General features: G+C 44.2%; 1 protein-coding gene across 1 annotated transcript; it reads right to left on the bottom strand.

Annotated features, from left to right (window-relative positions):
• Positions 1 to 21,144: 21,144 nt before the first annotated feature.
• APOB (apolipoprotein B) lies at positions 21,145 to 63,692 on the bottom strand. Its single transcript, XM_515323.7, has 29 exons — positions 63,486 to 63,692; positions 63,135 to 63,173; positions 61,983 to 62,098; positions 60,559 to 60,704; positions 57,573 to 57,726; positions 56,716 to 56,871; positions 55,201 to 55,325; positions 54,437 to 54,522; positions 52,920 to 53,139; positions 51,968 to 52,195; positions 49,540 to 49,657; positions 49,281 to 49,427; positions 47,977 to 48,188; positions 47,478 to 47,715; positions 46,431 to 46,607; positions 44,577 to 44,768; positions 43,169 to 43,336; positions 42,476 to 42,687; positions 39,371 to 39,553; positions 38,640 to 38,761; positions 36,162 to 36,372; positions 35,091 to 35,266; positions 34,794 to 34,981; positions 34,169 to 34,314; positions 32,876 to 33,249; positions 24,796 to 32,367; positions 24,277 to 24,391; positions 23,985 to 24,168; positions 21,145 to 23,050 (listed from the first exon to the last, which is right to left on the bottom strand). Exons 1-29 carry the CDS (start codon positions 63,562 to 63,564, stop codon positions 21,446 to 21,448), a joined length of 13,689 nt encoding a protein of 4,562 aa, XP_515323.3. The 5' UTR covers positions 63,565 to 63,692; the 3' UTR covers positions 21,145 to 21,445.
• Between the last annotated feature and the right edge of the window lie 8,234 nt (positions 63,693 to 71,926).

Below are 71,926 nucleotides of genomic sequence, written 5' to 3'. Positions count from 1 at the left end.
AATAGGAAACTATCCAGCCCCAAAAAGTAAAACCAGGGGAGGGAGACTTAGGCAGTATAGCCAAGGCCTTGGAACAACGTAATTAGACAGCCAGCTTTGAAAATGGGAAGGAATTTACATAGAAAGAAGGCGGGCAAATAATGAAGTTATGACAGAACCCTGTTTTTATAAGTGCCTGAAGGGCAGCTGGAAGGGACCTGGGTCTGGCCTCTGTGGGACATTAAGAGGGCATGAGTGTAATCAGCTTCCAGTGAGGTCTCTATCAAATGAGGGCCTGGACTCTGACTGATGCCTGGAAAGTTAGCCTCAAGGAGAGCTTTCCTCTCATCAAAAAGTCAAGTGGCTGGAAGAGATGGCTTCTGGCACTACACACCCAGGAGCTGGCTATTTTCGAGAGTAGGAGGTATGTGGGAGAAGACTTGGGGATTTGGGTCTGCATGCATGAATAAATACCAGGTCTGTACCCTGTACCCCCAGATCTCAGAGCCTGGCAGAGCACATACCCCATGGCAGATATTCTCAACTTGGCCAAGACAATGCAGCCCCTGCTGCGCCCTTCTTCTGAGCCACACAGACCCAGTGAAGGACTGGGTGTTGCAAAGGGCAGTTTCCCATTTCCTGGGCTTGGCCTTATACCTGGACAAGGAAAGGAGTCACCTTGTCATATGGTGTCAGTAGATGTAGAGTGCCCTGCTCCCACATCTGCCCTTCTCTTTGCTGCCTGAAAACCCTCTCCTACTCTAGGGAGAGTCAATGTCAGAATGAAGACCCCTGGGAAAGACCCCAGTAGCTTATCCCTCCTCTGTTTCTGGCTACACCTCTTGGGTAAGATTTGAGAACACTGGCCCCTGAGGAATGTTATGTGGGCTCAGATTGTGAACTCTTTGAGTACAAGGTAGGGACTCGGTGTTATTTCAGTTTGTATCTCCAAGCCCAGTGAGTCCAGGAATGGTGCTCTATGTAAGATTGGATAGATGGATGGATGATGCATGGGTGGATCAGCGGAAGTGTGGATGGATGGATGGATGGATGGATGGATCTGTAATGAAAGAATGAACAACTCTGCAAGCCACTTGTTAGCCACCTGCAGGGTATGTGATATTTATCTCCTTTTCCTGGTAACTCCCATCCCAGGGGTTTCCCTGGGTGACAGGAAGGATTGAAGTGGAGGAGAAAGAGTGTCAGGAAGAGAGCCAAGGACAAGGCTGGGCCATGGCCAATATTCCAGGATTGTTGGGACAGTGAACAGATTTGAAGAAGTAAAAATCTTCTCGGAGAATGATGCTGCTGCTGGCAAATGCCTCTGTGGGTTCCTGGACCTGGGCCTTGTTGGAGGAGGCTGAGATGAGTGGGGCATGGGAGGTACATCCTAGTTGCGGAGTCAGGTCATGAGCATGTAAAAAGTTAAATAGCCACACTAAGCTTTTGGCTCCATTGAGGATTATTTGATGATAGGAAATAAAAATCAGAGGAATAAAGAGTAAGAACAAAGGGCTGCTAAAGTGCTGCCCGGCCTCCTGGAATGTGGCAAACTATCAGGTGGTGCTTGTCCATCTTTGTCCCTCTGTCTCCCTCTGGGATGGCATTGCTACCCTTCTCTTCTTCTTTCAGCTTAGGATCCTTCTCTGGGGCTTCCTCTGCAAGGAACTTCATTTCTGTGCTCTTAGAACTTCAGAATTTCAGCTCTTCCAGGATTTGGGTTTGCTCTGGCACCTAGTGTGACCCTAACTCTACGTGATCTTTCTGTGCCAGTGCCTTAAACTTTTTGTACTGTAGCTTCTGTATCTTTTAGTTCAAATTCTGGAGTGAGTAGGAAAAAGGAAAGAGATCAATTAGACTGACTTACCTTGATCATATGCTATCCCTCTCCTCCCACTACCAATCCCAGTCATGCAGGCCCACAGCTGGGGCTGTGTTGGAACTCACATGAAAGGGACATGGGCAGTGGGGATATTTCATCAAAGACAGATGCAAGAGACACTGCAAATGCATGTTGAATGAGGGAGGGGAATTCCCAGGAGTTTGGGCTGACTGTGACATGGGGGGAGGACTCTGAGGTATGAAACCCATGAGATAGGGAGTATGGAGAATAGGAAGTTCACTAGGTTCAGGGATTAGTGTTTGGGGGATGATGGGAAAGTAGGTTTGGGACTCACTGAGTTTGTCAAAGTCTTGAAATAGGTGCTTCATTTAATTGAGTGAAGTTTATAGGGATGCAGAAGCTGCACGCACGTTCCCTTCTGGGGGATGCTGGGATATAAGGGCAGGGTTCCCAGGACAGACACCTGGGACAGGTGCCCTGGGATACAGAGATGTAGATTTGAAAAGGTTAAACCACAATCACTCGCTGTGAGTGGGGAAAGAATCAGGCCACATGGTTTCCTCTAGTCTGGCCCCAGGAAACATGTTCCGAGTTCCTTAAGAGACCGTTGAAATGGAAAGAGTCTGTTTGTTTTGGGAGCCCCCAAAAGACCTCCACTCATTGAGGTCATCTGAAGTGTGGCTGGAAGCCCAGCTAACAGTTCAGAAAAGACTAGTTTCAAAGCCAATTCAGAGGTAAGAGGGTAACGACAAGGAAGAAGTCCAAGAAGCAGAGAGAGATATTCGAGGAAACACGAGCGGGGCAAGTTCTACAACTATGAAGAAGAGAATCTGAGCTGCAGGGCCCCGGAGGAGCGGGGAGAGTCCTAGGGGCTTGGAATCCAGTGACTTTCCAGGATGGGAGCCCAGGGTCACAGGTCACTGGGATTGTTCTCTAGGGTCTGGAGTGGTGTCGAAGACCAAGGTAACTCAGAGGGAAGATTGAACCTATGACCTTCCAAACACTGTCCAGGAGGAACTCTGTCCTATACCAGAGGAGGCCTGTTTAACTCAGAAAATATTTTAGGGAATGAACTGGTATCAGGAAGAAAACCAATGGCATATTGAGCAGTTGTTTGTCTCCTGGAAAAATCCATCCAGTTCAGGTGACAATAATGAGGAGGGCAGAATGGGTGCAGGCTTTCCCCCAGTCTGGAAGTTCTTGGGCATCCAGCCCAGAAGCACCTTCACAGACACCAGCCCCGACTCTTTCCTGGCTCAAGTGACTCCCCAGGGCCCTGGACATGTAGGGGAAGCTGTAAGGAAACTCTAGCTAGCAATGCCTGTTGGTGGTAATTGATCTGGCTAGAGGGTCAATGTGAATCATTAACTGAGAACTTATGACAAATTTCTGCATGTTATTATCTTATATTTGCGTTTGAAAGTCATCATCCTGGGTTGTGACAAAGGGGTATGCTCAATATAGAATTCCTGCTCTGGTTGAGAAAGTAGCTTTTGGCTGTGAAAACGACAGACTGTCAATTGTCTGTGTTTCAGCCTTCACATTGAATTTCCTGCCCTGCTGTGAGGCAGTAACTAGCCACGCACCCCCTCTCAGTCTGCTCCATGCTGATCAGAAACATTCCTGTCCCTCTGTCGGAGCCATGACAATTCTGTTGAGGCAGAGGCCTGGATTGGAGCCCCTCTGCTTCCCTGGCCAGGCAGAAGCTCCACCTGTGGAACTCAGCCCCAAAACTTTTTGGGAGAAGAACAAAAAGCAATTCTGATTGGCTGGGCATCTTAGGAGTGTTGTGGCCCAACTAAATGCTTATTGTCATGGTGACAAGTTCAAGCCAGGAGTGACTGGGCATGAGGTGGATGGCAGGGGATGGATGGGGAGTCCATAGACATAGCCTGGAACAATTAAGACCACAGGTTCTGGAGTTATAGTTGCGTAAATCCTTGCTTCACCATTTACTAGCTGTGTGTCTTTGGGCAATTTGCTGAACCTCATTAGCCTTGGTTTTCTCATTTGTCAAATGGGAATAATAACACCAACATCAGATGGTTGCGCTAAAGATTAAAGGGAAAAAATGCAGACAAAATACTGCTCCTAGAATGTACTCAAAAAGCATTAGCTTTCTTAGTGTCAACATTGCTGGTGCTACATTTGCACTCTGCTTGATTCTCAACGTCTGGTATAGGCAGCGCATGGAGGCAGGGAGAGCTAGCTGCATGCTTTAAATAACAGATCCATGAAGAATCTGTCACGTTTTGGAGACGCCAGCCAAAAAACATCTTATTTTCAGCCAAGCACTTTGTTTATCCAGCTACAGAGTGTGACCTGTTTATCAGAGACAAGGACACCCCAGCCCCATTTTTGTTACTTCTCAAGAACTACGGCTGGGTGTGGTGGCTCACACCTGTAATCCACCACTTTGGGAGGCCAAGGCAGGCGGATCACGAGGTCAGGAAATCGAGACCATCCTGGCTAACACAGAGAAACCCCGTCTCTACTAAAAATACAAAAAATTAGCCGGACATGGTGGCGGGCACCTATAGTTCCAGCTACTTGGGAGGCTGAGGCAGGAGAATGGCATGAACCCGGGAGGCAGGCTTTCAGTCAGCTGAGATTGGGCCACTGCGCTCCAGCCTGGGCGACAGAGGGAGACTCTGTCTAAAAAAAAAAAAAAAAAAAAAAAGTACAGCCAGAGGAGAAAATTAAGTTGTGGCTTGGTTGCATCCCAAGATACAGATGTTTTCCTTTTTGATAGGCACCTTCGCCCTTCCAGGGGCCCAGTAAAACACCCAAGAACTGAGAATCACTTATGGTTGTTGGAGGAACTGATACCCTTTGAAAGAGGGTTGAGAACAGTGCGAATGTCATGTGATCTCTGCTATGCACAGAGTAGAAGGAACAAACCAATTAACTAATGGAATGTGGAGCATCTAGGGGAACTGCAGGGGCTTGGAAAAGCCAAGAAAAGCAGCAAAACGATCCCCACGTGGACAGGAGACTGCTGCTGAAGTGTGGCCAGAACTAAAACTCTAGTGGCTTTGACAAAATCTGGATCATTCTGCCAAGTTCTCTTTATTTTTGTTCTAGGATGGGCACATCCCTCTTTGAACAGCTAAGTTCCTATATCAGAGCCCAAATGCCAACCTTAATTCCTCTCTTTCTGGAATCCCAAGACTCTGCCCAGGAAGGCTTTGCTTTCATGCTGTCTTCTGTAGCAGGTGCACCTGGAAGTAGCTCCTCCACTGAATTGTCAGCCCAGGCTAAGGACACCAAGTCTCACCCAGACTTGAATCCTTGAGACAGGAGCAGATTTTTAGTGGGTGCCTAGCACATCCAATGAAGGATCTCTGGGAAAGTTGTGCAGTCCTCAATTAGCAATGTCTTCCATGGATTGGGGCACAATGAATAATGAATAATGAGTAGAATAATGATCAATGAGTAGATGAATAATGAGTAGAATATGAGTAGAAATGAATAATGAGTAGAAACAGACAGGTGAGGCTTTCTTAGTGCCAACATTGCTGCAGGTCACTTGAGCAGTTGCCGAAGGTATAGACTAGACAGCCGTCTTTGGATTGGCAGCTAAGAATTCTTTCCCTTTGTATGATTTGCTCTAACTCTCAGCTCAAAGCATGGGGGTCATGAGAAATCACCAGCAAAAGGAGGGTAGAAGAAAGAGGGAGGATCTGGTAAAGGCCAATGTTCTTTCTCAGCTCCTGTTTGATCTGGTCAAAAGCAGATGCATTTGGACTCAGCCTGGGGAAGAAACCTCTGCATAAAAGAGACAAGCTAGGCCAGGGAGATTCCTGGCTTCTCCACCACTCAAAAAAAAAAAAAAAAAAAAAAAAAAAAAAAAAAAACTGGATGCAAGAATTTCCACTGCAAATTGCTGGCCACATGTATTCTCCATCTAGAAATCATTTGTTAATCAATGAGTGCAGTTTTTTTCTTGGTATGTTGAATCACATCTGGAAATGATCTATCCCCATAAATTGATGCTCAGGAGATGATTAAAAAATTCTGATTGTGCCCAAATGAGTATGGAAATGTTTAATAAGGAGCTGGGATCCTGGGATGCCTGTGAGGCACATTCTTGAATCCTCATAGTCTGGACCTCACTTTGGGCAAAAGAGACCAAGTGGAGGATTAGGGAGGTGCTGGTTCAGTTTCTGTTTCCCACTCTAGTGTGGAGCAAGAGTCCCCTGCTCCCCTGCTCGCCCTTCTCTGTCCATCTGGAGCCCTCCTTTCTATTGCTTTTTTCCCAGGGAGGACGAAAGGCAGGGAGGAGAACATGGGGATGACAAAGCATTGGCATCTCACAGAAACACCATGAGGATCTTGGCACATGGGGACTATGATTCTGTTTCACCCTTGGAGAGGTTAGGCCATGCTGTAAATCTTTTTGCGCCTATAGTTCCATAGCTCTGACTTGAGCAAGGTCATGTAACAAGCTAGAGTCTTGTTGCTAGACTTCTAGTGCAGTGCTTTTTGTGTGCTGAGCTCTTTGGAACCCTCTGTCTCCTGAGCAGGTCCGTGGGGTGGCTCTTCCTGTCTTAGGACCAAACTGTTGAAATTTGGAGGACACTGGGGGTATGCATGTGTTCATGTATGTGTGCATGTGGACATGGGGGGGGTGCATCTGTTCATGTATGTGTGCATGCATGCATACATTTATGCAGATATGTGTATCTGCACGTGCATGTGTTTGTGTGTGTGTGCACAAGCCTGTGTCTGTATGTGGGTGTTTCTGCATTTCTGTGTCCTCCGTGTGCATGTGTTGGGCCAGGAGTCAATGTAATGTGTACACCTATATGCCTGTGTCTATATGCTTCGGTTACCATTACCAAGGGCCCTACTCAGGATGTTTAGTACCCAGCCTACCACAGTCACTGACCAATCAGAATGAACACTGTCAGTAACTCAGCATTGGCTGGAGTCCTGGGAGGCCAGAGGGTCCTGTGGGAGAAGCCGGAATGACTGGGGTATGTGTGAAAGTTTGGGGAGCTTGGGGGGCAGCCCCTATATACGAATTGGTCCAAAAGTACTTCAATACTTTAACAGCTGGCATGGCCTTCCTTGTGCTAATTGGAAGAATATCAGTTCTTCTGTCCTCAGAAATAAACCTGGGAAAGTGATTAGGAAGATGTGTTCCGGTTAATGTTTGATTTTCAACAAAAGGAATGACACAATTGAATTTGACAAGTTAGAGTACTCTGTTGGCTCTAGACAAGTTATTTAATCCCCCTGAAAAATTGGGATGATCATACCTACCTTTGTATAACGTTGGTGTAAGGGTGAAATAAGCTTACACCCATATGGTGTGCCTGGCACGTGGAAGTTGTTACTATTATTGGTGTCATCAGTTTTATTATAAAATGGCACAGTGAATGTTTCCAGGTATGGTTTTGGAGATCACACAGATCTGGAGTTTATGCCTACTCGGCTGTTCATAAGTTTTAAAAGTGAAGCTACTTAACCTTTTTGAGTCTCAGTTTCCCTGTCTGTAAAATAAAGACACAGGATGTTACTATGCATTTGTTGCAGCACTATTAACATGGCCTTGCAAGAAGTGATCTAGAGCTGAGCTCTGTTAAATTGCTCCTGATGATGACGGTGATTGTAATGATGATACTATAGGGGCTCCCCTCTGAAGTCTGCCAGAATCTGAAGGCCTTTAGAGATCACTCAGTCCTATTGTTTATTTGCACAGATGAGACTGAAGGTCTGTGGAGGTGTGATGGGGGCCTGACCTCAGGCCTCCCTGGGGCTGCGACCTTCGGGCCCACTGAGGCATGAGCAACCTCCAGCTGGGAATGGCCTCCCCACGTTGCTGAGCCCTGGGCTGCACAGCCGACTTTGGGACTTGGAGAGACATCAGTGCCGGATGATGTGCATTTCATTACTTTCAATAGATGTGTAGGTTGTTGTTGAAGACTGATAACTTGCTCCTGTTCATCACACGTGTGCTGTGGCAGACACCCTCCAGGGATTTGGGCTTTGAGTGACTTCAGGGTGGGAGAGGAGAAAAGAGGGCATCACTGGACCTCTTCCCTGGTGGATGGAACAGCGGCATGGCTTGTCCAGGTTGGCAGGCTATGCCAGCCTGGTCCCCTGAGAAACCTCCTCCCCACATTTTGAGGCCTGCATACATGCTGCCCTTAAGTATGTATGGCAGAGGCAGAAACTCAACAGAGACATAGGCTTCCCAGCATCAGGTACCAAACATGACAGAAACCTATTGTGACTTTAGGAGATGGTGAGAGAGGTAGAGGTGTTTGACAGGTACTCAGGGATGATCAGATAAAAGCACTTGGGCAGCATTTACATTGCATCAGACACTAGTCTGAGAAGTTTACACAATGAACTTCTAAATCTTCACCAGAACCCTCTGAGGTAGTGCAATGATTATTCCCGTTTTATATATGCAGAAGTGGAGGCACAGAACAGCTCCCTAACCTGTCCAAGGTTACCCCTAAGTGCACAAGACAGCTGGAATTAGAACTCGGGCAGTTGGGCCTGGAGTCTGTTCTTTTCGTGTTCTCAGTTGGAGGCTGGGACAGAAGGACACAGCCTCTTTCCCTTGGTGAGATTTGGGCTGAATGCTGGGAAACTGTGAGCAAGGACATTTTCTCCAGGCAAAGAGAACAGCCCTGGAGCTTCGAGGAGGGCCTGGGCCACTCACTCTGCATTCCTCAGCCAGCAGCCACACTCAGTTGCCTGGTGAGCCTCTGGAGAACGCCAGGGCATCATCAATCACAGCATGGCCCCTCCTGGGGACTGGCCTCGCCTCACCCTGCCTTTCCTCACTCACTTGCTGAGTTCTCACGGAGAAAGGGATGGGAAGGGAGCACAGCCTTCCCTTGAAGCACAGGCTCCTGGCATCCATGAAGATGTGTGGTTGGGACCAATTCTGCCCTGAAGTTGATCAACAGGGTTATGTTGAGCCCCTGCCAGGAGCTTGGGACCCCAGTCATGGGCTATGGAAGGGATGAGACCCGTGAAACCCAGGCCCAGCCAAGGGAGAGCACGGGACAAACTAACAGGAGGAAAGAGGGCAGTTGGCTCAGAGGAGAGGGAGGTCTGCAGGTTGGGAGATTGGGGGTCCCAGAGGAGGGGGCCTCTGGGAGCCTTTTTGGGGCAAGGAAGTGAGTGAAGGGGTGGCATGTCACTGAGAAAAGAAAGGGAAGGGGTCTGGCTTCTGCCAAAGCCCTGGAGGCACATCTGCTGAGCCCTTTTCCCCAGATGTCAGAAGGGCTGTCTGCTGCTCAGGGGGCAGGGATCCTGCCAGCTGGGGCTGGCCACAGAGCCCCTTCCTGTGTGCAGCACTGAACAGAGAGCGGTGTTGAGCTCATTTGCTTATCCTCATGTATTCACCTCCCTCAGCTCCTCTGTGTGTCCCCAAGGTTCATGATAGGGACTGGAGGTGATGTATTGAGGGAACAAGAAAAACTAAGGAAAAGTGACCAGGGGTCTCCCTACTCTGACCTTACTGTCCCAGCAGAGCTTGCCTGGGGCAGAGGGCTGGCCATGCCTGGAGGAGTTAGGTATGGCCTTTACCAGTCCCCATAGATCTCTAGATCTGTGTCTGGGGGACACAGGACTATTCTGGTGGTGCTGCGGGAATGTGTCAGGAGGAAGCCTGAGCCCTGACCAGCACCCTTCACTCTTCAGCTTTTGGGGAAGGGCTCTCCTGGTCCAGCCTTGGTTTACACTGACCTCAGCGTCTGATCCTCAAAGCAGCACAGTGGAGTTTCCTGGGAGGCAGGCCATGGCAGGAAGAAAGCCTCCACCTGCTCCCCGAGGGAAGACACAGATAATCAGGGCCACCCTCTTTCCGCTTCCTCTTCAGAGTCTGTAAGTGACCGGAAAGGAGAGCTCATCAGGCTTTTCACACGCTGAAGGACTGGAAGTTTGCTTTTCTCTGTGTGAACAGCTGGAAAAGCCAATGGAGAGTTTCCATCTCAGTGGGCAATGGGCTCCTTCCTCCTGTCCCTGAGCAGGCCTGGTCTCGCCCTAGCCTGAGCAGTGACAGAGGAGAGGCCCAAGGGGCTGGATTCTCAGGAGTTTCCAGACCTGGAACTGAACCTTTCCTGGGGCTGTCTGACAGTCTCACCTCCCGCTCTCTGTTTCATTCTGAACCACTCACATTATACTTTAGCACTTAATTCAACAGTCATTGAAAATATGCTGGTTTTAGTTTTTTCATCGTTTTGACCTAAGATCATGTTGGTGCCAATTTCCTTTAAAATAATTCTCTACCTGTGGGCCACTGGCATGAAATCCCAGCGGCAGCCCCCGCCAACCCTCCCTCCGTAATTCCATGGCCTCCCCTCGCTCACGCTCCCCTCAGGGTTCCTTGGCCTCTGTGTTTATACACTAATGTTTTTTCTCACACATTCATTGTGCAGCTTTCCTTAATTTGGTGTCCCGCCGGGCGCCAGCAGGAAGCCACTCAAACATTATGTCAGTGATCTCAAAATTGAACCCCAGGGCTTTCTTCTGCCAGCAGATGTGTGGCACACTTTATTAACTCAAGTACCCACGAGTTGAAAATTTCATTAGTTTGAGGGGAGGGCTAAGTCCCATCAAGAGACCTGGTCTGGACAGATTCTTTGTGTCAACCTGACCCCTAGCAAAACGGATTATTGTTCTAAGTGAGACAAGTGACCTAATGTTCTGCCTATTATGCACACATGGTCTGTAACCTTTTAAAATACAAGTGTGGGAAAACAGCACATTCTGCCACATCCCTGACCAAAAATTCCTGACAGGTGGCAGCCGGCCTCTTAGCAACGCCACCAGGAGCCTGGAGTTATCCAGGGGCCACGGTGGTTCCCTTAGGCCAGGTACAGGGCGGAGTTGGGAGACCTCCTGCTGGGAGGAAGGAGCCCATGAAGGCAGCGCTCAGCCTCCAGTGCCGCCCTGTGACAGGTCAGGGGACAGCCTTGGATGGGCCATGAGAGCCCACCTCCTGTGCCCCCTTAAGGTGGTCCCCAGGCTTTCCACCAGACTGGGAGACTCACAGGGAGGCAGTTTGTTTGCCGTGCTAAGAAAATTTCCCAAGACTCTGTGCTGGGCACTGAGTGCAGCCACATCCCTGCACAAGACTCCCTTCTCACCTGCTCACCCAGGCCCTCTCACACTACCTTGTTCCAAGTGGCCTGATATTCTGCCTGCTAGGCACACATAGTCTGTACCCTTTTAAGGTACAAGTGGGGAAGAAGGACACTTTCTGTCACGTCCATTACCACAAATTCCTGACAGGTGGCAGCTGGGCTCTGTGGGAAAAGGACCAACATGCTCAGTTGAGCTTAGCACCTCCTGAGGCCTCCTTAGCAAGGCTGGAGCCTGGCCTGTGGAGGAGACAGGTGTCCCAGCTGTGGCCCAGAAGTGTGCAAAGGTTGAGGGTGAGAAGGTGGAAAGACTATGGGGTTGGGCAAGGAGGTATAATCTCCGCTTGGAGCATGGCTGGAGGAGAGCAGGTAATGGAGGGGTGGGGAGGGCTCCCAAGAAGGAGGGCCTGAGCAGGGCATGAACAGGCCAGAGAAACAGGGTGAGGAAGGGTTCTGGGAAGGAACGGGGCCAAGGTGTGGGTCTTGGGTGGAGTTTCGGGGGATGCGAAGCGGAGGCTATAATCATGCACAGCATGCTTGCTCTGGACTGTGTTTTGGGCTCAGACACAGAGCAGTCCCTAGGCTGAGAGACCCCAGTGGAGTGGGGACAGGCAACATTCTTCGTGGTACCTGTCTCCAGTGGGCCTGTTGTGGGGATGCATCTTCTGACAAACCCGTCTCTTTTGGGGTAGATGAGAATTCCTGGAGATCCAGGAATGCAGCCTTTAGGCCTGGGTTTGTTCTCCCTGGAGTCTCTGTGACCTGGCCTCCCAGAGAGCTGAGGGTAGGGCTGCACTGGCCCCTACCTTCTGACAGACACAAAGCAGAGCTGGTTGTAAAAACTTAATTAAATGAAATATTTTAACAAGAAATTCCTAGAACAGAATGCCCTGCTTGTAAGCAAGCCATCACTGAAATAAAAGCTGACAGAACACGTGTGTTCTGTCCAGGAAGAGAAAGTTTCTGCAAGAAACAAGATAGTGCAGAGAGCTGGCCTGTGCTGGACCAGTGGCTGAGCAAGCTGGTTCCTGGAGTCAAAGCCAGGCAGACTCGGGACACAGCCCTGGGGCTGTGACTACTTGGCTCAGGAATGCGTGAACTCCAGACCGTAATTCATGCATTCCACAAACTTTTCCTGAGCACCTACTGTGTGCTGGGCAGGGTGCCGGGCTCTGGGTATACAATGCCTTTGGCGTTCACCAGGTGCTCCTGTGAGAGGGCTATTTTGCAAGATGAAGAAATGGGGGCTTAGGGAAGTGATGCAACAGGGTACCACTGAGGCAGAGCTGGGACTGGAACTCAGGTCTGCGAGTCTTCAAGTCCAAGCTCTTTACCACCTCACCTACTCTTTACACAACAGCTCAGTTAGCAAAGGTGCTGAAGAGGAAACTCGACTGCATTTGCAGGCTGCTAAATTGTGGCTGGCCCCATGCAAGGCCACCTCTGGGGCTGGAGTGTGCCACTGTACCTTCCTGGGGGAGTGCAACCAAATCCTGTCCTCACACTGGACTGAGAGTGGACAGAGACACTCATTCCCATACTGAGGAAAGGGCCTGCAGATCAGAGTGTGTAGCTTGCATAGTGGACTTCCTGGAGGAGGTGGCACTTGAGAGGACCTTGAATGTTTCTGTAGAGAGTCAGGGGAGGGTGTGCCCCTACATAGGAGGGGAAAGGGAGTAAGCCACACCTGAGAGTGGGCAGCAGAGCATGGAGTGATGCTAAGTGGCAGGAGGAGCCTGCATTGGAGGCGAGAGTGGAGCCTGGCTCAGGGACTGACTCTCCAGGGAAATGTTGCCCTCTGCATGTGTCAGTAAGGATGAGGTGACAGAAACATCTCTTGCTCCCTTGCCCATCTCGGGTGAGTGTGAGAAAAATACATCGCATGCACAAGCCAAGGAACTGGCTTGATTTCTCCTGATTGATTATTTCCCAGGCTAGAAGGATTTTGGGAACAGCAGAGTCAAATCCTTCCTGCCACCCGGTGCCTTTGTTCCACACCATCTTCCAGTGGCCTCAGTAGGACTTGGCTCAGGACCAACCTGATTTAAGAAAATTCCATCAAAAACCCTGACATGCAAAGAAGACTCATTTTAGGTAAAATGGTTCACAGGGTAAGAGGAAACTTTGTTTTACAGGAATATTCTCCATCAGGTTATCTTATATTGTAAATTTCAAATATTCTTTGATTTATTCAAGGAAACGCCCAAACTTTACAGGATATGGTGAGCGCGTAAAATGAGACAGGGCTGTGTTTTGTTCAGAAATTAGCTTACAAGTGCCTCTTTTTTGCAGCAGAGAAATTATCTTTAAACTCTATCCCCTACACTCCCCCAAGGACTCAGCCCCCTACTGCCCCAGGGAGTCTGGAGAAGGAAAGGGGAGTCTAGGGGCGGGCTAGTCCTATGTTTGGATGACTCTCTGCCTCTGGTATTATTGGGGAGTTGAGGTTGTATGTGCACTCCGTCCCAGCATCATGGCTTTGCCCCATTCACAGAGCTGAGGGGGAGACCCTGCATCCACGGCTTATCTCTGTACCTGTCATAGGAAAGAGTCAGCCCTGCATGGGCAGCCAGACCTGTGAGTGGGGAGGCAGGGTGCCCGGGATGGGGAGGCAGAGGTGGAGGCTAAACCCACTCAATAGAGCATGACAGCAAGCCCTCAGTCAGCCTCGTGAAACTGCAGCCCCTTCCATCTCCCATCCAAACCTTTTTCTGAGAGAACAAGCCTAGAAATGCCACTTTAGTGTGTGTGCTTAGCCAGTCAGAGGACGGCAGCACACACCAGTGCTGAGTGAGTTGTCTCAGAGGCATCCATGCAAGGGAATGATTGTTTTCAGCAAACTCAGGGAATCCCCAAAAGGAGGCCCTTCAACTACCCAGCCACAGGGTGAGACATGGAGGAAAACTGACGAGACCTCAGAGGAAGCCCCTTGGAAGGGCCTGGTTGATTTCAGTTTGGCCTGGGGAGTGACACAGGCGAGGACAACTAGATCAAGGCAAGCACGTGGCCTGGGTGTGCTTCAGCAGGGATTGGGGGGTCTTCAAGGACTAAGTGACATTCTTTGCTGGGCCTTGGAGGAATTTTGTATAGAGAATAAAGAGAAACGGTCACAGAGGCGAAAAGCTTAGATGGTATAGAAGGACCCGGGCTCATTTAGTTCATCTGGAGCATGTTATTGTTCTCTGAGTTCCCCTTTTACAGATGAAGTAACTGATGAACAGAGAGGTGAAGTGACTGTCCCAGGACCCCATGGCTGGTGAGTGGCACACTTGGAACTCACACCCACGTCTGTCTCCCAAGTGTGCTCTGTGACCTCCTGCCTCTTCTGTCTCCGTGATCCCAGAATCCCTATAAGTCCTCCTCATTTGGGCCCCTCCCAGATTGAATACCATGTCCAGCCTCCTACATCAGTGCCTTGTTTATTTTTTCTGCCCTGAATGCTTAGGAGAATGCCTGGCCTAGAGAAGGGGCTTAACAAATAGCTGCTGAAGCAATAATTTTGCCTTAAGAAGGAGGATTTGATCTGCCCAAAAATCTCAGGTGAAGAGGAGAAGGAAGCACGAAATCATTTAAGTGCTTCATAAAAGCCATGCACTTAAAGGCTTTACCTTTTTCTCCTTTGTTTTAATTCATTAAATACATAATATAACTAAGTCAATTAGTAGTGCCATAAGCACCTACAAACTCACCCTCCAGCATGAGAATGAGGGCATGAGGGTCACCCACCTTGACCCATGAGTCCTCACCCTCCCTTCCCTGCCTCTCCCCACCAGATCGTAACCTATCCGGAATGTTGAGTTTAGCATTCCCTGGCTTCAAAACTATAATCCTAGAAAACAAAGCATTTTGTTCTTGATTTTAACTATATTAAAAGAGTCTGGCGGCCAGGCTCAGTGGCTCACGCCTGTAATCCCAGCACTTTGGGAGGCTGAGGTGGATGGATCATGAGGTCAGGAGATCGAGACCATCCTAGCCAACGTGGTGAAACCCCATCTCTACTAAAATACAAAAAATTAGCCGGGTGTGGTGGCACATGCCAGTAATCCCAGCTACTCTGGAGGCTGAGGTAGGGGAATCGCTTGAACCCGGGGAGGTGGAGGTTGCAGTGAGCCAAGATGGTGCCACTGCACTCCAACCTGGTAACAGAGCAAGACTCCATCTCAAACAAATAAACAAACAAACAAAAACAAAAATAAAAACAAACACAAACCAAAAAACCCAAAAGAGTCTGGCACAGCATTTCATCTTCCAGGACTTGCATTCTTATTCCCTATTATATTGTGGTCAGATTCCTCTAAGTAGTTGAGTATAATTGTAATTGTACGTCATTTATTTTGACTTCTGTCAATAGAAAACCATCAATGCATTCATTCTCTGTGTGCCAGGCTCCATGTATGTTAGCCTCATTTAATCTTTGTAACAACTCTGTACCATAAGATGGGGCCACTTTCTCCTCCTGCTCAGAGTCGCTTAACCTATTTTTCTCATTGATCTCCATTTTAATGATGAAACTGAAGGTTAGGAAACTCAAGTGACTTTTCTGAAGTTAAATAACTCATGAATGATGAAGCTTGAATTTGAGAGCGGGGACTTCTTTTGAGAGGAGGGAAGTATTGACTGCCTTGGTTCCCAGACTCAGCTCAACAGAGCTATGGGGCAGCAGTCGGCCCTCTCTGTTGTTCTTTCCAGGATCATCCAACATCCCATGTGATTATAGAAATGTTCTAATGACTCTAGCTCCGATCCCACTTCAAAGGCTTTAGGTCTCCTGGAGCTATACTGAGCTCCATTACTCTAGAAAGACCTTGGCACCAGCCTGGATGAGCCCCACCTGATGGAAAAGCAGAGGAATGGAGAGAGAATTGGTGGAGCTGGGCTATTGGTCCAGCTGTGCTTTCCTTAGGCACTGTTTCTGCGTTAGAATCTAAACTCTGGATGCCTCTGCTCACTGTGGTTTGGTGTTCATGCTGCACAGCTGACAGCCCAAGCCACAGTTTAAAAACAAGGGTGGGGACACAGGTCTTCAGTTCATGAACCACCAGTCCATCTTCAAGGCCTGAGTCATCCCTCTCACCCCAAGAATGGGCTTTGGTGGTGTCAGTCCAGGGAGTAAAATGGACACAAGTGTCAGTGTTAGCGCCTAGTGCCCTGGCATTGTTGACGTGAAGCACTGCTCAGATCTGGGGAAGGCATGAGCCAGTCTATGTAGCAGAATAAAGGCAGAGCCCTCTCCTTGTGGAAACATGTGCACCTACTCCACCAACTTTTATGAGGCCCTGGAATGTTATTTGTTGGTGACCACCCAACCATCCCACCAACAAATGGAGCACTCTGAAGGGAGTTATAGCTGACCTCTTAATGTGAAACAGCATACAAGGAGATGAGCTAAGAGGTAGGGTCTGTTTCTGCACATTTATCTCTGGTTATTAGACACTTTTAGAGGGAACATCTGTTTGTCCACTCTGGCTCCCATATTGCAGGCTCCATTTGAGGGCCAGCTTGGCCCCTTCTCTGACTGAATTGGGACTAAGTCATAAATTAGATTCAGAAGGGGACCTAGAATAGGGAGTTAGAGGGGGCTTTGCTCAACTCACCAAAAAAGGGGAATTGAGCTGTTCAACTGACCGGGCTTCAAGTAAAAAGCAGAAGAAAATGGAGGTAGCTCTGAAGACATCTGGTGGTGCTGAGTCCCATTGGACCCATTTCTTATCAGGTTTATCCTGAGGACAGCACCACTACTCTAGGCGGGACCTGGGAGTCAAACCAAAGCACACAGCTTGATCATGCTTCTGAAGCCCCAGGGACTTGGGCTGGGCTCCATTATTTGATTTCTCCTTTGGTTGAAAACTTTAGATATTTGTTTAATGGGAGGAATATCTGTATTTATAGCAGGACTTTCCACGTCACCTCACAGTATGTTCTTAGCAGATGTACCTGTTGACTTACTCCCAGGACAATAGGGCAATTAACTGTACAAAAGGAAAAACTCTTTGTTTTCTTGTTAAGTTTCTAAAGATACTTATACAAACATAAAATTAATGTAATTATTGGTTAAAATCCTCCTTTTTCCCTACTCCTTTGGATATTGTTTCTCTAGCCCACATTTCCAACTGGCCTGCTAGATATCTCTGCTTAGACACATCATTGCAAATGGAAACTCACTATGTGATCCAGTAGTCCCATTCCAGCTGTGATAGTCAATGAGTCCATGTCTTATACTAATAATCTCCCACTCAACACATTCCTCCCATTTCTACTGAGGCTCCATAGTCCTTCAAGTTATACAGGTTCGGAATTTCCTAACTCTGAAGTCTGCTTTACCTATTCTTTCTTGTTCCTATGTTCCTCTCTCTCTCTCCTGCAACCCCTCCAGTTCCCGGCTTCAGTGACTTACCAAGGCAACTCCATTTCTAAGAGCTTTTGCACCCATCCTTTGTGTTTTACTCAATCAGCCACCTGATTCTGTCAATTCTGCCTTCCCAATCTTCTTTTATCCTACCCTCCTCACCATTCCCAACCCTAGGACTTGACTGAGGTGCTCCTCATCTGTTACTTGGACCCTGGCACAACCTCATAGATGTGGTTTGGGTCTGTGTCCCCACCCAAATCTCACGTCAAACTGTAATCCACAATGATGGAGGTGGGGCCTGGTGGGAGGTGACTGGATCATGGGGGCGGATTTTTCCTTTGGTGCTGTTCTCGTGATAGTGAGTGAGTTATCATGAGGTCTGGTTGTTTAAAAGTGTGTAGCACCTCCCCACACTTCCTCCTGTTCCAGCCATGTAGGATGTGCCTACTTCCCCTTTGCCTTCTGCCATGATTATAAGTTTCCCGAGGCCTCCCCAGTCATGCTTTCTGTACTGCCTGAGGAACCATAAGCTGATTAAACCTCTTTTCTTTTTAAATTACCCAGTCTCAGTATTTCTTTATAGCAATGCCAGAACGGACTAATACACTTATATCCAGATTCACCCCATTACAATTCATTATCTATATGTTGTCATGTTGGTTTTCCTAAATCACAATGCATGTCACCCTTCTGCTCAAAAACTTTCACTGGATGTCCTTCAGCAAAGAGAGTGTCATCTTTTTACTCTGACATTCGAGCCCTCTGCAGTACTATAGATCTGCCTTTCCAGTCCTCTCTCCTTACCTTTCCTGTGCTTTGGCTAAACTAGATAATCCAGTGTCCTTACAACACACCCAACTATCATTCTTTACTCATCTTCTTCCTAGACCGCCCTCTCTCTCATCTGTTTATTAAAATCAATGTATATTCGAGATCCATTTCAATCTTTTCTATAAAAATCCCCTGATTCACAACTTTCCTCTTTTAAATCCCTCATAGTACTTTGGTTATATCCATCATGAGACAACACATTTCACCTTTGACAGATAAATGGGCAGACAGACCTCCAGGAACTGCATCTTATTGATCTCTGTCTCCTCTACAGAGCCACTGCACAGTGCCGTACACATAGAGGTGTTTTATCAATGCACACTGAACCAGGCACGTAGTCCTGCCTCCATTCTTTCTTCTTGCCATAACGTCATTTTAATAATCATCTAATGATAATGGCAGTTTGTCTCTACAGGACATTAAAGGTTGCAAAACTCTCATATATGTTATTTCAACTGATTTTCATGGAAAGTCCTGCAAGGCAGGCAGGATAGATATTATCTCCATTTCATAGGTAAGAGAACTGAGGCCTGCAGGGGTGAAATAAGTTGCCCTAAGTACAAGCAAATAAAAAATGTAGCTATTAATTGAACCAGAGAAGTATCCAGATATGCAGTAGAAGACCTAAGAAGGGAGCAGGCAAAGTCCAAGTCCCCACAAGGATCCCTTGTTCTTCAAACTTCATTCAGTTCAACAAAGACATTCTGAGCTCATCAGGGGCCCTTTGTATGAGGGACACTGGTCAAGGAACTGGGCAGTGGGTACCATGTGACTGCACAATCCTTTTGGATTTGTGGCTATTTTTTTTTCCTTTCAGCACTAGATAGATATCAACAAATAAGCACTGGGAATCTTGGACTCCCTCTTTCCCTCCAAATTAAGCCACAATTCCAGGCCTCCTTTCAGTTTGAACACTCACTAGATTTTTGCTGCTTATAGCTCATCAGGGAAACTCTTGCAGAACTATTCCTGGAACTATTCCATGTGGTGCCTTGGGATTTGAGTCTAATTTCCATGTTTCTCTCACTCTCAAAACTGACCCCTCATTTATCCACTCATTTATTCGCTCACCCACCCATCCATCCATCCATCCATCCATTATCCAACAGACTTTCCTTGAGTACCAGATTCATACACTACCGTATTATAGCTCCATAGACTCTTTCTCACTCTTCAGTTCAGTACAGAAGAATATTGTTAAGGCTATGTGTTTCCTTTTCCAGGTAACGCCTGTGCATTTTAACAGTGGGCTTCACCAAGAGAATGTGAAGCTTTATGAAAGAATGGTGGAGGTTGAAGGATTTTTGAATTAAAAAAGGAGGTCTTTTCCAAATAGACCTCATGTAGGATTTGGGAGGTGGTGACCTCCAATTTCTTATTGCTCCCAAGTTACACTCTTCTTTGCTCTTCAGTGTCATGGAAAAGAATGCGCTGTTTTATATCTACCCTTGTCAGTAATATGAGTGCAAGTTTTGTTGCACAGGTTTTTTGCAGCTTTCTCTTTCTAGAGCTCAGCTTGGAGGCTCTGACTGGACATTGCCAGTGTTTAAAATCAGAGTTTGAAGTGAGTGGATGTGGCAGGAGAAACCCTTGGGTTTTTATTACACTTGGGATTGTTGGATATTATGTTTGGAAAAATAAGGATGCTTAAGAGCCTAAAGAGCATACATGTATGCTGGGTCACAGAATTGTTAGGAATCTACATCTCCACCCCTCCTCTCCCAATCATACTTTCTTGGCCTTGAATGGATCCTGGCAGAGCTCCAGGGAGACATCTGGGGTCCCTATTGCCATGAAGCCCCTGGGGCTAGGACTCCCTAGCCATTCCTTCTCCACTCCTGGCAGGCTGAGTGAAATAAAGGACCTGTTGTTTCATCTCGAGGCCTACCGGAGAGCCTTGCCTTGCAAAGGCAGACTGTCAGTGAGGAAGACTATGTGGCACATGAACACACCAGAGGTGTTCCTCAGGATCAAAGTATGTACAAGCCTTTGTGAATATTTTTTCCTTCTCACTTGGCAAATACAATTCCTGAGATCAATAACCTCGTCTTTTTAATTTTTTCCTCGTCTTTTTAACTATTTATAAAATATTGAATTATAAAATATGTAATTATAAATACTTTAATTATAAAATATGTAATTATAAATACTTTAATTATAAAATATGTAATTATAAATATTTTAATTATAAAATATGTAATTATAAATGTTTTAATTATAAATATTTATAAATGTTTTAATTATAAAATATTTTAAAAGATGAGGTAATTGTGTTTTTTATAATTAAATATTTTATAATTAAAATATTTATAATTAAATATTTATAATTAAAATATTTATAATTAAATATTTTATAATTAAAATATTTATAAATATTTTATAATTAAAATATTTTTAAATATTTTATAATTAAAATATTTATAAATATTTTATAATTAAAATATTTATAAATATTTTATAATTAAAATATTTTTAAATATTTTATAATTAAAATATTTATAAATATTTTATAATTAAAATTTTATTTTATATTTTAATTATAAAATATTTATAAATATTTTAATTATAAATATTTAATTATAAATATTTTAATTATAAATATTTTAATTATAAATATTTAATTATAAATATTTTAATTATAAATATTTAATTATAAATATTTTAATTATAAACATTTAATTATAAATATTTAATTATAAATATTTTAATTATAAATATTTAATTATAAATATTTTAATTATAAATATTTTAATTATAAATATTTTAATTATAAAATATTTAATTATAAATGTTTTAATTATAAAATATTTAATTATAAATGTTTTAATTATAAAATATTTAATTATAAAAAACACAATTACCTCATCTTTTAAAATATTTTTGCAAAATATTTCCCTCCACAATTTCTCCATTTCCATTTTTATTCTGTTACTTAAATCACACTATGTGTTCTAGGGGTTTTGCTGTGCCAGAACATTTTATCAATGCCCTCGTTTCACTGTCTTTCAATACAAATGAGCCACATTCAGTGGTATGATACACAATAAAGACTCCATTTATTTGTTCCTCCTCCCCCAAGTTTAGCAAAATAACTCAGATCCTGATTTTCTTTAACTTGCAAAAAATGCCATCCTTCTGAGTTCAGAGACCTTCAGAGCCCTGGTGCCAGCTTTGGTGCAGGTCCAGTTCATATGTGCTTCTGCTTATAGTCTACTGCCTACTGCAGGGCTGGCTCACTGTATGGTTTTATCAATATAGGCAGTTTGAATTTTTTCTGTGCTATGTGAAAGTTCAATTGGAAAAGAAGAATAAATGAAGATTGCTTTTAAAAAATTAGAGGATGATAGTAAGTTCTCCTGGAGCAAGCTTCATATAGGGGTTCATGACTGTGGTTGACTGCAGCTTTTTCAGTAACTCCGTGATGTATATCAGAAATGTGTGGTAGTTTTGAATGGACAGGTCAATCAATCTTTTGGATTCAGCAATAAATTTTTCATAGTAATCAGAGAGTTGGTCTGAAAAATCTTGCAGTTTATATCTAAACTGCTGGTGGTAATCAGAAATTATTTTCTTTGTCGCAGTGGCCTGGCTTTTAATTATTTCCTGAGCAGTGGCAGAAAGCTCTGCAATCTTCTCTTTCCCTTTTCCATCTGGATCGGTAAGGATGCTAAGATATTCCTGAATATTTCTGTGCAGAAATTGCTCAACTTGACTTGAGAGTTGGGAAGTAAAGTCAGAGGCACTGACAATATATTCAGAATGGAAGTCCTTAAGAGCAACTAACAGGTTCTTGATCAGACTGACTATCTTTTCTTCAAGTTCATAATATTTCACTGTCCAGCCAACTATACTTGGATCAAAATATTCTTCACGAAGGGCCATAATGTATTGATGGATCTGCTGTAACTCTTGAGAAGATTCCTGAAGCTCGTTTTGAATAAATTCATTGAACTTATGAAGATTAAGGCATAGGTTTTCTTTCAACAATTTAAAAACATATGGGATATAATCATTGAAGATTGTGTTGATCTCATCTTGGATATAATTAATAAGATAAGTAAATTTCATCTCTTTCAGCTGTTTAATGTTATCTTCTATTAGTTGGAAAATGAATTGTAAAAGGTCCTGAAGATTACGTAGCACCTCTGTGGTCTTGAGAGACTGAATGTCTTTAAATACCTCTTGGGCTTCTTTTGATAAATCTTTCAACAGTTCCCTATACATTGAGATTACATCTATTAGTTTATGTTTCCTTAACTCGAAAGGAAGTGTAATCACTAGGTCTTGGAAATAGGAAAACAGTATTTCTGAACCATTATGGACTTTCAAATATACCTGGGACAGTACCGTCCCTACCTCCCTTATGAACATAGTGCAAAGTTCCTCCCTAGTGTATATCCCAGGTTTCCCCGGAAACTGGAATCTGGGGAAGTTCAGAAAATCAATGAGTGAGTCAATCAGATGCTTGACTTTCATATGGAATTCTTGAGTAACTCGTACCAAGCCGTCAAACACCTTATCCTTGAGTCCCTGGAAACTGGCTTGGCCTTCCTGAGTCAACAGTTCCTGGTACAGATTCTGGGCCTTGTCCTTCCACTCTTGGTAGGTCCCAGTGGTGCCACTGGCTGTTTTCTGGAACCTCACCTCGATATCATCAATTTGCCTAATGGCCCCTTGATAAACCCATTCAGCATTGTTCTGCAGATTTCTTCTCAGCTTTGAAGACGCTTCTCTCAGGGTGAGCCCTGTGTGTTCCCAGTGGTACTTGTTGACATAATCATAAAGGGCCCCTGTGGCCTTGGGCACGTTGTCTTTCAGAGAGGTTAGCAAGCCAGAAGCTGCCTCTTCTTCCCAATTAACTTTGATCTGAGTTTCCTCATCAGATTCCCGGACCCTCAACTCAGTTTTGAATATGGTGAGTTTTTTATCTGGAGAGGACTAAACAGAGAAAAAAAAAAGAACATGTTTTCAATTACTCCAATTACATAATATAGTACACTAAAACTTCATTAGCAGTTAAAAATAAAGATCAGAGAATCTTTCATATACTGAAAGGGATTTATCTTTCATATGTCAGTTCATGTGTTTGTTTTATGGTTAAATAAGTCTACTGTTGTTAATTTCTCTTTATCACATGCCCCAGAAAGGATTTTAAAAAAAGCTTGCTGTTTGGCATTTACATTGTGACACTTAACAGTTCAGCCTTCCTAGGACTGAAAACTGGAAGAGGAGTGGGGGGAAGAGAAAGAAGAGGAGAGAGAAGAAGAGTCAGGAAATGACAGATAGGGAAAGAAGAAATAGCAAAAAAGGCAAGTTGGAGCCCACCCTGCAGAGACCCAGAATCCCAACATCAGTACGCATTCTCCAAGCCCATGACAAACTTTTAGTAACAGTAATAGAACCATGTTTGGTCTTCTCCTCTGGTAACGTCACCCTTGATTTGGCCCTGGCAGAGCTTGTAAATGACATGAGAGGAATTTGATGTATCTCATCTAGCAATTCTATTGTGGGGAAGGATTTTAAAGTTTTAAATACTACAGAAACCAGCACTCTCTGAAAAATATACCCTGCCTATGGCTGAGCTTGCCTATGATTTAGATGATGAGGTATAACCCTCATCTTCCTGGATTTGCCCAGAATTAATAAATAATAGTGCTGATGGGATGTCATGTGTGCATCTAAACATTAAAATCAATCAAGGACTCATTGTAATACTTTCTAGAGAATATTTCCTCAGAGAAGAAGTTGCTTACCGCCTGTCTTTCACCTAGTTTGGGGAATCTCTGAATGAATATTTGGTCCTGAATTAAATGTATCTGCCCCAATTCTCCACTCGCTCTTGGGGGCGTGTCACTCATTAGGTGGTATTTACCTGAGGGCTGTAGTAGAAGTTCCATGTAGAAAAGTCGTCATCTTCATCCGTATCCATGCCCACGGTGCCTATGGCTGGGGAGGCTGCTGAGGTGGAGATGCCTTTCTTGTCTTTCTGGTAGTGCAGTTGGAGATCGGTGAACGCTGGGCTTTTGATATTGAGGTGCGCTTTTCCTTCCCATTCCCTGAAAGCAGAAAAACAGATGAGCCATCACGAAAGGGGTATGGAGATGAAGAAAATCACAATGAGTTTTCAAAAGGTATAAGGTTTCAATTCAATAAAAGCTCCATACTGAAGTCCTTCATATTTGCCATCTTCTTCATATTCTGCACTGAAGTCACGGTGTGCAAATGTTCCTTTAGTCTTAGAGGCTAACATACCATCTTCGATTTTGTGTGTTCCCGCAACTGTATAGGAGAGATTTTGTATTTTATTAGATTCATAACCGTAGGACGTTGATGTTTTCATTGTGAAAACTGGGAGAATTCTATCCTAACCAGATATTTCACTTATGTTTAAAATATGCAACGTACAGCTCACAGTTATTTTAAAATAAATAGTTAAAAGACATTGTTAGTCCTAAAATAATTACGGAAAAATCCATTTTCTTTAAAGCTGTTTGTCTTGAATGACACTAGATTTTCTACAGTTTGGTTTTTACGTGTAGGGTATACATGTATCTCTTTTCTTACTTAAAATTTTGTGACATTGAGTAATTGTACATCTACTCACAACTAAATACATAATTATTTACTCATAACTCTCATTGAAAATATACGATATCTAGGAGAGGAGACAGGATATTTCTTACCATTTAGTTCATATTCTAGGAACTGTACGGTTGAGCTGCATGTGGAATCCAGGACTGTTTCAACATAATCTGCTTTGTTTTTCAAACTGGCACTCCAAGTGGCATTATACATGGGAGAGTCTACCTCAAAGCGTGCAGTCAGTGCTTCAAAGGAAGGAATGACAATTCCAGCAGGTACAGAGAACTTAATGGAGGGAATCTCAATGGTCTGCTCAGGCACGATGATGGTGGGCAACTCAAAGTCTGCGATCTTGTTGGCTACTGCATTTAGATCCAAAGCAGCAATGCCATCTGAAACACTTTTTGGAAGCGTGAACTGGGACACAGTTAACTGAGATTCAGGCACGGTTATCTCAAAAAAGGGAATCAAGGAGTCTTCTGGTTGAGAATATTTTGTTACCACATCAACTTCAGGGAATTTTACCTCGGGGAGTGTTGGTAGGTTGAGGGCAAATGATGAAGTTCTCAGCTTCTTATAGATTTGTATTTCTCTGAAGTCAAGTTTGTACGATGGAACCTGAAGATCTGTAAATGGGACATGGAACGTAGGCATGACAAGAACTGAATTTAGATCATTTAGTTTCAGCCCAGGAATAATGAATTTATCAGCCAAAACTTTTACAGGGATGGAGAATGAATAGCCATTGGGGTTTTTGGTGTACACAAAGGCAGTTGAAACACGAAGATGCTGTCTCCTACCAATGCTGGTGGTTACATCCAGCTTTAGGAAATCCCATAAGCTCTTCTCATAGACTGGTAGGATGATATTTTTGAGGAACCTTAGGTGTCCTTCTAAGGATCCTGCAATGTCAAGGTGTGCCTTTTCTTGGTCATTGGAAAGCTCGACCTGGCTCTGGAAAGACCCAGAATGAATCCGGACTTCATTTTTCCATCTGATCTTCTGGTTCTTAGTGTTAGCATTCAGGGCCACTTCCTGGCCAAGGTGGGGGAAATCATGGAAGGAACTGGGCTGACTTGCATGGACCTGAACAAGAGCTGACATTTCCCATGGAGAGAGTTCCAGGGTGGCTTTGCTTGTATGTTCTCCGTTGGTGAAAAAGAGGCCCTCTAGCTGTAAGTGGTTTTTCGTACTGTGCTCCCAGAGGGAATATATGCGTTGGAGTGTGGCTTCTCCAGCAAAATTTTCTTTTACTTCAAGGTTCCAGATATCATCAATTTTGGAAGTGCCCTGCAGCTTCACTGAAGACCGTGTGCTCTTGGAATTCAAGTAAGTGTTGGCCTCACTAGCAATAGTTCCTGAATATTCCCGAGAAAGAACCGAACCCTTGACATCTCCTTTGGTAGATGACTCAATGGAAAAGTAAGAGGTGAGGCTTTCCAAGCTAAGCTTGTGGTCAACTGCTCCTTTAGCGGTAGAGTACAGCATTGAAGAATTGAAATCATACTTAAATTCCATGGAGGAAGAGACAGTAGGTTTTGACTTGGTATTTCCATTAAGTTCTTGCTTGAAATTCATTCTCAAAATTGGAATTTGGGCTTTTGCGGTTGTTGCCACTGACACTTCCATATTTTTCGTGGTTAAGCTCACAGTACTGTTATGACTACCCTCCACAAATTTGTTGCTCAGAGACAGAGCTGTGGCTAACTTCAATCCCCTTTTTCTTGCCAATCTTGTGGTGCCCTCTAATTTGTACTGCAGTGCATCAATGACAGATGAAGATGAAGAAAGGAGATGAGCAACAATATCTGACTGGTTAAAAAGTTCAGCATTGGTATTCAGTGTGATGACACTTGATTTAAAGGAGAAATCATAGGTAATATTGCCCATGGCAGGAATAAAAATATGGCTTATGGTACACAATTCCTTGAAATCTGGAAGAGAAAGCTTGAGATTTCTAGGGACATGAAGGACTGGCAGCTCTAAGGATGGCAGGATTAATGTGTATGAAGGCACACGGATGTCAGAACCTAGGATGGTGAAACTAGGCATGCTGACTGCTTTTGGGAACACATAGCCGAATGCCGACATCTCTATGGTGAATGGAGACACTTCAACATTGACAACTGGAACGGTGTATCCAGGAATTTGAAAGGTCCTGGGGAGCTCGTCGTGAGATTTTTCAGCTTTGTACTTATCAAACTTAATTTTTGTTTCATTATAGGATTTGGTGACAAAATCTAATGCATTGTTTCTGTTTTTTTCAAAATGCCTGTCAAAGGGTTTGATGCTCTGACTGATAAACTCACAAAGCACAACCAAAGGATTTGTGATGGAATGCCTGTGTTTGTTTTTCTTATACTGAGCTTTTACACTTAAATCAAATGATTGCTTTGTTGTTTTCAAGAATTCCTTCAAGCCTGTTTTTTCCCATAGAGAGAAATCTTTCAGTGGAGGAGTTGTGATTATTGTGTAAGGTAGACGCATTTCAGGAATTGTTAAAGGAATGTTTAAGAAATCCAGATTTGCTTCTCCATTTATTCCTACATGGGCCTCCATAATGTTCTCGTTGTTTCCAGCAGAGAAATTTTGGTTGTACTTATACTGATTGAACCTAGCACTTACTTGCCAACTTGCTTGCTGGGCACTGGGACTCAGAAACAGTGCATAGTTATTCAGGAAGTCTATCTTCCCTGTTAACCTTAATGGAAAACGAACTTTCAAATTCCCTTCATTGTTTGTGGATGCCGTGATCTCAAATGGCTGGGCTGAAAAGAAAAGAGAATTTTTCAAAGTTCCAATAACCTTTCCATTTAAATGAGCATCATGCCTCCCAGTAAACTCTGCCTTCCCTTCTCCAAACAGTGCCGTGCCTTTAGCAGTTAGAACACTGTGGCCCACATGCTGGGAATCAACTCGTGATTGAATTTCAAGTTTAGAAAAGTTGAGGGAGCCAGATTCATAAACCAAGTTTTGGTTTACTCTTAGGTGTTTGCTATTGATCTTATTGGACAGTCCGAAGGAAGTGAGGGGTCCTTCTATGGTGAAACTAATTTGTGATTCATGTGTTCCCTCATCTGAGAATCTGGGGCAGGCCCATTTCCATGACCCTTTTCCAGAAGAAGTCCATGCTACGTGGCCAGCTTTCAACAGTGTCTTGATCTCGTTGCGCAGGTCAGCCTGACTAGAGAAGTCCAGTTTGGGGATGTTCAATTTGTGGAAGTATTTAGTGTTGCTATCCAGGGTAAGCTGATTGGTTATCTTGACAATCACTCCATTACTAAGCTCCAGTGTATTTTTTTCTGTGTGTAAACTTGCCACTGTGTTTGATTTTCCCTCAATAGCATTTCCAAAAAACAGCATTTCACTCCCATGCTCTGTTCTCAGGTACTTGCTGGAGAACTTCACGGACTCCTTCAGAGCCAGCGGATTAATCTCAGGGTTTGAGAGTTGTGCATTTGCTTGAAAATCAAAATTGAGAACTTCTAATTTGGACTCTCCTTTGGCAGTGATGGAAGCTGCGATACCTGCTTCGTTTGCTGAGGTGGTTCCATTCCCTATGTCAGCATTTGCATCTAATGTGAAAAGAGGAGATTGGATTTTCAAAATACTGTATAGCTTGCCAAAAGTAGGTACTTCAATTGTGTGTGAGATGTGGGGAAGCTGGAATTCTGGTATGTGAAGGTCAGGAACTTGAAAATCATTAAGGTTGAGAGTTGGGATTATGAATTCTGGAATTGCGATTTCTGGTAAATGGAAGTCTGGCAGGGTGATTCTCGCTAGAGGAATGTCCTCCACCTTCAGATCCCTGAGATATACATCTGGAACGGGCCACTGCAGCTCACTGTTCAGCATCTGGTCAATGGTTCTGATGATCTTTACTTTCATTTCTACAAAGTCAATTGTAAAGGAAGGAATGTGGAAGGTGTTAAGGATGGTAAATTCTGGTGTGGAAAACCTGGATGGGATTTTTATATTTTTTAAGTCTTTGAAGTTTATCTGAACTGACGGAATCCTCAAATCTGTTAGGGGGACTATAAAATCAGGTGTCTGGAAGGTAGCTTTCTGAAGAGCCTGAAGACTGACTTCAAAGGCAGGCATGGTCCCAAGGATGGTCTTGATTTCAGGAACAGTGAACCCTTGCTCTACCAATGCTTTCACACGTTTAGCCCAATCTTGGATAGAATACTGCTCTGCAAAGTCAGTAAGGTTCTTAGCAGCAAGAGTCCACCAATCAGAAATGTAGGTGACAAGTGTGCTATAAACCTGGCCTACCAGAGACAGGTATCGTTGAAGTTCCTGCTGAATGTCCATTTGATACATTCGGTCTCGTGTATCTTCTAGGGTCTCTCGGAATTTGGCCTTCATGTGAGCCAAAGATGCTGAACTTAAAGCCTCCTGTAACCAATTGATGATTAAGGTTATTTTGGTGTCCTGTAGGCTTTCCAGATACACTGCAACTGTGGCCTTGGTTTCCTCTAAAAACAGTTTTAATGCTTCAGCTTTTTGTGGTAGTTCCAGAGCCTGAATTTCACCATTGAGTCTCTGAGTCACCTCACGGATTTTGTCATTGGTTTCATCTACAAACTGGTGGTAATCAAATGACTTTAATTTCTTTATCAACATGTCAAGGAATTTGTTAACATCTTCAATGAATGTTTTAAAAGATAATTCATTAAGCTTCTTGACAGCATCATCAATAAATCCAACCAATTTCTCAAAGTAATCTTTTATCTTAACTTGTTGTAGGACATTGCTTAGCTTCTGAATAGTCTCCTTCAACTTGTATTGGTGGGCCAACTCTACTAATTTATCCATTAAAACCTGGATTTGTTGGTCTACTTCATACCTCTCGATTAACTCATGGACTTTGGCTCTGAAGGCATTGATTTTCTCAGCTACTTCAAAATCCCCAATAAGATTTATAACAAAGTGTTTGACATGCTCAAGAACGTCATTTATTCTTTCAAATGAAATTGTAGTTCCCAATTGATCTAAAAGCACTCTAACATCAATAGCCTCAACGTGTTGTTTTAACTTTCCAGCTAGGTGCTGGATGTCTATATTCTGTATGTGTCTCTTAAGCTGCTGCAGTTTTTCTTGTATCTGGATTCTGATTTGGTACTTAGTATCCACATTTTGAATCCAGGATGCAGTACTACTTCCACTTTTGTTAAAATCAATATTTTCAATAAACAAATGTAGATCATGGATTGTTTTTACTAAATTTACACGGATATGATAGTGCTCATCAAGACTTTTTAATTTTTCAATGATTTCATCAATAATATTAGCAATAGCTATTTTCAAATCATGTAAATCATAATTATCTTTAATATACTGATCAAATTGTATCATATATGTCTGCAGTTGAGATAGTTTTTCATTAAAGTTGATTTTGGCATCATCTAATGCAATTTGTATATCATTTTCTGTAATTCTATACTTTTTTGTGAGAGCAGTCAGTTTCTCCTTGGCACGTGAAACTTGTCTCTCCCAATTGAATGAATTCAGATAATCATTAGCTTGCTGTGGGAGTTTTCCCAGGGCTGCTCTGTATTTTCTTACAAATTGATCAATATTGATGTGCTTCAGGTCTCTCTGTACGTTTTCCAGTACAACTATAATGGTTTGTCGATTCCTCTCAAAATATTCTTGCAAGGTCTCAAAAAATGGGAGGTTAATGGAGTGAACATCTTGGTTTTTATCATACTTTACAAAAGCAACAATTGTAAATTCTTGGGGCTTCTCAACGGCATCTCTCATCTCTAAAGCATCAATGATATTGATGGGCTCACTGAGTAAAAGTGGCACTTTAATTGGGGAGTCTAGTAGAGTTAGGTCAGCCAGAGTTCGTCCAGTAAGCTCCACGCCAATTTTGTCTTTAGTGTTGTAAGCATCCAAGTCCTGGCTGTATTCATTGTTGTTAAATTGGGTCTTGAGTTTCCAGGTGCCTGTCTGCTCAGCTGGAGTAAGCAGGGCACTGACTTTGTGTTCAAGAGCTGCACTGATGCTTTTCCTAGACACGAGATGATGACTTGTGGAGCCTTTGTAATCATGAGAGAAAGTAAATGCCAGAGGTTCTGCTTTCAACAGGAATTTGCTATACAGCTGCCCAGTATGTTCTCCCCAGAGAGCGAGTTTCCCATTGCCATTTGTATGTGCATCGATGGTCATGGTAAACGGGGCCATTACAGAACGGAAGACATTGCTGAAATGCAGTGAGTCTGAATTATAGTTTGTGCTCATGTCAATGGCTGAAGCCAGCCCAGCGATGTCTGTGTTGAGCCGATGGCTAAACTCCACACCCTGAACCTTAGCAACAGTGTCTGCTTTATAGCTTGCTGATAAGGCAGCAGAAGAGATGGCATAGATGTGTTTTATTTCATTATTTTGGTAGGCTCCTTTTAGGTTACCAGCCACATGCAGCTTCAGGGGTTCTAGCCGTAGTTTCCCATTGTTGGTGAGATCCAGAGCATTGTATTTCAGGTCACTGTTTAAAGTAGTTACCAGAGAATAGGGCTGTAGCTGTAAATTAACAGTTTGCTTATAAAACTTGTCAGAGCTGTAAATGTTGTCAAGTTTTGAAGAGAAGTCCAGTGATAAGCCTGCAATGTTCAGACTGTTTGTGTGGTCAAATTTCATTTCAGCATATGAGCCCATCATGTCGTTTGAGAGCTTAAGTCCTTCTTGACTGATCTTGAAGTTGAAAATGTTTTTGCTGTCGACACCCAGAATCATGGCCTGATAAGCACTTCCCAGTGATAGCTCTGTGAGGGCGGCTTTCCCATCCAGACTGAATTTTGCATTGTGTTCCCTGAAGCGGCCATTTGTTGTTAATTTCACAGATGCCCCAGAGAGGCCAAGCTCTGCATTCAGCTCATTCTCCAGCACCAGGAGACTATACTTCAAGTTGGTCGTTGCACTGGTAGATATTCCATCTTGGCCAATCCTTAGTGTCGCCTTGTGAGCACCACTGTTAATTTTGTCAGTGCCTAAGATGTCAGCATTTAACTCAAGACCATGGGAATTTAGTGATCCAGAAAGCAGGCTGAAGAACCTCAATGACTCGTAATCAGCCTGATATTCAGAACGCAGCAGTGCATTTTGCTTAGAGAAGGTCATATCCATCTTGTTAGAAGTGGCAAAGTTCTTATACTTCCCATTGGTGTCAGATTTTAAAGTCAGCTCGTAGTTCTCATACTTTAGGGAAGCAGTATTTTTAATGATGCCACTTTGCAGATCAGAGGTAGAGGTGAGGGAGAGGGTTCCATCTTCATATCTTCCTGTTATCTGGTTGGTGCCTTGGAGGTAGGAGGAGTTAAACCTCAGGTTGGACTCTCCATTGAGCCGGCCAGTGTTAGGATCCCTCTGACAAGACAGGCCATATGTGCCTTTAGCATAGAACGAAGAGACTCTGAACTGCCCATCAATCTTGACTTCTTTGACAAACAAATGCTGTTTCTTTTTGGAATCCAAATGAACTGAAGCAGACATCTGTGGTCCCCAGGAACTAGATGCATCGAATATTAGTAAACCTTTTGAGACTGGGTTGTTTCCAAGTTTTTCTACATGACTGAATTTGATATTCGAATCTAGAAATTTGTGGCGTAGAGACCCATCACATGATAGTGTGAACGTATTCTTGTGGTCATATGTTGTTTCTCCAGATCCTAACATAAAAATGAAAAGACATTGGTTAAATTAAGCAGTACATTTCCAGAGCAATCTCTATGTTGAAAGTCTTTCAATAATAAAGCCCCATTTTTCTGGGCCAATTGTGCAATAGACTCCTCGATCTGTAATGCAAAGATAAAATCTGATAGCAAAAGGCATTCCTCCAGGAAGCCTTGCCTGACCACCACAGGCTTTGTTTAGGTTCCCTTGTTGAGTGCTTCCACTCTACCTTATACTTATATACTACACTTTATCATAGCACCTCTCACACTGAATTATAATTGCTGGCTTATCTGTCTACTTTCTGTTACTGCCTACTAGAATATTTAATACATGTGATATGTTTAATAAATATTTCTATTTGTTGAATAAAATAAAAGACTTCCAAGTAGCAAGGAAGATTATCTGCTAGAAAGCCAAAGTCCTTTCCTCCCTGGAGGAGGCTCTCCTCTTAGAGCCTGCCATGAACTAGCCCGGTGCACCCTTTACCTGAGCATAGCTCACCTTGCACATTGTAGGAAAGCAGGTCAACCACAGAGTCAGCCTTCATGTGGTAACGAGCCCGAAGGCTGAAATGGTCTGTGCTGGTGTTGCCACCACTGTAGGAGGCGGACCAGTTGTACAAGTTGCTGTAGAGATTTGTGGAGAGGTCTAGAACACCCAGGAGAGGCACTTGCAGTTGATACAACTTGGGAATGGTAAAAGTAGGGACTTGGAACTCTCGAGATGGCAGATGGAATCCCACAGACTTGAAGTGGAGGGCTGGTGTCCTAACAGTCTCTAACATCTTTAGATCTCTGGAGGATTTGCCACCAAAAGGCAAAGGAATCTCAATTTTCAAACTGTTCTTGTTCAAGGTATATTTGACCCGGCCATCGCTGAAATGAACAACAAAGACAACATCCCCACAGTCAGACATCAGTCATTCAAAGTTCTCTGCCTCTGACCTTCACAGCAATATTGTACTTGCCCCATTCCCAAAGCCACTCTGCACTTTTCTTTGTGCTACTCCTATGCCTGGACCCCTTTGCTTTTACCTCCACCTGTCAAACACTCAAATCCTGACAAAGCTCTTCTAAGGGCCACTCCTTATCATTACCATCCCACCTAAGTCATAGCCAATTTGTCTCATTCTTACAGTTACATAGTCCCTTGCACCTTTCTCAAAGAGCATGTCATAATTTTGCTTATATAATTAATTATTTCTCATTTGTTGATGTCTCCATGGTATCTTCTTGAAAGAAAAGGCTATACCTTACCCAGTTTCTATCTTCTCACTGTACCTAGTCTAGCATTTTGCACATAGAGGATACTTGATACAAATTTGCTAAACTGAATTGAGGCAACTTGATTTGTGGAAAGAACATAGGTATGGAAGTCAGTAAGCCTGGGTTAAAGTATTTTCTCAGAATGCTGCCTCCATTTAGTGCTCAATGGCTGTTCTGACTCTCTCTAGCTTAACAGCAAGTCTGTAGTCAATAACGCCTCTAGCCATTCTGAATTCTTCACAGTCAGAGGGAGAATTTGCTTATAACAGGTTGTACTGAATAAAATATCTTAGGGTGAAAGTACCAGAATCCTCTAATGACTTTCTTAGATTCTTCCTGACAGGGTTGGTGTTCTCATGTTTACTAATGCAAAGATGCCACAGTGTTTGTGCTATAGTTATTAATCTCCTTAAAATGCTTAAATTATTTCCTTTAAAAATTTAAATTAAAAAAATGTCTAAATCATGCTATGTAAAATCTTTCATTTACTTTGCATGGTTCAAGAAGCCTTGCTGGTTTCTTCTTTTACCTTTTTAAGAAGAGGTTTTCTGGGATGTGGAAGTCTGGCAATCCCATGTTCTGGAGGTTGAACTCCTTCAGGCTGTTGAGGTGGTCTTGCAAAGTCTGGGTATAAGGAAGACTCCCAGATGCCTTCTGAAGCCATGAGCTCATTGCCTACAAAATGACAGGAGACTTTTAAGGTAATGGGCTTGGATGAGCCTCAAAGAGCAATGAACATTAGGCAGAAATACCGATTTGACAAGTTAATTATTAAGCTGGACAATGCACTGAAAGTTAAAAATAAATAACAGAAAATTATGAATCTTCGTTGCCAGTCACTGATCACTGTCCATATTTATAAAAGGAATGTCTAACATAGTCAGCCTCCTAGCTTGTGTCCTGAAGCTTCCTTTGATACCACTAGGCAAAGAACTGTTCTACTTAGTAGCATCTCTTTGATATGTATCACATTCAGCTTTGTGTAACTGGGTAACTACACACTTGTGAAAGTTTTTTTTTCTCCCCAAGAATTCCCTGGGGGGAAGGAAGCATGCCTTATACATCTTTGGAAACCTTCCTGCACCTAGCTCAGAGTTGAGGATGTAATTGGCACTTATACCCATGTATTTATTGACTGGCAGACTCATACTTACAACTATTAATTTGGAACCCACGTGCCGGAAAGTCATGTCTGTTTGAGGGACTCTGTGATCCAGGAGTCTATTTGCATACATATGCAAGCTCTTAGGATAATCAGAGAGATCCACAGGGAAATTGGAAGTCATTTTTTTGGTATCTACATTGGTGCCTGTGTTCCATTCAAATTCAATCTTCTCTTCATCTGAAAATACGTAGGAAATAGTTGTGAATGGTACTAGTTCAGCCTGTAACCACAGGTCTCAACACCTGCATTACTTTGGAAGTGCTCACACAGGGGAAGAGACACATACCGTAATGCCATGCCACCCTCTTGGAAACTGTGGAGCCATAAGCTGTAGCAGATGAGTCCATTTGGAGAAGCAGTTTGGCAGGCGACCAGTGGGCGAGGATCTCACTTCTGGCTTCTGCTTGCAAACGGGGTATGGAAATAACACCCTTGATTTTTCTTTCTTCCTTTGTGTCACAACTATGGTAAAGAAAATCAGTTGGCACCAATGATTTTGTCCTTTCAATGGAGATATGCAGGATTAAACAGAAGTTCCATTTGTGGTGATCAAAACCAGATACAAGGATGGTTCAGAGAAACAGCCACAGATCAAACTCATCAACTTCTAAAGCCAACATTCAGCACAAATTAAGGACTTTGCAAACAGGTTTAGGAGAAAGAGAAGTTTTTTGAAAACTGTTTGAATCCTGCTCTGCTATTTACTAGCTCTGTGACTTTGACCAAATGATTTAACCCCTCTGAGCTACCATTTCCTTATCCATGAAACAGGAAAACTCACAGTGACCTCGCAGTTTATTGTGAGGACAGAGATAATTTCTTTAAAGCACCCAGCACTGTGCTTGATACATGAATAGTAAGTGCCTGATAAATGGTAGGAAAATCCCACTGGACATGCGCAGAGGGTTAAAATGTTGAGAGCTCGGCCGGGTGCAGTGGCTCACACCTGTAATCCCAGCACTTTGGGAGGCCAAGGCAGGTGGATCACGAGGTCAGGAGATCGAGACCATCCTGGTCAATATGGTGAAACCCTGTCTCTACTAAAAATATAAAAATTAGCTGGGTGTGGTGGCATGCACCTATAGTTCCAGCTCCTTGGGAGGCTTAAGCAGGAGAATCACTTGAACTCGGGAGGCAGAGGTTGCAGTGAGCCGAGATTGTGCCACTGCACTCCAGCCTGGTGACAGAGTGAGACTCCATCTCAAAAAAAAAAAAAAAATTGTTGAGGGCTCTATCTGCCACTCTGATTGTAGACTAGGGGAGAACATGGCTTGGTCAGGTATGAAGTGGAAGAGGAATAATGAAAAGAACCACCCAGGCCTGCAGTGCAGGTCAGATGACCCTCGGCCTTCTTTACCTTAGGTGGCCCATGAGGGCGACCTCAGTAATTTTCTTGTTCTGAATGTCCAGGGTGAGTCTGTAAGACGTTTTGCCCTCAGTAGATTCATCATTAACTCTGAGGATTGTTCCGAGGTCAACATCAAAATCCGGAATTTGGACTTCACTGGACAAGGTCATACTCTGCCGATTATATTTGAATGTCATGGTAGCCTCAGTCTGCTTCGCACCTGGACGAGTGTATAAGAGAATCAAGAGATGTGTGGTAAGAAGCTATGTTTTGGGCCGGGTGCGGTGGCTCACACCTGTAATCCCAGCACTTTGGGAGGCCAAGGCGGGCAGATCATGAGGTCAGGAGATCAAGACCATTCTGGCTAACATGGTGAAACCCCGTCTCTACTAAAAATACAAAAAATTAGCCGGGCGTGATTGGTGGGTGCCTGTAGTCCCAGCTACTCAGGAGGCTGAGGCAGGAGAATGGCGTGAACCCGGGAGGCGGGGCTTGCAGTGAGCCGAGATGGCACCACTGCACTGCAGCCTGGGTGAAAGAGCAAGACTCCGTCTCAAAAAAAAAAAAAATAATAAATAAATAAATAAATAAGCTATGTTTTGGAAGGAAAGAGAGGAAAAGGTAGAGAAACTCCAAGGAATCAATGTGCTTAAACAAAAACACAATTCAGGATTTTACTGAATTTTTTTTTTCTCATTAAACTTTTTTAATGGGTCTCATTTACTGATAATTTTAAACTCAGTTGTGTTCATGTATGCAAGTCTTTATGGATTGCCTGTTATGAGCCTATCGTGTGCTGGGCACTGCTCTTGGTACTGGGGAATCCTTGCTTGCATGGGGCTTACCTTCTAATGGGGGAGGTGTACAGGCAATAAACAAGTAACTTGCTCATGTCAGATGGTAATGAATGTTATGAAGAAGAGTAAAACTGGATACAAGGATAAAAGAAAGGGATAGAAGAAGTGTTATTTCATACTTGGTGGTCAGAGAAGTTCTCTCTGATAAGGGCACATGTGGGCAGAGACCAGAATGAAGAGAGGTTGGAGCCACGCTGAGTTCTGGGAGGAGCACATTCCAGGCAGAAGGTCAGGAATGCAAAGGCCCTGAAAGGGGGAGCACTTAGCTTGTTTGTGGAACAGCAAAGGCTCGCAGCCCTTCTGGGCCAGGAAGACACGACATCTCTATATTACTTTCTACCCAAGATGCCTGTCCTTGTTCCTTACTGCCCTTGCCCTGGGCTCCATCTCCCGACTCCCCCTTTCTTTGTAACAAGATTCCCGGGCATCCTTCAATCTATAGGCTGGTCCATTTTATATCTTTCGTAAAACAATGTTTACCAAACACTATTTCCCCAGCATGCCCTGCTCCTCCAGTGCTTTCTATCATGGGATTTTCTTCCTAGTTTAATTCTGTGATATGCTATCCCTATATAAAAATTTTTCCAAAGTGAACACCTAAATTTGCCCCATTCCCTAAAACCTGCTCCTCGCTATCCCTATATAATTTTTTTTCCAAAGTGAACACCTAAATTTCTCCCATTCCCTAAAACCTGCTCCTCCAGTAGCCCTTTCCATCTCAATAAATGGAAGTTCCATTTGTCAGTTGCCCAGGCCAAAAACCTTAGGTTTGTCTTCATTCCCCCTTTCCTCTTACACTCAACATCCACTGTATCAGCAAATCTTGTCAGCCTAATCTTCAAAATATGGCCAGAATCCATCCCCTTCTCATATCTCCTCTGCCATTGCCCTGATCCAAAACAACACTGATTCCTGCCTGGATTATTGTGATAACCTACATATTAGTTTCTCTGCCCTTGTCTCCCCATAGTCTTTTCTCAACATAAACATAAATCAAATCATGAGGACTCCTCAATGGCTTTCGTTTAATTCATAGAAAAAGCCAAAGTTCTTACCATGGCCTATGAGATTATCCTTCCTTCACCTCTCCATATCTCTCTGTCCTCATCTTCTACCTCTTTTCTCCCTGGTCTTTCTGCTCCAGCCATACTGTCTTCATGCCTTTCCTTGAAACATGGTAGTAGTGTGTCAGCCTCAGGGCCTTTGCACTTGCTGGTCCCTCTGCCTGTAACAGTCTTACCACACGGTTTCTCCTCTTATTTCTGTTAGGTCTCCTTATGCTCACTTTACCAGGGAGACTTTCCCTTATTATTCCAAATGCACTGCTTTCCCTGCCCTTCTTCCTCCCTCCTACTCCTAGCCCTCCCTAGACCAGTCTATGCTCTGTTTTCCTCCTCAGTACTGATCTGATATTCCAAATATTAACTTGTTTGGTTGTTCACTGTAACTTCCATGAAGGCAGAGACTCCATCGTTCACTGTTCTAGCCCCAGGTCTTAGAATAGGCCTGCCACTTAGTGGGTACTCAGTTAACCTATTTGTTAAATAGGTTAAATTACATGTGTTCTCCTCATGAATTCTGAACCTGAGACTGCGAGCAGAGATGAGGCAGCTGTGTTTTGAATACTCACCTTCTGCTTGAGTTACAAACTTCAGGGTATCCACCAAGGCTCTGTCTTCTCTCTGGAGCTCATAGGTTGCGCTGACAGAATACTGCTCAATCTCTCCTGTAGGCCTCAGTTCCAGCTCTAATCTAAAGATGTTACAATGAAGACAGTGCATAATGTTAGAGCTTTCAAGGATGGTGATTTTGTTCCCAAAACAATTCAGCCTCAAATGCAACAAAAATATGGTCCTTATTTTAACATTGTCTCTTGCCCTTAACTAAGATGATCTTTTTGATCCCTCAGTCCTACAAGAACCCAAGGCAAGGGCAGACACCAGGATTCCCAAGACTTTGGACAAGCAGAGCAGGAGTTGGCTGGTTGTTTCAGCAAAGCTGAGAACAAGCACTGGAACTTGGGGGCTGAAGACAGGGAGCCACCTAAGTACGGTGAAGGCTTCAAGCACATTGGTGGGCTCCAGGGAGCTCATAGCGATGGGTCTGGAGGCTCAGAAACATGGACACTGAATTAGGAGCAAATTGGGATCTGTGCTGTGATCCCATCCCATGCACAAGGAAGCAAAAGGTGACACCCAATGTGTTGGCCAGAGGACCCTGCTTTAAATACCCAAAGATGGTGCAAACCCAGAAGGCTAGTGACAGGGGCTTACAACACAGAGTATTTTTTCCTGTGCCATGCTAGGTGGCCATGATGTGGAAGGTGAGAAAATGCTGGGTCAGTCACTGAGCATCTCTAACCTGGTGTCCCCGGTCAGCGGATAGTAGGAGGCGGAGTCTGTGGAGCTGGCGTTGGAGTAAGCGCCTGAGGTGCAGTAATTCAGGCCAGGAAAGACTTGCTTGCAAACTGACCAGGACTGCCTGTTCTCAATGAGAGGTGGGATCACCTCCGTTTTGGTGGTAGAGACCAAATGTAATGTGTTGCTGGTGAAGAACAAAAATACCTGAGTTATTGCCAAGTCATGAATCAAAATGGACATCACAAATTCTCAGGGTGCAAACACCCCCTTATCCTCCTGTCTTCCCTCAGTCCACACCTATCTCTAACTATTTAATTTACTGAGAAACAAATAATATTAGAAAGAACATCAACATGACAAGCCATGAGAGTGACTCTGAAGCTTCTGGCTGAGTTCTTTCCATCTGTTACCTGTAATCCCCACAACAGTAGGCTTATGGTTCTCATTTTACAGAAGCAGAGGCTCAGAGATGTTAAATAGCTGATCACTGGGGCTGAACTTCAGTGTGCCCCTTCCTTCCTACAATGCAGGGCAAGAGAAACTGTCTCTTACATATGAAATCTCCTACTCTCTACCTGCTTCCTTCCACCCACATTAAGCACGCTCAAGTCTCTTCCCCTGTGCCCCTCCCCTATGCTCATTTCTTTCTTTTCTTGCTTTCTCATCTTCCTCACCATCAAGAGTTGTCTGCCTTTGCAGTCTCTACTTCCTCCCAATGTGCTCTGACTGCTCACTCCATCTTCTGAAAATGCTTTCATCAATGTCTCTAATGCCCTCCTTGCTCCTACATCCAATGGGCATATTTAGGTTTCATCTTCCTTGACCTCCCAGAAGCCTTCCATAGAGTTGCACACTCATGACCAGACTAAGACGCTGGAGCCTCTCACATCTGAAGAGACGATGGCACCTTCCTTCCAAGTGTGTACTTAAAAACTTAGTACATGTAAGAAAGTTCAACATTGGCCTGGTTTTTTCTAAGGATGCTTTCTTTGAAATAGCACATTTTCCTCCCAGTATTGTTTCTCCAAGTTGGGGGTGCCACAAGACCAAGCTTTGCTGATGTGCTGGAGTCCTAATGCCAGCTTTCGCCTACCCATGGGGTGATCTCCCCTGTGGCTGCTCTTTGGCTTCTGTGAACTTTTATGGCTTTGGTTCTCCTTCTGCTTCTCTGGTCACTTCTTCTAACTCATTGCTGGTTATTCCCCTTCTTCCTTTATATGTTTGTCTTCTCCATATTTCTGTCCTCATCTCTCATGTCTCACTCTATACCAGTTGCTGTTTAACCACAACAACCTCTGTATACTAATGATTCCCAAATCCATATGTGGAGCCCAAGCCTCTTTACTGGGCTCAGATCCATAGGTCTATTTGCCAGCTAGATTTCTAAACTGGTTGTTTCATAGGAGGACATCAAATACAGCACATCCAAAACTGAATTTGTCACTTTCCTTGAAACCAGAAGCTCTCCCACTGTAGTTCTTATTCAAATGAAGGGCGCCTCCTTCCTCTTTTCTTCTTTCTTTTGCCTTGTCCCCATACCCAGTTAATCACCCAGTACTTATGATTCTGCCTTTTAGAAAGTTGTAGAATCTGCTCACTCCTTTCTATACCTGGCTTTCCTCCACTGCAGGCCATTATCAGCTCTTAGCCACATAGGATCGTAAGAGATGCCCAATGGTCTCTTCGTGTCCAGCTGTGCCTCCTTCTCACCCATCTTCCACACTAGAGTCAGAGTATTTCTTCTAAAACATCACCCCGATCTTATTTCTGCTCCCCTTTTCAACTCCTGTGCCTTCAAAAGAGTCCAAACTCCTTAGGATGGCTTTCACAGCTGGGCATGCTCTCTCCCCTGCCTACCTCTCCCCATCATCTCTGAGCCCCTTACCATTCTGCACTTCTTCCAGTTCCTTGAACCATATTCCTTTACCTTCAGGCCATTACATGCTTTTCCTTTTGCCTGGAACACTCACTCCTTTCTCCTTTGCCTAAATGACTCTGACACAGTCCTCAGTTATCAGGTCAAGTACACTTGCTTCAGAATGCATTCCCTGACTAGCACAGGCTACATGATATAAAATTTCATGGTACTCTAATACTTTCTATAACTTAGCCCTTACTCTATGATTACTGCTTGCTTAATTGTGTGTCTCCCTTATAAAATGTAAGCGATCAAAGGTCAGGGACCTTGTGTGTCTCACTCAACATACGTGGTATATATTAGGCTATTAAATATACTATTTTTTGTTTTTTGTGAGACAGGATCTTGCTCTGTCGCCCAGGCTGGAGTGCAGTGGTGCAAGCATGGTTCACTGAAGGCTTGAACCCTTGGGCTCAGTTGATCCTCCCATCTCAGCCTTCTGAGTAGCTGGAGCTACAGGCATGTGCCACCACGCCTGGCTAATTTTGTTATTTATTTTATTTTTTTTGTAGAGATGGGGTTTTGCCATGTTGCCCAGGCTGGTATCCAAACACCAGAGCTCAAGCGATCCATCCACCTGGGGCTCCCAAAGTGCTGGGATTACAGGCATGAACCACCGTGGCTGGCCAATTAAATATTATTTTTGAATGAACACATGAATGTGTCTAAAATATGAAAACTAAGGTAAATCAATGGTTGAGGGTGCCACTTAAAATGGAACTCTCCATAAGAGGCTGTATTCCATTATCACGAGGTTAGGAGTTTCATGCTTTACCTACCTAGCTACCTCAAATCAATATGTTCTTAGGTATTTTTTTGGGGGGGAAATATTAATTTTCCAAAGATGATCTCTCCGGAGCTATTGTTTCTTCATTCTCAAAACAAATAGATAACAAAAAATCACAACTTAATAAAAACTAATTAAGCAGTAGGTCTTAAGTCTCAAAGCAGAAAGATAAAGGACAATTTAGTAAAATGTGAAAAGTAGAAGAAAGGTAATTATGTAGTTATGTAGTAAGTCTAGGCTAGAATTAAAATAGGTAACCCGGAATCTTTCCTCTCTACTCCTCTCCTGCTTCCTCAGGACCTGAATGATCTCAATCAACTGTTTAGCCTGGCAAAATTCTGCAGGTACATTCTCTGTTCTCTCTTTCAAACTGGCTAGGCAGACTTGGCTGAAAGAATTACCCTGCACTGAGCAGCTTGACTGGTCTCTTTGGGGAAGGAATGATAAACTTCAGCTGCCCAGCTTTTAGGGCAACATGAGCCTCCAGACCCGACTCGTGGAAGAAGTTGGTGTTCATCTGGACCCCACTCCTAGCGAAGTCCGGAATGATGATGCCCATATTTGTCACAAACTCCACAGACACGGAGGGTTTTGCCACAAGTTCAGCCTGCATCTATAAGTCAGAAAACAACCTATTCAGATTCATTAAATACTTCAGTCCCCTGTCAGTCAGATCAACCACCCTTTCTCACCTCCGGGCAAAGATTTCCTGGATAACTCAGACCATTGGAAACATTACTGGGATTTGTTTGGAAGAAGGAAAGCAAGTTCTCAGTTCTCTAGAGTTGGAGTATACTACCCAGAACTAGAAAGTACCTGAGTTAACGTTAGACAAAACCAGATTAAAAAGATGATAGGAATACTCATTTATTGAGAGAACTGAGTTCTTGTCTTATGGCCATACCACTACTGCAGCTAGTGAGGTAGTGCATTCTGGTGGAAGCTTGAAGTTTTTCATAAAAAAAAATGAGGTGATTACAGTGATGAAGCATTTTGTCTTGAACTGGAAACACATTTTTAAATGTGTTTTAACAAGAAATGCACCCTGGAAGAAAGTAATAACCTAAGAAATCAAAAGGCAAACAGAATCTTACGTTGGCTACTTCCAGTTTTACTCCAGCCTTGGCTCCGGGAGCAATGACTCCAGATGAAGATACTTGCAACTGTAATCCAGCTCCAGTGGGGAGTTCAAAGGCATTCTCCATGAAGATGTAGTGAAGAAAAAAGTCATTCTTTGAGCCCTTCCTGATGACCTCTCCAATCTGTAGACCCAACAGGGGAGAGCAAATAAAAGTAAGTCTTTTTAAAGTCGGTTTTGTTAATTACAGCCTCCCATACATTGGAGAGTAATTCCACTTTATCTGGAAAGGAAGGACTAGCATATTTTGATGAGCTGAATAGTTTGATAAATAAATATCAAACTGATGTTTTTACCGTTTTCAGTGAATCAGGATATAAGAAATTTCACTAGATAGATATCATGTCATTTTCAACTGGATTCAGAAGGCTCTTAAGAATATTGCTGGGCCTCAGAGCTTTATGGACTTTAAGTATCATATATGCCATGGCTTAATTCTGGTGTTCTGGAGTCTGACTGAAAGTGAAGGTGTACTTGAAATGTATTATATTATGATAAAATCAATTTTTTGAAACCAAAGGCCTATTGAGATGATGTACATATCAATTTGCATTGGGTTTTATTTTTTAAATAATATTTCCATAAAATAGCTTGAGACCTGTTTTCTTAAAGTCAACATTTTTTTAATCAAGCCATAGGAGTACATTTATATATTTCCTTTTATGAATTAATAATAAAAATTATAGCATATTTAGATAGTGAATTATAGTTTGCCAAATACTTTCTTTTATAATCATTGTATCATTTCAATCTTAAAAGGACCTTCAGGTCAGGTGCAGTGGCTTACACCTGTTATTCCAGCACTGTGGGAGGCCCAGGCTGGAGGATCACTTGAGGTCAGGAGTTCGAAACCAGCCTGACATAGTTGTCAACAGGCTTGTCTCTACTAAAGATACACAAATTAGCCGGGCATGTTGGTGCACGTCCACAGTCCCAGCTACTTGGGAGGCTGAGGCAGGAGAATTGCTTGAACCCGGAAGGCAGAGTTGCAGTGAGCCGAGATTGTATCACTGCACTCCAGCCTGGGAGCAAGACTCCATCTCAAAAAATTAAAAAAATAAAAATAAAAATAAAAGGACCTTCAGCAAAGGTAGAGGAAGGTATACCGAACATTGTTTTCCAGATGAATAAATTAATGCTCTTAAAAATACAGCTAACATTATGAATAGCTTAATTTCTAAATGTTAACATTTCCATGTGATCCAAGAGTCATCTTCAGTGAAATTCAAGGCAAACCTCCATCTCTGAAGAAAGTACAAGCATCTTTTCTGGCTTGTGCAGCTGGGATCGTAAGGGAGTCTGGGCGATCTAAAAAAAAACCAACGTCTGGTCTCATGGGCCCCCAGTGGGGCCTGCTGACTTACCATCTGGGGGATCCCCTGCAGAGTGCGGGCACCCATCAGAAGCAGCTTTCCCAGGAGCTGGAGGTCATGGAGCCTGGCAAAACCAAGCTCCTCTCCCAAGATGCGGAGGTAGGCTCTGGCTTCCGGGACTTCTTTGGATTTCAAATCTTTAATCAGCTTCTCAATACTGAGCATCATTCCATTTACCATATCCTGAGAGTTTAGTAATAAAATGGCCAGTGAGATGTCAGCAATGTCAAACACCTTTCAGTTCCCAATGTGGGACCTGTCTGGTGCAGCCAGGATGGGCCTAAAAAATGCTCCAGGTGAGGAACAGGGAGACACTGAAATCCAGGCTAATTCCTCTAAGCAGAGATTAAAGAACTAAGGTCTTGTCAGGGATAGTGGCACTCCTAAAGCTATTCTTAATTAAAAAATCTGTAGACATAGTAAGATGTGGTGGGATGAGAGGAGGGGTCCCTATTCTCCAGTATGCCAGGATCCTCAAGATTAGAAGATCCTCTATCCCCCACCCGTTCCCTGCTTAGCCTTCTCTTCTTTGACCAGTGAAGACTACAAGGTGTTTCTTAAGAAAATGTAGCTGTTATATAAATTCACCAGAAGTTTGAAAAACACTTGATCCTAGACAAGTTCTTCTCAGAGAGAAGAAGAATCTCAGAGATGGATGCCCAGGCATTGGGAAAAAAAAAAAAGTGAAACTGACAGACTCAAAGCAGATCAAAGATCCTCGGCCTCAAGTGGGGGTCAGGAAATTAGAAGATGGAGCTCGTGCTCAACAGTGAGCCTGGAGGGGTAAATTACTGCCTTGCTCTGCAAAGTTGAATGTGCGTACAAGTCACATGAGGTCTTGCTAAAATGCGCTTCTGATTCAGTAGATTGTGGGTGAAGCATGAGAAGCTGTATTTCTGACCAGACCACACTTTGGGTAGCAAAAAATTCAAGAATAAGCTCCAGATCATACAACCTATTTCCCTCCTTAAATGGGGGCTCATTGCTAGCTTCAAAGTGGAAGTTTGGTCTCATTTGCTAGTGCACTGATGGGAGTGAGAGCCAAAGACAGCAGTTAATAATAATGAAAATATTAATTTAGAACTCGTAATAGTGTCTGCTTATTGAACAACCAATGCCAGCATCAGGCACTGTGCTTGGCATTTTAGATGCCTTATTTCATTGTCTTTAAATAACCTTGTGAGGTTTGGACTGTTATTAGTAGTCTGGGATACAGACAGAAACAGATACACATAATATCAACCAACTTCCCCAAGTGCGCACAGCTTCAAGACAGGGAAGTTAGAATTAAATCTATGCCCAGAGTTCATAATTTTTTTTTTTAAGATAGAGTCTCACACTGTCACCCGGGCTGGAGTGTAACGGCGTGATCTTGGCTCACTGCAACCTCCACCTCCCGGGTTCAAGCAATTCTCCTGTCTCAGCCTCCCGAGTAGCTAGGATTACAGGCACCCACTACCATGCCCAGCTAGTTTTTTTGTCTTTTTAGTAGAGACGGGGTTTCAGTATGTTGGCCAGGCTGGTCTCAAATTCCTGACCTTGTGATCTGCCCACCTTGGCCTCCCAAAGTGCTGGGATTACAGGCATGAACCACCACACCCGGCCCAGAGTTCATACTCTTGTTATCCTAGAGTACTTATTGTGAGTCTGGTTTCTGGGCACACTGAATTCAGGAGATCTTTAACTGCAGAGGATACTGGCCCTTACCCCAGCAGGTCTGGTTGATAAAAACCATAGTTATCCCTTCAGTTAGATAGTATTTTGAGGACTTCCATGCTTAGAAAAGAATTGTTTTTGCATTGAGACCCAAAGCTTTCCTTAAGAAGATACTTCACAAATACACACCTGCTCACGTTTATCATCTTTGGTATAGCCAAAGTGGTCCACTAAGACCTTAGAGACACCATCAGGAACTTGACCATTAACCCAGTACAAAGCTTTGTTGACACTGTCTGGGAAAAATCCTTGCTTCCCAAAAAGAGCTTCCAATGTTGGCTCAAAGCCTTTTCCTTCCAAGCCAATCTGAGAAAGAAAATCAGACAAGAAAATGGCATCAGGTTTCTTTGTTGTATGCCAGCCTAGTAGTCCCCCCTCTTGATGTCCATTTATCTAAACAAGTATTTGAATACCACAGGCCAGGAGCTGACCTTAGCATTTCACAGGAGCTGCTTTATTAAAATCTCACTAGAATCTTGACCTTATTACTTGCTTTTTTCTAGAAGAGGCAGCTAAGGTTCAGATAGGACAAATAATTCAACAAAGGATTCAGAGTTGGGAGTGATTTGAGATTTGAAGCAGATCTGACTAGGCAGCACATATGCTTCCTTGGCTTTGGAACTTAAAGACGAGACATTTGCATTTCAATTTTTTTTTTTTTTTTTTTTTTTTTTTTTTGAGACAGAGTCTTGCTCTGTCGCCCAGGCTGGAGCGCAGTGGCGCAATCTCTCGGCTCACTGCAAGCTCAGCCTCCTGGGTTCACGCCATTCTCCTGCCTCATCCTCCCAAGTAGCTGGGACTACAGGTGCCTGCCACCACGCCCGGCTAATTTTTTGTATTTTTAGTAGAGATGGGCTTTCACCGTGTTAGCCAGGATGGTGTCGATATCCTGACCTCATGATCCACCTGCCTCGGCCTCCCAAAGTGCTGGGATTACAGGAGTGAGCCACCTCGCCAGGCCTGCATTTCTATTAATGTTAAGAAGTCATGCTTCAGGTGACCCCTAGCGGGGAGAGAGGAAGGCGGGGAAGGAGGGAAAGAAGAAAGCCTCAGAATCATGGTAGGAAGTGCCTGGTGGTTCTTAGTTTTCCTCTGGGTAGCTCCTGGCTCCCAGGGACTCTCTGTTTATGATGCTGTACAAAATGGGCTAGAGAACCTCAAACTCTTCACACTTACCTCGATGAGGTCAGCTGAAGCAAATCCAAAGGCAGTGAGGGTAGTTTTCAGCATGCTTTCTTTAGGAAGGTAGTTATTTGGATCAAATATAAGATTCCCTTCTATTTTGGCTGAGGCTGGGTCAAGTGATGGAAGAGAAACAGATTTGTAGAGTTGATAGTTCCGAGAGAATTTTCTGAAGTCCATGACAGTTGGAAGTTGAGATTCTTTCAGAGCTTCTTTCACTAACTTTTTCAGACTAGATAAGAAGAAGTATATTTTGAGCTGACACACCATGTTATTATCCTTTGACTCTTGCACCTCAAGTAAATATGGATTTCCAATCACTACCAGAATGTCTGGATTTCATTGACCCTAAGGCTTTGGGTCTAGATCTGCTACACATTTGCACAAGTGTTTGTTTCAGAAGCAAGGGCAGACAGTGGCTATGCCAAAACCTAGGGTTGGAATTCCAGCTCAGGGCCCTCAGTGGTATATGGGGTGAATAGCTCTTACTTACTCTTGGATATCCAATTCTTCTGAGTTCAAGATATTGGCAATATGGGAAGCCACAAAGTTCTTCACTTGCTCATTCTGTTCCCATGGTAGAAGTTGGACAATTTTGTTAATATCTGCCTGTGAAGGACTCCTCATCAGCATAAGATAGGCAGCCAGTCGCTTATCTCCCGGAGAAGCATCATCAAGGAAAGTCTGAAGAAGAACCTCCTGGTCCTGCAGTCAAAAGAGGAGATGGTTATCACTGTCCTGTGGTCAGAACACAGAACATGCCTGGCAAACACTGGCATTGTCTGCTAGCTCTTTCTTAAGCACAGGTCTAATTTCTCTGTAATCGTTCTTCAAATGCTGGTATTGAATCTTCTTGCCAGTGTTTCCTAGAGCACTATCAAGTAAGGGTTCCCAGAAGAAGCCTGTGGAATGCCTGTTGAATTCAATTCCATTAAAACACATAAATTATGGCCAAGTTGTGATTTGTTTGGAGATCCACCACTAAGTGAAAATCAAGTTGTTTTAACGTAAGTTATTTTAATGTGAGGATAAAGATGAGAAGGGGTAGTAAGAGTTTGGGGCTAATAAATAGGGTGGTTTCCAAAGTTCTGGAGTCTTTGCACCTAAGAGGGGGCCAAGTTGGCTATCCTAGCCTAAGCTTATTGGGGGAACATTAAGCATGTTTTTCCATGATGAGAGGGATGGTCAATCTGGTAGGTGGACGGTAGGAAGCAAAAACATCTCACGTTCTGCATGTTGACATAGCAGCAAAGTCAAGTATTTCTCTCACGTCACATACTGCTAGGCAGTCAAGTCAATAGGCTTGTTGAAATTTGCAATTAGAAAACAGTAGAGGCCAGGTGCAGTGGCTCACGCCTGTAATCCCAGCACTTTGCAAGGCTGAGGCAGGCGGATCACCTGAGGTCAGGAGCTCAAGACCAGCCTGGCCAACATGGCAAAACTCCAACTCTACTAAAAAATACAAAAATTAGCTGGGTGTAATGGCACATGCCTGTAATCCCAGTTACTCGGGAGGCTGAGGCAGAGAGAATTGCTTGAACCCAGGAGGCAGAAGTTGCAGTGAGCCGAGATCGTGCCACTGCACTCCAGCCTGGGCAATAGAGTGAGATTCCATCTCGAAAGAAGGAAGGAAGGAAGGAAAGAAGAAGAGGAGGGAGGGAGGAAGGAAGGAAGGAAGGAAAGGAAAGAAACAGCAGAATAAAGTCAGTAGATGAAATCTAGAGTCTCATTCCCCTAGTACCTTCCAAATCCTTGTTAATAAACTTTCACTTTCAGACCTCTTCTTGTGGACTTTACCTTGTCTTTAGGCTCCATTTTCCGCAGAGCCTGGATGGCAGCTTTCTGGATCATCAGTGATGGCTTTGTACTTTGGATACATTTCAGGATTGAAGACTTGAGTTCTGGAGTTAACTGCTCCACGGTTTGGCCCATATTTCCAATGACCTGCATTGAAGAAAAGAAACAAGAACCCATCAGGGTGCAGGAGAGGGAAGTAAAAGGTGTCCAGGAAAAGTGCTTCTGAAATGATGTATGTCATATAAAAGACTGAGATTACCCGCAGAATCAAATAGGTGTAATCTTCATCCCCAGTGCAGTCATCTTGAATCTGTTCCATCAGGTAATTAGCAATGTCCAGCAGCTCCTGGGTCCCTGTAGGGTTTGTCTTATGATAGCTACAGAATAAGAGAAGAGAGTCAGGACTCGGTAACCCCAGTTAGGTTTGTCTTAAAACCCAAACTTTTGAATTAGAAAAATAATTATAAAATTCATATGGAATCCAAAAAAAGCCTGAATAGCTGAAGCAATTTTAAGCAAAAAGAACATAGCTGGAGGCATCACATTACCTGACTTCAGATTATACAACAAGGCTATAGTAATCTAAACAGCATGGTACTGGCATAAAAATAGACACATAGATCAATGGAACAGAATAGTGAACCCAGAAATAAAGTCACATACTTACAGTCAACGGATCTTTGACAAAATTGACAAAAACATACACTAGGGAAAGGACACCCTTTTCAATAAGTGGTGCTGGGAAAGATGGATTGCCATATGCAGAAGCATAAAACTGGACTCCTATCTGTCACCATATAAAAAAATCAACTCAAGATGGATCAAAGACTTAAATGTAAGACCTGAGACTATAAAAATGCAAGAAGAAAACCTAGGGAAAACTTCTCTGGACATTGGCCTAGACAAAGAATTCATGAATAAGACCTCAAAGGCAAAGACAACAAAAACAAAAAATAGACAAATAGAACTTAATTAAAGTAAAAAGTTTCCACACAGTAAAACAAATAATCAACAGGGTGGACAACCTGCAGAATGGGAGAAAATATTTGCAAACTATTCATCCAGTGGGGTACTAATATCCAGAATGTACAAGCAATTCAAACAACTCAACAAAAAAATCCCCCAAATAATCCCATTAAAAAGTAGGCAAAGGGCATGAATAGACATTTTTTCAAAAGAAGACATACAAATGCCAATAGGCATATGAAAAAATGCATAACATTACTAATCATTAGAGAAATGTAAATTAAAACCACAATGAGATAACATCTTACAAGGGTCAGGAGGGCCGTTATTCAAAAGACAAAAAATAACCGTTGTTGGTGAGGGTACAGAGAAAAGGAAACAGTTAATCACCGTTGATGGGATTGTAAATAAGTACAACCACTAAGGAAAACAATACAGAGATTTCTCAAAGAACTAAAAATAGAACTACCAATGAATCCAACAATCCCATTACTGGGTATATACCTAAAGGAAAAGAAATCATTATATGCAAAGGAAACCTGCACCCATATGTTTATCACAGCACTATTCACAATAGCAAAGACATGGAATCAACCTAAGTGTCTATCAGTGGACGATTGGATTAAAAATGTGAAATGTATAGGCAATAAAATACTATTCGGCCATAAAAAGAATAAAATCATGTCATTTGCAGCAACATGGATGGAACTGAAGGTCATTGTCTTAAGTGAAACAGGACAGTCACAGAAAGACAAATATTGCGTGTTGTCATTTATAAGTGGGAGCGAAATAATGTGCACACAAGGACATAGTGTGTGGAATGATAGACAATTGAGACTCAGAAGGTGTGGAAGTGGAGGGAGATGGATGGTGAGAAATTACTTAGTGGGTACACTATATGTTGTCTGGGTGATGGATACCCTGAAAGCCCTGACTTAACTACTGCACAATCTATTCATGTAACAAAATTACACTTGTTCCACATAAATTTATATAAAAATGTAAAAAAGAAAAAGCAAAAAAATTTCATCAAAAGAAAAACCTGCTAGCCTGAGCAACATGGTGAAACCCTGTATCTACCAAGAATACAAAAATTAGCCAGGGCATAGTAGCATGTACCTGTGGTCCCAGCTACTCAGGAGGCTGAGGTGGGAGGATCACTTCAGCCCAGGAATTTGAGGCTTCAGTGAGCCGTGACTGCATCACTGCACTCCAGCCTGGGTGACACAGTGAGACCATCTCAAAAAAAAAAAAAAAAACAATTCAGAGGAAAAAACTGCTAACTAATATTGAACTGAAGTTAATAATATGCACACTGTAATACTTAGGGGAAAGTGTGTTGATGTTTGCAATTTACTTTGAAATGCTTCAGAAAATAAGATGAATTAATGGATGGATGTATATGTGATAAAGCAAATATAATAACACTTAAATAGTAGGAGATAGCTGGTTTTCTAGGGGTTTTCCCTGTGAAATTCTGTCAACTTTGCTATGTTAAAAAACTTTTATAATATAATGTAGAGAAAATATTTTTAAAAATTCAATTTGTGTTTGCTGATTTCTTATTTCAAGTCATTACCCCAAAAATGATCAAGAAAAAACACAAGAGTAAGGAGCAGAGTTTGAAAGTGGAAGGAGGGGTTCAGTTTTAATACAGAGATGCACAGAGGTGCAAGATGTTCCTCTGCTCCTAGGAGGAGAAATACAGTGTGGAAACTCACTTGTTGACCGCGTGGCTCAGCGCATACAAGGTGGCTCGGCTGCGCTGATCCCTCGCCATGTTGAAGATCTCTCGCAGCTGCTGTGCTGAGGGCTCGGGGATCAGGGCCACCAGGTAGGTGACCACATCTATCAGAAGGGGGTTGGCATGCACACGTTTCAGCCACTGGAGGATGTGAGTGGAGCACTGGGGCTGTCCACACTGAACCAAGGCTTGTAAAGTGATGGGGCTGAGAAGAAAGACATGGATAAAGTTATACAGACCACCTTCAGGGCACATAAAATATTGCTCATGGTGTGTCCTCTGCCAGGAGAGCCCTTAATCACCTCATTCACTATTCAAATCTAACCATCTTTCAAAACCCAACTTGGAGCTCAGAACCATGATGCTTTCCTTAGGAATATTACCCACAGAAGAAGCCCAATCGAGAAAAGTCCCAAGAGGGGACTGTGGATCTGTAGCAACAAGAAGACTGTTATCACAGTCCTTTGGCCAGCACACAGAATATGCCTGGCCAACATTAGCTGGGTCTCATTCCTGGCCTCAGTCCCTTCTCTCACCTTCATAGCACTTAAAGCCAGTGCCTTGAAGGGTAGAGAAATCATATTATATTTTTTGTCTGAGTTCTCTCTCCACCAGCCTATAAGCTTCTGGAGAGCACCTGCAATAGACCTAGGAATTAAAAGTTGCCCATCAAAATGTGGGAACTATTCTTCTTCTATTTTAACACACAAATACATAGCTGCCTTGAACACAGTATGTGTGTGTGTGTTTCATGGAACTCTTAGCACAGCAGCTGATAGTTCTCTATCCAGCAATCATGAACTGATTGACTAATTGATTAACTGGATTGATATCCAAATGGTCCCTGAGATTCTCCCTTTGGCCAAGGTTTGAAAGTTCAGTCAGTTACCATCAGTTTTATAAAAAGTTGAGCTGTAACCATTAGATACCTGGACACCTCAATCAGCTGTGGCAAGAGAGATGTGACTGCCTCATCACTGAGGCCTCTCAGCTCAGTAACCAGCTTATTGAAGAGATTAGCTCTCTGGATATTTTGCTCAGAGATGGTTAGTTTTTTCAGTTCCTGGAGAGTCTTCAAAACAGCTTCGGCCTCCTTTGGAGGTGATGTGGATTTGGTGCTCTCAAATGCGAGACCCATCTTCTTAGTACCTGGAAGATGGAAAGTGTCAAAGGAACTCTAGCTTTCTTCATCTCAACCATATCTTTGTCTACTGGAAGCTGGAAATTGTGGAGTATCAGCCCAGGGGAAAAGGGAAGGAAACTATCCTGTATTCAATGCCTGCTAGATCTGGCTCTGCCATAGGTGATTGACTTGTTTTCACTGACTCATCATCCTATCCCTGTGGGGTGGCATTATTGTTCAATTTAACGATAAATTCAGCCCTGCTTCTGAGACCCACAGAGTTTTTGGGCCATGTAAATTGCTCATCCCTGGATCTCAGCTCTGAGTCCCAGAGATGAGACAAAGAGATGAGACCCAGAGATGAGGAAGTGCGACCCAGAGATGAGCAACTTAGGTTTCCCAAGAGCTCTCAGGGTCTAAGAGGTAGAGCTGAAGTGGAATCCAGACTTGTCTGAGTCTATCATCAGGTTACCCTTAGCTTGAAATAATTGGTGAGGAGGTGCTACTGTTGACATGGTGACAACTGGGACCAGGCACATGGGTGCTTATCACCATTTCTTCTAATTGGGTCTACCAGCAGCTCGTGGGGAGGGGAGATACTTTTGTATCCTCTCCACCACCTACTGTGACCTATGCCAGGAAGAGAGGTAAAAGTCATCATGGAAATGTGGTGTAATGAGAATAGTCCTGGCTTAGATTACAACCTGGCACTTATTTGCCCCCCTCTAATATTCTGCGGCCTTGACTACATCAAACTCTAAGCCTCTCTGTGTCACTGTCTCCTCTGTAGAATAGGTATAAAATCACATCTCTACCACCTGACATCACAGGTTGCTAGGAGCAAAAAGGACAATGAGGTAATGTACAAGAAGGAATTTGGACAGATATAAATACAATACAATACTGGGTAAGGGTTGGACTTGAGATTGCTAGAGTTCCTTCTACCTCTAAAGACTGACTCCTGAGGTTACTATCTGGCCGGACTCTGAAGGTTCTCTCCCACTTGGTCCACCTCGTCTGGGACAGCTCTGGATCTTATCACAGGATGGGTGATGTCAGTTCTATCAAATATGTCATGTTAAACTTAGGATTCCAGTTTTCTATTTACAAATGCCTAGATAGCTTTGGGAACTTCTTTTCCTTTATGCCATTGCAACTTGACATCCTGAAATGAGTTTGCTTTCTCACTGGAGGTAGCCAGAACACCAGTGTCCATATCACTTGTTAGTCAGCAGACATTTAACAGGGCTCAGCAAGTGGCTAAGCCATGATAGGCACATCTTGAGTAGATTTTCCAGCAACTATGTGGACCGAAACTCTTACCTTCACCAAAGAAGCGGCTGTTGATCTTTGGTGTGTCTTCAAGTTTCAAAGTCTGTGTCACTTGTGCCACCATCCCATACTTATTCCTGGTAACCAAGGAAGCACACCATGTCACGGATGGCCAGAACATACTATTCTTTCCATGTTGAAGGTTTTCCCTGTCTCTGCATCTACCCAAGTCCTGCCCATCTTTCAAAGCATAGGTAAATCCAGCCATTGTTGGCCCTGAATGAATAACATCCACCTCTTCCTGGTCACACTAGTTATCCTCCCATCAAAAAGACATGCGTGCCTTATACTCTCCACTAGTCTGGAGTGGCCAGAGGTAGGAACTAGTGCAATGTCTCAAAATTCTTTCGTATCTTCCACAACATAGAGCCAAGAATATGGCAGTTAATATATATTCATTGATTATCAGTTTTCAAAGTGGATTTGGATACACAAGTTTCCAGTCAATATCCCAAATCTTCCATGAAACCTTTTCTAACCAGGGTACCCTGCAGTGATCCTCAGGTTTTCTGGATCTACAGCCCTTAAAGAATGGGTCTTAGATATCTTTTGTTGGTCTTGGATTGTTTTGCATGCCTAGGACTTTTCTGCCAAATGCCCTGTTAGCTTAAAAAGGGGGACAGGGAGGGGCGGCATTTTATCCCTCTCCATTCCTCCCTCCCAGGCACAGGTTTGCCTGGAACAGAGCACTTGAGAAGTGTTCTGTTCACACTGACACATTAAATGACAAATCAGGGGTGCATCACATGACCTACTTGTAGGAGAAAGGCAGGAAGAGGTGTTGCTCCTTGCAGATGGCTTCTGCCACATGCTTCCTCTTAGCGTCCAGTGTGTACTGACAGGACTGGCTGCTGCTGATCAGAGTTGACAAGGGGCGGGTCTATGAAAGAGATTGGAGACAAGCATTTTGATCAGTCCCTGTATCTTCTGTTAAAAGCATTTACCTTCAAGGTAGAAGGGAGCAGGAGTCCTGTACCACTAGATAAACTCAGAGAAAGAAGATAACTGGGTACTTGACATTTAGACCAGGGGGTGCAACAAGTCAGCATCCCCAAAGCTGAGTCAAGCTGTAGACTCCTCTTTTTCCACCCTCAGTGGACAAAGTCTAAACTTTGTATCCTCCACATGCCCATCCCACCACATAGCCCCTCACACACCTGCTCAGTAACTTTTCTTTGCCCAAAAGCCCATTCTTACATGTCTCTTTCATTTACATATTCGTTGCATTTTTTGGGTTCCTGCTCCACATCTTCCATGAAATGTTGCCCACTGAGCTACATGAATAATTCTTTCTCCTTCCTGGTCAGGCCCAGGACTTCTTGTCTGCACTGTTCAGCTTATCACCTTATTGAGTATACCATGTATACTTTATTGACCTGGCTCCTGCATTAGACTGGAAGCATCCTGAGGGGAAGGTCCATGGTTCATCTGCCACTGTCCCTTCCTTGGTGCTGCCCAGAGTGGGGCTGAGCAAACAGCAGATGCTCAGAAAAGACCCCTAAGCCGGTGCATTATCCTCTTCTGACTGTGGCACTCATGGTCATCAGACTCCCTGTTTTCAACCCTAAGGACAATGACCAGGAACAGTGCCCAGCATGACAGTGATTGCCCAAGTTATTCATGTTCACTGAGACAGGCTGGGGCTCATATCAGGGAAGTTGTTGCAGGGGTCAGGCAGGCTCAGGTAATATGGTGCTCCATGGCCCCAGTTAACAGAGAGGAGAGGGTGCTCCAGGCCCGTGGCAGTGGGGCCATGTTTGGTCAGGGCGGTACTGGGGGTGGAAGGACAAGAAGCTGGAGCACTCTAAGTCACTCCACTTCATGGGATGAGGGAGAGGGGGAGAACACAGGTCTTGGGACTTCTTCAAAGGCCAGAGGCTTGGAGCTGGCACAAGGAGTCCTTGTGCAGGAAAGAACAGAAGGTGGTTTTGCTGCCCTACATCCATCCCCGGAACCTTCTCAGGGGTGAGCAGTCATTACTCTCAAGTGATGAGATTAGAGGCAGTTTGGTGCCAGTGACAGAAGGACAGGAGGAAAGACAGAGCTCTGGGCTGGGAGGGAGGAGCCTGACTCAAGCCTTGGCTCAACTGATCCCAGGCCGTGAAGCCTGGGTAGACCTTCCCATGCCTGCTCAGGGTCCTATCTCTAGTCTGTATAAAAGCAGCCAGGGCAGGCTGTCCTCAAAGGTGCCCACTAGCTCAAAAATTCTGGAATTTTATTAATAAGAGGATGCTCCTTGCTGTGCACGACAGTGCTGACATGGGACTTACCATGCCTTTGATGAGAGCAAGTGGGCTGATGCCTGTGCGGATGGGCTTGAAGCGATCACACTGCCCCAGGTCTCTTTCAGTGGATATTTCTGTGGCCACATTGCCCTTCCTCGTCTTGATGGTAAAGTGAGTGGAGCAGTTTCCATACACGGTATCCTATGGAGGAAGAAGATGCAACCACATGTATTCAACACGGGCAACATCCTTGGGTACTTGGGAGGGATGGGGTGGGGATCGTGAAAGAAAAGGCAGAAGGAATCTAGCTTTGGGAGGGACTTTCTTTTTCTTCCTATGCAGAGTGTGGTCTTGCTAGTGCCTGGCCAGCCCAAGTTGGGAGAGAGAAAACCAGTTAAAGGTGGGTCTGCAGAAAGGCCTCCGCAGGTTGCATCGCTGTCTTCTCCCAGTATGGTGTCGTAGAGAAATTAGAACACACAAAAGTGCTCATGGGACTGAGGTGAAATGAATTCTGTCTCAGTGAAACCTGAAATTCGTAAAAGAGACCAGCAACAGATCCCATTATTTTTGGTGTTTAAAATACACACAGGATTTACTGTGTTACACCATAACCCAGCAAACACAGGTGAACAGCATCAAACAAAAGCAGGGGTGGGGTGGCCAGGACTCCTCAATAACTTTTAAAATTAGACCCAACCTGATAAGCCTGCTTGGGATGATCTGTCAGTGAGCCTAAGGGGCAGGAGGAACCTCGGGCACGAGTATGTCACGCCAATCCAGGGCTTCCTATGTAACTAGTCATGGAGCTGACTCCGTGACCTGCTTTGTATATGGTAGGACTGGTCTCTAACACATGAAGATGAGTTTCAAGGGCCACTGCTATCAGCTTTCTAAATCCTCACCAGAAACAACACTTGCTTGGCTTCTTCTGTCTCTGGGGGAACCAGGAGGGCAGAAATGATGCCCCTCTTGATGTTCAGGATGTAAGTAGGTTCATCTTTCTCCGGGTAAAGGAAAACTTGCTTCCCTTCTGGAATGGCCAGCTTGAGCTCATACCTGTCCCAGAGAGAGGATGGTCATGGAAATGTCCTTCTCCATTACAACTTGCTGGAAGTAAGCTGGGTGGCACTGAAGTTTCTTTTCTCATATTTTTTTAACCAATTGTTCTTCTGACATCATTTATTTGTAAATATAGAATATAGCTACACATAGACATACATTTTCAAAAAAGTATGCACATATACATAAGTTTTGGTGATTCTTTTTTTTTTTTTTTTCTTTTTTTCTTTTCTCTTTTTCTTTTTTTGAAATGGAGTCTCACTCGGTCGCCCGGGCTGGAGTGCAATGGCGCAATCTCAGCTCACTGCAACCTCCACCTCCTGGGATCAAGTGATTCTCCTGCCTCAGCCTCCGGAGTAACTAGGACTACAGGCATGTGCCATCACACCCAGATAATTTTTGTATTTTTAGTAGAGACAGTTTTCACCATGTTGGCCAGGCTGGTCTCAAACTCCTGACCTCAGGTGATCCTCCCTCCTCGGCCTCCCAAAGTGCTGGGACTACAGGCATGAGCCACCAGGTCCAGCCGTGTTTTAACTTTTTTTGCTTGGCTCATCCATCCCTGCTCTGTTCTCCACCCATATCAGTCTCTTTGCCCATCCTCCCCATACGGACACCCGAGTGGTTGTTCCATTTGTTTCTGCACACTCATACAATCCTCTGTAAACATGGGTAAGTGCAAACAGAGTCATACAAAGATTTTGTCATTGTTTGTTTTATACAAGTGGCATTGTATTATGCATACTTTTATCTTGTTTTTCTCACTTAATTATACTTCACAAAAATCCTTCTGAGTCACTTGGTATAGCTCTAACAGATTTTTTAAAAGCTGCATGCAGAACATTCCATTCCATGGCTAAATATAATTTATTCACACATTGCCCCATTTGATGGCATTTGCCCTCTCTCTTTCTGGATTTTTTTAAAACCACACAAACAATACCAAAACAAACATCCTTATGAGCCTATCTTCACACATTACTGCTTTTATTTTCATGGGTTAGAGTCCCAGAGACTAAAATATCTGTGTCAAAGGGTATTAAGTATTTTAAATTACAGTAGATATTGCCTGATGGCTCTCATTTCCACCAGCAGCTCAGGACAGCACACTTTTCCTCACTGGCCTGCCAGCAACAGGTGCTATCACTGTTTTCCAGTTTTGCAGTATGATGGGTATAAGCAGATAAATATCTTGTTGTTACATTAATTTGCATTTCTTGACTACCAGTGAATTGGAGCTTATTTTCATATACTTGTTGGACAGTCATTCTTTTGTATGGTGTCAGGCCATGGCTGAAGCCCATGCTGACTTTGGTCTTAGGGATTTCCCATTGGGTACTCTCTGAGTTTCTGAGGACCTGGCTGCAGCCACTCTGGTTACATCAGGAGGAAAAGGTGACGGACTTATCTCCCACAGCCTACACCCTCTCAGAAAGTTCCCAACACGAAGAAATGATAAATGTTTGAGATGATGGGTTTGCTAATTACTCTGATCTGATCACCACACATTACATGTATCAAAACATCACTATGTTCTCAATAAATATGTATAATTATTGTATGTCAATTTTTAAAAAAGACAGTTAAAGTCATGAAGATGCAAACATGGAAAGCCCTCCTTTTCAAGAACAGGAGTCTCTTCTGTATTTGGAGAAGATCAAGGACCAAAAAATAAACCACTCTTTCCTCCTGCCACCATACCCCTCTCCCTCATACACAGTTAAGTCTTGGAGAAAATAAAGCATAGGAAAGAAAGAAGCCTCACAGCCTATTTTGGCAAGAAAGGACTGGCATCTGAATCTAATGTTTAGCAAAACTGAAAAATGGGCAAGGATGGTGATATGGTTTGGCTCTGGGTCCCCACCCAAATCTCATCTCGTAGCTCTCATAATTCCCACGTGTTGTGGGAGGGACCCGGGGGGAGGTGATTGAATCATGGGGGCAGGTCTTTCCCGTGCTGTTCTCGTGATTGCAGATGGGTCTCGGGAGATCTGATGGTTCTAAAAACAGGAGTTTCTCTGCACAAGCTCTCTTTGCCAGCCGCCATCTACATAAGATGTGACTTGCTGTCCCTCACCTTCCGCCATGATTGTGAGACCTCCCCAGCCACGTGGAACTGTGAGTCCAATAAACCTTTCTTTTGTAAATTGCCCAGTCTCAGGTATGTCTTTATCAGCAGCATGAAAACAGACTAATACAGACAGAGTTTTCTGATGCTACCAAGTTAACAACTCTATCCTGCCTGTATTCATACACACCTAGGACCCTAGAAACTGTGATTGAGGATGAGGCAGGGGTGATGTTGAAAATATTTACAATGGGTGCGACACGGGCCCTGACCACTCAGCAGAGATGCAGCTGCAGTGGCCGATCAGTGTGCAGTGGCTGAATGCCAGCCTAGGAGGGGGAGCCGCCGAAGCCTTGGTGCTCCTCTGCCCTGCGCTGAACAGACCCTGCCCTGCCATGTGCGGGCCACAGCAGCCAGTGCCTCTGGGACCCCACACCAAAGACCACCAGGCACTGGTCTTGACTAGTTCTTTAAATAAGAATTCACTTGTTTAAACAAAGCATCTCAGTTTTATAATCTCAAGAAGTTTAAAGCATGAGATTTTTAGAAACACATGAAAATGATAATTAAAGGAACCTAACTAGGGAAGGGTAACTAATGCTTCTCTCTTTTTGATGATTGTGAAAACTCAGTAATTCCCTGATCCACGATGGATACGGAATACAAATACTTACAGTCACATCCGTGCCTGGTGCAAACACACAAGTTCATACCTCAGCGGACACACACACATGCGTGTGCTCATGTAGAACATGCCTTACCTGGACATGGCTGCAGCAAACTCCTCAGAGTTCTTGGTTTTCTTCAGCAAGGCTTTGCCATCAGGGTTGAAGCCATACACCTCTTTCAGGGTGCACTGGCTGGTCTTCAGGATGAAGCTGCAGAGCTGGGGAACCTCCAGCTCAACCTGAGAATTTAGGGTAGCAGAGCATTGAGGTTGTCTATCAAGAATGAGAGGCGGCCCCTGAAGCCCAGGGCTTAAGCTCTAATCAGAGCACCAAAGGGAATGGTGCTGGGAACACCACTGCCTGCGCCTCAACACCACACGCCTTATCAACATGCCTCCTGGGTTCTCTGTGCACCAACCTAGACTTAGTCCTATTGCTGGCCTTTTCCCCCTCCCGGGTAACACGTTTCTTAAGTTTGCCCCTAGGCATGGGAAGGAGGATGTCCTTTTATTGGTTCCAAAGTTACTCACTTTAATTATAAAGAGCTGTGGTTAAATAGAAGTGCTGCAGACTAGGAGGGAAAGTGAAGAAGAAAAACAGAAAGCAGGAAGAGGGCCATCCTTAGTTTCCACAGCAAATGTCTCCTTAATGTCACCCAAAAAACTGGTTATATCTATTAGGGCCTATTTAGAGCTTTGCATATAGCTGGAGTTTCAACGGATTCCTACTTATTATCCAGCACTATTCAAATAACTTTAGAGAAATGTTGTACATGTTGTGCTGTTCAATATGGGAGCCAGTAGCCAGGGTGGCCATTGAGCAGTTGAAATGCAGCTAATGTGACAACGAATATGAATTTTTAATTTCATTCCATTTAAATAGCCCAATGTGGCTCATGTCTACCATATTGGACAGCACATACAAGAGCTACAGTACTCTCTAAAAAAAGGTGACTGCTCAGCTTGACTTCTCTTCCCCACCCAAACCCCAATAGCAGCCTATAGATCTGCTCCACATGTACGTAACATGAGTACAACCAGTCTCAATAATAAGCAAAGTTTTATTTTAGAACAAACTGTATGTTTATATTGTTTTCTTCTTTCCATTCATTTTTCAGCAACAGATTCTGTTTGACTTAAATTATAAAAACTGCATTTCACAGTGCGATTCCGAGTTGCCTGCCTCCCATAGCTCACCTACTGGGCCTCTCTCACGCTGAAATCTACAGACCCACACTGCTGCTAATCTAGATCATGGATTCCTATGGCATCTGGGAAGTTAACGGGAAAATACTTCTGACTTGCGAAATTTGGTGGGGGCAGACCACATCTCAGCAATGTGGCTGACTTACAAACAGAGGCAAAGTCCCAGTGCTTTAATCAGATTACAACAGTTCTGGGATGTTCTGCGTTTGCTCAGTACACAACCTCCGGGAAGGTCGCGTGTTGGGCACCCGCTGGAACAGGGCTGGGGGAAAGCTGTGGGCTCTAGGTCCCTCCTGCCTGCATCCTCCATACCTTGCAGTTGATCCTGGTGGCACTTCTTGAATCAGCAGTCCCAGGGACTCCACTGGAACTCTCAGCCTCATAGTTGTATGTGTACTTTCGGAGGTGCTTGAATCGGGTCGCATCTTCTAACGTGGGGAGAAATACGTCAGCCACATAGCAGAAATAGCTCTCCCAAGGACAGCCAATTCTGGGCAGAGAGGGGCAGTGGCATAGAGAATTAAAAATGGTAATTAAACTCAAATTATTTTTTAATTGACTTTATACTTAATTTTCCTTTATAGATTTGACTTCTCCATTATGTTTTTGCTAAGGCTAATGTTTAAATTGGCTGGCATGTCTTGAATATCTCATCTGAGGCACAGGGAAGGGAGTGACAAGTGTCAAGTAATGGGGCTCAGAAAATCTGCATGAGAGACCCTCTGGTAAATTAAGAGATGACAACATTACGCAAATAGTACTATCTCTAATGCTTTTTTAGCTTGAAAACGCCGTAATTCCGTGACCCTAAGACTACCAAATACTTAAGGCAAAGTTCATTAAGCATTAAGCGTAACTAACTTAACAAACTCCTAGAAAAGAATTTCTGGAGGTTTCCACTGTAGTTGAGAGGAATTTTCTGAACAATTGAAGAAAAAGAACATCTGGGTCCTGAGCCCAGCTGCAGTGATGCCAGATGGCCACTAGATGGCGGTGCTGCCCCATCAGAAGTCCGCCCCGCGGCTCCAGCACACAGGGTCCCGCTTGGAGGCCAGTTCCTTTAACCCCCAGGGGTCAGGTAAATAGGAAGGGGGTGGAGGTTCGATTTCTTCACAAAGGTCAAAGTCAGTATTTCCTCACCCTCACATGCTTCGAATCAATGACTAGTCACTGATAAACAGGACAGTGATGTTTCTTCAAAGTGTGCACAGGCCAGCGGAGAGACAATCCCTTCCCTCCCCCGCCCCCAGGCTGAACTTTTGGGACAGAACAGAAGGCCAGGTAGAAGAGAGTTGGCATCCCTTGGGTGTGGGCAGAGGCTCAGGGAACTTGCTTCCTGGGGTCAGAGCAAGGCACACCACGATGCCATCTCAGCCCTGTAGAGTGGGAGGCCCTCAGGGACCGGGGTGTAGGAGAGTGCACGGGGCTGGGCGCCCTTCCACGCCCCATGCGCAGATGCCTTACTTGGACAGACCGGGCTGACATTTTCCAGCATTTCCTCTTCTGTAAGACAGGAGAAAGAAATCTGTGAGCTTCCCACGTCTTCCCAGCGGGTGCTAGGGCCCGACAGGGGGACCACCGGCACAGGTTTCACCTTTCAGGAGGGAGGCAGGCTCCGGAGACCCCCTCCTCAGCCCCTCCATCCCGCGCCCCCCATCCTGAGCCTGCAGGGGCCGCCAGCTGGTCCAATCCCCCCACTCGCCCTGGACCCTGTGGCTGCCCTCCCTCTGGCCTAGGCCCAGGCTGCCCCGGCCAACCTCGTGCCGCCGGCTCCCTCCCGCTCCCTCTGCGCCCCCAGCGCGGCCGCGCACTCACCGGCCCTGGCGCCCGCCAGCAGCAGCAGCAGCGCAGGCAGCGCCAGCAGCGCCAGCAGCGCGGGCCTCGGCGGGCCCATGGCCAGCTGCGGTGGGGCGGCTCCTGGGCTGCGGCCTGGCCTCGGCCTCGCGGCCCTGGCTGGCTGGGCGGGCTCCTCAGCGGCAGCAACCGAGAAGGGCACTCAGCCCCGCAGGTCCCGGTGGGAATGCGCGGCCGGCGCCCGCACCCCATTTATAGGAAGCCCAGGCTGCAAGAGCGCCAGGATTGCAAAAGGTCCAAAGGGCGCGTCCCGGGCCTGACCTGTTTGCTTTTCTACACTGGCTTCTCTTTGAGCCTTGAAGAGCCTCGGGGAGGGGGCCCACCTGGGATGCAGCTGCAGCCACCAGGGGCTGGGTCCCAGGTGGGTTCCCTTCCCAGAGCGTCTTCAGTGCTCTGGCGTGGCCCTTCCCGTGTCTCAGTGGGGCCATGGCCGGCGCCTGCCCTGACCAGGGGTGCCTCCTTCAGATGACCCACCATGGGGACAAAATCTCTGCTTCTCCTGGACTGAATTGGGAGCCACGTGGAGAACCAGTCCTGAGCGCTGCCTTGGTGGAGACATGTTCCCATCGGTTACTTCTTTTCCATTTTGGTGGACCTTGGATTTGCACCCACACCCTAATCCTGATCAGAATCTGTGGCTGTGGGGTTCAGCCCGTGCTGGGGGAGGAGAGAGAAGGGGGATGCAGGGAGGTCTGGTTAGTGACCAGTCACTGCCCCTGAGGATGGGTGGCCTGCCTGGTCCCAGCAGGAGTCCAGGTGTCTGTCTTCAAGAAACCCCAGTGAGGAGAGGCCTCTGGGGAAGAGCAACCTCCCAGGGTGCACCCCTCTTGTGCAAAGTGTTCTTGGGTTGTTGAGAGGACGATTTCCTGCACCAGCTTCTGGGTTTCCTCCAGTGGTGCGGAGGCGGACGAGGAAAAGCAGAGTAGTGGACAGGACACGTCATGTTCCTCATAGACATCTGGAACCTTCTCATGCATCGTTTCCTTCTCTTCTGGGCACTGCCCATTTCCCACCGGAAACTTCAGCCAGCGCTCGCTGCCTCTGCCCAGCTGTAGGGAATCAGCGGTAGTGGAATTTCAGGGACACTCGGTTTACTAACCCAGGATTACTCAGAAGGGGTTATTGATGGGATGGCACTATGATGAGCTGAATGAATGTCTGAGCCTGGCTGTGTCCCCAAGGCACCTCCAATCTGGTTAGGGAGACAAGCTGTGTACGCAGGAAACCGCTAGTGAGCAATTGTGGTAGGATAGAGGGGGCGACAACCAGGTAGGTATAACTGCTGGGGGACCACCCAGGAAGGCGAGTGGGAGGCGGCCAGGAGCAAGCCGGTAGAGTGCGGATGGGAAGTGGACAGCGCCTGTTGCAGAAGTCAGTGTGTGCTCATTGTTACAACTTGTCAGCTTTGTTTGAATTATGAGGTACCTCCAGATGTAACAAGCTACTGGTGAAGACTGATGATTCCAGAAGGATCAATTCTGAAACAGTAACTATGTATAAAGACCCAGTTCCCTCAGAGGAGACTCACAGAAAGACCTTCGCTTGCTTCCTGCACCTGGGCTCCACACCTGTCATTATTCAGATATTGTCATTGGCCATGAACTCCTATGGGCAGCTAAACTCCCTCCAGTGATCAGTTGCTCATCCACAGCATATTAATGTTATTAAAGATGGATATTACAGAGGTCTCAACTCAAGGCTGGTCATACCTACACCACTGATTTGTGAAAGGTCTGGAAAAAGTAATTGCTCTGAAACCCCATTTCTCTGAACACTTTATTTGAATTATTCTATGTGGACTGACTTTCCACAGGGTTCGCTGCTGCTGGTGTTTGAGGAAATGGTCCTGCTTCCATGCATATTCACATTAAGGAGAATGAGTAAGAATATTCAGGTATAGAGAAGCCAAAAGGAGGTGTCGAGCTTTAATTTACAAGCACAAGTCCAAGCTTACTCTGTTACGTGCAGATGAAACCAGGTTCCAATGGTCAGCATCAATAGAGAACATATACATATATATATATATATATTTTTTAAATTTATTTATTTGAGATGGAGTCTCCCTCTGTCACCCAGGCTGGAGTGTAGTGGTACAATCTCGGCTCACTGCAACCTCTGCCTCCTGGGTTTAAGTGATTCTCCTGCCTTAGCCTCCCAAGTAACTGAGATAACAGGTGTGTGCCACTATGCCCAGCTAATTTTTGTATTTTTAGTACAGACGGTGTTTCACCATGTTGATCAGGCTGGTCTTGAACTCCTGACCTCATGATCTGCCCGCCTTGGCCTCCCAAAGTGCTGGGAGAATGTAATTTTTATGAAGTAGGAATCAAAAATGAATTTGATGACTTGGAGGCAGGGAAACATTGTGAGATGCTTGGAGGTGCTGAGAGGACTGTCACCATCTCTAAAGGAAGAAACCTAAGACTCAGCTTCCCTCTTTTCCTGATGGTCTTTGGCAAGTCTTCCCTGGACTGGGCCCCAGCCAGGAGTAGTTATCCCCTGACAGGGTCTAGCACAACCCCATAGAGCAAATGTTGAATTGTTGAGCTGACTTGCATACACTCACGGAAATGCTGTAAAGATTAGTGCATAGATTTTTCTTCAATTACAAAATCCACTTAGATCCTTTGTCAAAGACTACATGGAAATATATTACTTGTGACCAAAGATATCACCCTTCATCCCTTTTCCTTTAGGTAGAGACACATTCTGGTGTCACACAGATTAATCTCAGCTAGTGACTGTGACTTATCAGCTCATAAATGCAAAGTCCTGTTGGGTGCACCATCAATCTGGGTAGTCATAGGGCTCTGGGTACCCATTAGAAAGCCACCTGACTAGAGGAATTTCAAGGTGATAGATAATGCTGAATGTCCCAGTTACATTATCTAGAAGCAAAACTATCCATTGTGCCTATCTGCAGCTGACCAGAAGGGTCTTGGCCAAGTTCAGGGAATCATGGAAGCTAATAAAGGACCCCAGCAGACCAATATTCTGAGTTTAGTGCTGTTCACATACTGAAGTAGGTGCTTAGAACATAATTTGCTGAATTTGAATGAATGAATCAGCACCATTCAGCTATACCCCATTTTCCAGGATATTTATGCATAGCGACCGTGATGCTAAGTAAATATTTCCAGTGACATAAAGCAAGGAAATACAATCTATACCAATTATTCCCAGCCATGCTGCTCCAAAATCTCATCTGGCAAATAGGGATCAGTACTGACAATGATTAATTAGCCTATCTCGTTTCTGCCTATGACAGCATTATAATTGCAAATGATGCCCAGAAGCTGGAAAGTAAACTTCAAACATTGTAGATGGAACTGTGCCCAGGGTGGCCTGTTCACCCAGTGACAGCATGCATGTGTGAGCATGTGCACACACACACACACACAAATGAGAAATATCAGGAAAGAAATGGCACATTTAGGTGAATGGTTCAGGAGGAAGATGATAGGGTGAGCCATTGTCAACCAAATGTAGGCATTCCAGATGGATGATTAACCCCTGCGAGAAGCAAAAAGAAACTTTCCTTCTCCATCATTCTGCTACCCAAGAGATAAGGTCAGAATGTTGAGTCGCAGTTCCTCCTGGGAGAGAAGCCAGAAGTCAGCAGGGTTCAATGTGCAGTGAAGAGCTGCATAAGTGAATTATCACCCTCTTGCCTATGTGGATGTCATCCTTCCACCCACCCAGGGCTGGCTGCAGCCCCACCTACTGCACTGAGTCTTTCTCTGGGACCAGCCCAGTTAGACTTCATAGCTTGTGACTCTGATTCCCTGTCATTCAGTTTCTAGGTAGGACAACGATGATGAAAGGCCTTCATACAAACCTGTTGTTGTCCTGAATACATTTTTCTCTTATAGCATTATTTGATTTTTCATGTGTTTCCCTGTTGCCTTGCCAATGGGAGAGAGAAGCTGGGAGAGCAAGAACCATGTGTAGTTCACAGATTGGTACCCCTTGTCCTCTCTTCCTCACTGACACCCTTGCTAGGCCAGGCAGATGGTAGCCAAGCAGTAAACACTGTGATTATGATATAATATGGTCCATGTGAATAGGTTTCTTTCATATGCACACTTCATTTTTACTCTTGAGTGTTGCTGTTTATGTTTACATCTTAATTTAGAATGCACAGTGAACTTGGAGCTGTAGGAGAGAGGAAGGGTCTGGGAACTGGGGCCGTGGGACAGTTTCTACGGCTCTGGGTGGCAGTCCCTCATCTGTGTGATGAGAAGACAGGAATGGACGGTCTCTTAGCCCCATTCAGCTCTGACTACTTTGATTCTATGGAAATTTTGGGGCTGAAAAAACAAACACATTAATTATTTTGGGCTCAAACCTCATGGCTGTTAGGAGCTGTGGCTGAGGGTCCAGAACCATCAAGCAGGAAGGATTTTCTGGGAGGCCATCGACCTCTCCAAAGACCTGTGCCCACACTGCCCAAGAAATAGAACCCTTCACTCATTTTACACAGATTTCTAAATCAGATGTGGGCATGCCCTCCTGGGGATGCTGGGGCACAGGGAATTGCAACTCTCCGGAAGTTCTTCCCCACGTCTAGCTTTAGGTTTCATATTTGCCTGACCTTGGGTAAACTTTCTTAGATATAACTTAGCATTTCTTTTGAAAGGCTTTTGGTCAGCTTTTGTCAGCCACTTTTTACTACTTTTAAAAAAAGTTTTCTTTATGTTCTCTCAAGACTAAGGCTCAGAACGTGTTACCTCAGAAAGCTGAGACCAGTGCTGGTGCCGGATAGCTGGGTGGATAAACACACCTCACCATTCCCCCACCAGCACTGCTTCTCTTCATGTATTATGGAGCCCCTCCGAGAGCTTCCAGACCAGGAGAAGGGCATAATCAGACGTCACAGCCAATAATGAGCATAGGCAATGTGCCCAGTGTGGGGTCTACACCACAGTTAGACTATAGTGGTACGATGGGGGTCTCAGGGGTCCTGGATGGGTGAGATTGAACTGGCTCTGGAGTGGTGGGCAGGATTTGGGTAACTGAAGAGGGAGGCACACTGAAAGTGCAGTGGCAGGAAGCTGGGAACATGTTGGATATGTCTGGCCCCTGTGATGACGCCAGGCTACTGGAGTCTCTGGGGAGAAGGGAGACAGGGGGATGGTCAGTGGGGGATACAGTTTGCCATGCCCAGGCCAGGGACAGAGCTTTCAGGCTAATGAAGCCTTTGACTTAATTTGACACTAAATGTAGTACATATGGCACTGAAATTCTGGATTGTGTAAAAGGCCATGAGAATTGGGCTGAATTCTCCTTGTTCAGAGCTATGAAGGGAAATGTAGCAACAGGTATCTGTAGTTTCAAACATAGACAGGATCTTAGAAACCAAATCGTGACTAATATTCTCATCTTATAGAGAAACTGGGGCCTAGACAGGCTAAGAAGTTTTGTTTTGTTTTGTTTTGTTTTCATGACAAGAGCAGAGCTAAGGCGAGAACTTGGATCTTTAGTTTATAATCTAGGTTATTCATTCTACTCTAATTGCACTAAATCTACATTGGCTACATAAAATTGCTTGGAGATTGCTCTTTGGGCCAGGCATGGTGCCTCGTGCCTGTAATTCCAGCACTTTGGAAGGCCGAGGCGGGTGTGGATAACCTGAGGTCAGGAGTTCAAGACCAGCCTGGCCAACATGGTGAAAACCCATCTCTGCTAAAAATACAAAAATTAGCCAGGCATGGTGGCCTGCACCTGTAATCCCAGCTACTCGGGACATTGAAGCAGGAGAATCGCTTGAACCCAGGAGACGGAGGTTGCAGTGAGCCGAGATTGTGCCATTGCACTCCAGCCTAGGTGACAGAGCCAGACTCCACCTAAAAAAAAAGAAAAAAAAGATGAATCTTTGAAATCAGTGTATTCTCTTGTGTATTAGTCTGTTTTCACACTGCCGTGAAGAAATACCTGAGACTGGGTAATCTATAAAGGAAAGAGGTTTAATTGATTTACAGTTCCACATGGCTGGGGGAGGCCTCAGGAAACTTGCAATCATGGCATAAGGTTAAGGAGAAGCAAAGACCTTCTTTACATGGCAGCAGGAGAGAGACGAGTGAGGAGCGAAGGGGAAAGAGCCCCTTATAAAACCATCAGATCTCGTGAGAACTCACTCACTGTCACAAGAATAGCATGGGGGAAACCACCCCCATGATCCAATCTCCTCCCACCAGGTCCCTCCCTAAACATGTGGGGATTATGGGGATTACAATTCAAGATGAGATCTGGGAGGGGACACAGCCAAACCATATCATCTTGTAATCTATTCCTTATTGAAAGTGAAAAATTTCATTGATTTTTTTGTGGGTTTGTATTTAGAATAAATATGATTATGTAACTCATTACATAGGATCATAGAGGTTCGGGGCCTAGAAGGGCCATAAGGTTATTGAATCCAACTCTTCTCCATCAATCTGAGAATCCCTGGGCACCCATTAACAGGCTGCCTAACTGGTGGAATTTTATGAAATTAGATCATGTTCTAGGCAGCATGCAGTGAAGAGTTTCTAGAAGGGAAACCTCTCCAGCCTGTCTATCTACAGATGGCCAGATGGAGCCTGCACATGTGGATCAGTGCTTTGTGGTCATATCTCAGGTCTCTGCTATTTCTGTCCCCAATCCGGGGCATAGACTGTCCATCACAGGGAAAGCCAGGAATGGTCAGTACTGAGGTGGAAGTTTTTCTGACACCATCTTTATCTAGATTCTGAAGTAAATACCAAATAACTACCAGAATGGCCTGACACTGTTTTCATCTGTATGTTGTTCCCTCTCTGATAGCATGGAGAGGCCTCAGGCCATTGCCAGAGCCCAGACTGCTTAGGTTACTTGGTCTCCAAAGAAGAAAGTGGGTGGAAATGGGCCATTTAGTATCAGGAATTTCTTGGTTTTCTCTTTTTAGTGGTGCACTTAACTTCTAATAGAGTCATTTAAAAAAAATAATGGCCACCTTTAGGTGTTCTAAGGCCCACCCTGCAGAGGCCACAGATAAGTATATTCACTTACCTGCGAATATACTAATGGATTCACAACAATCAATTTTAGAATATTTTAATCACCCCCCAAAGAACTCTGGTACCAATCAGCCATCACCCCTTAAGTTCCCTACCTGTCCAGCCCTAGGCAACCACTAAGTTACTTTCTCTCTCTACAGATTTGCCTGTTTTGGACATTTCATATACATGGGGTCAAACAATATGTGGTCTTTTGCAACTGGCATTTTTCACTTCCCATAATATTTTCAAGGTTCATATATGTTGTAGCCTTTTATTCTTTTTTATTACTGACTAATATTCCATTGTATAGATATGCCACATTTTATTTATTCATCAATTGATAGACATTTGTGTTGTTTCTACTTAACAGCTATCAGGAATAATGCTGCTATGAATATCTGCATTCAAGTTTATATGTACACACATGCTTTCATTTCTCTTAGATGTATATCTAGGAGTGAAATTTCTGGGTAACATGGTAATTCTATGTTTAATCATATGAGGAACTGACAGATTGTTTTCCAAAGTGGCTACACCATTTTACATTCACACCAGCAATATATGAAGGTTCCAATCTCTCCACATCCTTGTCAACACTTGTTATTATCTGTTTTTGTTTTTATTATACCCATCCTAGTGGATGTGAAGTGGTATCTCATTGTGGCTTTTATTGCATTTCTATGATGGCTATTGATGTTGAGCATCTTTTTGTGTTCTTACTGGCAATTTGTATATCTCTTTTGGAGAAATGTCTACTCAAATTCTTTGGATTTTGAATTTTTAAATTGGAGTGCTTGGACTTTTTATTATTAAGTTGTAAGAGTTGTTTTTGCCTTCTGGATTCAGGTTTCTTATCCGACATAGCATTTGCAAATATTTTCTCTTATTCTGTGGGTTGTCTTTCTACTTTTCTTTAAAATGCAAAAGTTTTTAATTTGGATGAAGTTGAATTAATGTTTTTCCTTTGTTGCTTTTCCTTTTGGTGTCATATGTAAGAAACTATTGCCTAAAACATGGTCAAGGAATTTTACTCCTGTGTTTTCTTCTAAGAGGTTTATAGTTTTAGGTCTTATGTCTAAGGCTATGATCCCTTTTGAGTTAATTTTTCATGTATAAAGGAATCCTTTTGCCCCTTGCTGTTAGAAATTTTCAGGTTCTGTGAGCCTGTAAGTGGCCCTGAGTTACCTCTTCTGCCTCCTTGCTAATAGGGCGTGACCTGTTCCCAATGCGGGTGACATCAGCCCTATTGCTCAATGAGCAGAATCAGTCCTTATTAGGGACTGTTCCTCCCTGGGGCTTTTCAAAGAAGTGACCAGAGCTCCAGTCACTGAGAGGACAGGCCCCGAACCCTTGCCTTTTCAGAGAAAAAAATAGAGATATTCT

The sequence above is a fragment of the Pan troglodytes genome, chromosome 12, assembly GCF_028858775.2.
Source record: "Pan troglodytes isolate AG18354 chromosome 12, NHGRI_mPanTro3-v2.0_pri, whole genome shotgun sequence".
In the NCBI taxonomy this organism is placed as follows: domain Eukaryota; kingdom Metazoa; phylum Chordata; class Mammalia; order Primates; family Hominidae; genus Pan; species Pan troglodytes.
The sequence above is the reverse complement of the archived record's forward strand: the minus strand, read 5'-3'. Positions and strand labels throughout refer to the sequence as shown.

Excerpts from the sequence above, each read along its gene's own strand:
- APOB (XM_515323.7), bottom strand. The coding sequence starts at position 63,564 with ATGGGCCCGCCGAGGCCCGCGCTGCTGGCGCTGCTGGCGCTGCCTGCG. Across the intron at positions 43,337-44,576 it reads TGCAGGGGATCCCCCAGATG|ATTGGAGAGGTCATCAGGAA; the intron begins GTAAGTCAGCAG and ends TTGGGTCTACAG. Across the intron at positions 34,315-34,793 it reads TGGGTTCCAAATTAATAGTT|GCAATGAGCTCATGGCTTCA; the intron begins GTAAGTATGAGT and ends GTCATTTTGTAG.